Source organism: Mirounga leonina, unplaced genomic scaffold, assembly GCF_011800145.1.
Source record: "Mirounga leonina isolate KUSES-001 unplaced genomic scaffold, KU_Mleo_1.0 Mir_169, whole genome shotgun sequence".
Lineage (NCBI taxonomy): Eukaryota > Metazoa > Chordata > Mammalia > Carnivora > Phocidae > Mirounga > Mirounga leonina.
Genome location: NW_023270431.1, coordinates 22,678,243 through 22,742,783, shown reverse-complemented (window position 1 = coordinate 22,742,783; position 64,541 = coordinate 22,678,243). Strand labels below are relative to the sequence as shown.

General features: G+C 36.1%; 1 protein-coding gene across 1 annotated transcript; it reads right to left on the bottom strand.

Moving 5' to 3' along the window:
* Nucleotides 1-6,811: 6,811 nt before the first annotated feature.
* On the bottom strand, nt 6,812-50,993 carry ZPLD1 (zona pellucida like domain containing 1). The gene is made up of 10 exons (XM_035015307.1): nt 50,885-50,993; nt 36,347-36,567; nt 32,947-33,128; nt 31,424-31,496; nt 26,919-27,016; nt 25,299-25,379; nt 14,911-15,082; nt 13,561-13,669; nt 7,667-7,696; nt 6,812-7,238 (listed from the first exon to the last, which is right to left on the bottom strand). Exons 1-10 carry the CDS (start codon nt 50,988-50,990, stop codon nt 7,063-7,065), a joined length of 1,248 nt encoding a protein of 415 aa, XP_034871198.1. The 5' UTR covers nt 50,991-50,993; the 3' UTR covers nt 6,812-7,062.
* Nucleotides 50,994-64,541: the final 13,548 nt, after the last annotated feature.

Genomic DNA, 64,541 nt, shown 5'->3' with positions numbered 1-64,541 from the left:
GGGAGAAGATATTTGCAAATGACACTACAGATAAAGGGCTGGTATCCAAGATCTATAAAGAACTTCTCAAACTCAACACCCAAAAAACAAATAATCAAGTCAAAAAGTGGGCAGAAGATATGAAAAGACACTTCTCTGAAGAAGACATACAAATGGCTAACAGACACATGAAAAAGTGTTCATCATCATTAGCCATCAGGGAAATCCAAATCAAAACCACACTGAGATACCACCTTACGCCAGTTAGAATGGCAAAAACGGACAGGGAAAGAAACAACAAATGTTGGAGAGGTTGTGGAGAAAGGAGAACCCTCTTACACTGTTGGTGGGAATGCAAGTTGGTACAGCCACTTTGGAAAACAGTGTGGAGGTTCCTCAAAAATTTAAAAATAGAACTACCCTATGACCCAGCAATTGCACTACTGGGTATTTACCCCAAAGACAGAGAAATAGTGAAAAGAAGGGCCATATGCACCCCAATGTTCATAGCAGCAATGTCCGCAATAGCCAAACTTTGGAAAGAGCCGAGATGCCCTTCAACAGATGAATGGATAAAGAAAATGTGATCCATATATACAATGGAATATTACTCAGCCATCAGAAAGAATGAATACCCAATTTCTACATCAACATGGATGGGACTGGCAGAGATTATGCTAAGTGAAATAAGTCAAGCAGAGAAAGTCAATTATCATATGGTTTCACTTATTTGTGGAACATAAGGAATAGCATGGAGGACATTAGGAGAAGGAAGGGAAATACGGGGGGAGGAATTGGAGGGAGAGATGAACCATGAGAGACTATGGACTCTGAGAAACAAACAGCGTTTTAGAGGGGAGAGGGGAGGGGGGATTGGTTAGCCGTTGATGGGTATTAAGGAGGGCACGTACTGCATGGAGCACTGGGTGTTATACGAAAACAATGGATTGTGGATCACTACATCAAAAACTAATGATGTATTGTATGGTGACTAACATAATAAAATTTAAAAAATAAATAAAATAAATGAGTTGGATAGTTTCCCAAAAAAGTAACATGCTAGAGAGCCATACAAGAAGGTTAAAATTAAAACCAATTACTTTTCCTTACTGACCATAGTTAACATTTCTATCAATTTCCTTCCTGTCATTTTTCTGTGTGAGCTTATATTATGGATACGGTTCAGTGTTCTTTCATATTCCAGCATACTCTTATTTGGTAAAGGTTTTTTATAGCTGATTTTCAGGGTCTACATATTCTTATCTCCCAGAAAAGTACTACAGTACATCTAAGAATTCTCCATTTGGGAACATTCAAGTGGCATCTAATACTTTTTGATTAAAAATAATACAGTGATAAATAGCCTTGTACATAAATCAATATATCTACCATTCTAAGGCCATGAGTAAATGATGACATTATTTGAGTAATATAGGCTTAAGTCAGATCCTCTGATAACCCTGGGCACATGGACACGCACAGTATATTTCCCAGACACCCTTGCTGGTAGTGTGACTATGTGACTAAGTTCTGGCCAGTGGAATATGAAAGTATCCTGTGGCAGCTCCCAGGAAACTTCCTTACACTACTGATGCCCTTTGCCTCTGTTTTTGAACCTTTCTCTATTTGGGATCATGGGATAAAGGCTACAGATCAAGGACCGTGGAGTGTAAAATGAGAGAAATTTTCATTACACATCCAGTGACAAAGTGGAAAAAAAGCATTAAAGTTTTATTAAATCTCTTGATGAGAGATAGTGAATCACCTTTGTTCCAATTTGTATTTCAAGAGTGAGGGTGATGCCAAAAAAACGGTGATTTATCTCTGCAGGATTTAAGAGAGATTCCCGGGTCCCCTTTCTCTCCCCAGTGGGAACTGTGCATTATTCTCTGCTACCTTATTTTAGCAACATCAAAATATATGTTAGGAAAACAATACCTTTTAAAAAGCAAATCATTTCCAATTCCCAAGTGGTAAATACTTTCTAAAAAGTACTATATTTCTTCTTGATTAATTTTTCATTTTAGTCAGTTGTTCACCACTGGAAAAAAGAAAAAGTTCAAACTACATACAAGAGGAGAACTAGCTTAAGGACCTGTATAACTTTGAGGCAAAGTTGCATGAAATTGTCAAACCATAACTCTCCTAGGATCTTCCAGTGTTAGTTGATTAGCCAAACTAGCAGGACTATTCAGTAATGGATTCCTCTTTGGGCAATGCTAATAGAGCTCTACTCTTGATGAAAACTAACCTCAAAATTTGGGCCACATCGACTTGCACTAAACCTCCATATAATGATGGCACTTCACTTTTCAACATGGAAAATGAAAGGGAAAATTGAGGTAATTATTTCAGCAATTTAAGTAAAACAGAAAATATCCAGATACTTGAGGCAAAGGAAACTGGAGCTTTGAACTATGCAGAGATAACAATCTGAGCTCTCGATCTCACTTTTTCAATAATACGAAGCATTTTACAAATGAAGTTTACTGACCAGAGATTTCCAAATCTTATGTCTAGTACCTGTGAGCAGAAAGCCCCAAACTACTTGTCTTCCAGCTCTCTCAGCAATAAGTGGCATTAACCAAGGTTATTTTTCAGTTCTCCTGTGTTATTCAAATTTGTAGAGACTGATGCTGTTTACCAACAAACAATCAGGCAAGATATTCTCACAAACATGAAAAGGTGACATGTTTATCCAGTTTCCACTTCCTTTGAGCCTCTGAAGGAGATGGGCCACCATCACGAGAAATGAATAACAGCTATCAGAGATTCTCCCTTTGTCTCCCACTAGTGAACTCATTCCCACTAAGGAGGTGCCTCTCCTCCTAGCCTCCAGTACTTCCTTTGCCACATTTGCCCCCAATATCTGTGCTTTCCTGTTTTATGTTCTTTACTGCTCTGGCCTATTGTCACTGTTGATGTCATCACTCACTATGCTCCAGGGCCAGCCCTGAGGAATGTGGGCCCATCAGTACTTTGATGCCAAGCCTCCTTCTGCCTTGTTTCTCCTGATGCTATAGGATAATTTGGCATGACTTTGGAGCTCATCACTGTCCACCTACTCGTGGCCCTATCTTTTTTCTATTTGATCCATATTATTAGCTAACATAAAAGAGGACCCTCTGCTCATAAGTCCCTACCTTTAGACATTTAGTGTTTCAAAATCATTGCAATCACAGACTGCCAAATTTTGTAATATTTTTATTAATTCATTCTGTTACTGTTACTAGATTGATTAGGACTTTTGATTTTCAGAAGTGCCAGACATACGGATGGTGGGTTTTCAAGTTTACCAGCTGTGATGTTTATTTTGTATCAACTTGACTAGATCACAGGTCACCAGACATTTGGTCAAACATTATTCTGGGTGTGTCTGTGAGGTGTTTCTGGATGAAACTAACATTTGAATAAATGAGTAAAGCAGATTGCCCTCCCTGATGTGGGTGGCCTCATTTAGTCATTTGAAAGTCTGGATAGAAGAAAAAGGCTGAACGTCCTGTGACTAGGAGAGAATTGTTTCCACAGGACTGTTTTTCAAGCTGGGACACTGGTTTATTCCTGTCTTTGAAACTGAATGGAAATAATAGCTCTTTTTTGGTCTTAAGATGCTAACTTTCAGACTGGAAATACACCATCAGCTCTCCTGGTTCTCAGACCTTTGGATTCAGGCTAGAACTACACCACCAGCTCTCCTGGGCCTTGCTGACTGCAGATCTTGAGACTTGTCAGCCTCCATAATTATGTAAACTAATTCCCTAAAATAAATCTCTTTATATACAGTACATATATCCCATTAGTTCTTTTTTCCTGGAGAACCCTGACTAATACAACAGGTAGTCCCGGCATTTGTTTTATTTACTACCTACCTTTTTTTCTAAATTAAAAATTTGGATTGTTTTATATTAAATGTCTCCCCACTTGTAAATAATTGAGGAACCTCATTCTCAAAAGCAATTGATCTGTGATCGACTTGCTTTTTCCCTTATAAATATGGAATGAAAGCCAACGTGTACTAGCTTAATAGCCTCCAAAGTCATAATAGAAGTCTCTCCATCCTGTTATAATACTCTTCAAGTGTTCTGGAAATCCTTCAAATTATGCCTCATGTGTGTTCACAAACAAGTGTCTCCCATGGACTTCTTCTCCTGCTCTTTTCTCACTTCTAGAAGTTTACTACCTTACATTTTCCACAGCTGACAATGTCCCGTCCTGAACCATCATTTCTGTGATGCTCCCAAAGCTAAATGCCAGCACTTGAAGATCCAGACAGTATTCATTTCTGTAAGATTAGATTCTTCCTGAGTCAGGAAACGCTTTTTTCCTCAACTCTGTGTCACTTCCCAAAACAAGGGACGACAGCCGGACCCTGGGAACTGTCATGAGAGCCTGTGAAACTCTAGGCAGAGGCTGAGCTCCTTGTCTTTCCAGTTCTGACTTTCCCCTCAAAGTTTTAAAAATTATAGGCTCAGTGTTAGTCAGTGCTCAAACTCAAGGTAAAGTACACTTCTTTACCGTCAGCTGATCGGAATATGTCTCCTGACACAGAGCCGTAACCAGGAAGCTCAATATGGAGAGAACAAACTTCATCTAGCTTCAGGGATCACTGCCTTACCCTGTTGCATTAGGTAGCTTATTTTAAGTTCAATCTTTCTTAAAGTTTGTGAAAGTAGGAAGAGAATGTTAAGAGTAGGAAAGAGAAATCCCTTTTAAAAAACCAGGTGACTATTTTAAAGATATTCATTTGTAATTATTTTATTAAACAATCATCTTTTACATGTCATCAGACCTTACCCCTGAAGTACAAAAAAAAAAAAAAAAAAAACAGTTTGAGGTATTAAAACTGAAGGAACATTTGCACATATTTTGTAAGGCTTTTACACTATAGTAACCAAAATATTCAGTGCAACTAAATACTACATATAATTGCAGGTTGAGAAGAACAAAGCTATATAAAACAAAATGGGTTTGTCTCATTATAGCTCTGATCCTCCCATTTATGGTGACAGGGTGGCAAAAAAATAATGTGAGATGTAAGTTGCTTGCAAAATAATGTGTCCATTATTCAATTTTTAAAAAGTGGTATATAGAATGTAAAAGGTCAACACCTGAAACAGTTGCCATCCCCAAAGCACAAAATCAAACTGACCAACTGGTTTCAGTGATAAAGTCCTATTCACAGGACTTAATCCTCAGATTAATGTGAATTCACTTAAAGGATCTGAAATAGATTTACTAGACTATTTTAACACTATCCATGTACATATAAGGTCACATAAGTCGCATCCATGGTCCATACTTTTTTTTTTCTGTAAGATTTTTCCCTTTAAAGTATAAAATAAATTTTTAATACAGATAAAGTTCAGAATGGTCACTTCAAAGGGATTTTGAAGTAACACAGGAAAGAGGAGTTTGGCTTTTTAAGTGTTAGACTTTTTTAATATTGGATAAATTATCCAAAGACTTTCCAGATCCCATTTCACTTTGACTGTATCTAAACCTTGAAAGAGAAAGTTGAGGGAATCATATAACTAATGATTATAATATAAACACTTTCTTCTGATCTGTTCAGGCAAATTGGAGAAAAGGTGTTTTTTGATTTGATGATTGATTTAATTATTAATTTCAGAGCATAGCTACTTCATTTGAAACAAATTTAAAATTGCATAATGATTTGCATATAATATAGTAAATTAAGTTCTGAATAATGGGTCACAAATGTTGAATAGAAATTAGTCTCTACAGCAGTGGTTACAGGTAACATAGCACTTCAAGTAGCCACACATTCTAGGTTTTGATGTTTGTCTCTGAAATGTTCTATTCAGTTGTGTACATAGGCTGAAAAAAGGGAAGGTTGATTTTTTTTTTTTGTAAGAACATAGGTTGCTTAAAACTTGGCTTTTAAAAAATTTTTGCAAAACTGATAAAGGACCACAGTTTACTACATAGGAAAATACTGTTTATTCCATGGCAATCATGATACTTTCAAGAAGACACCTGAACGAGTAGGGGTCCTCCAGATTCTTTGTTTAGTCAGCATCAGAAATTTGTGGGAAAAGGACATTTTTTTCATAGAGACTACAACAATGTTCTTCAAAACACACTTACCCTGCTTCCTCTTTGTCATAGGGGGGAAAAAGGGAAGCTAGGTTGTTAAAAACCCCCATGGGAACCCTACGTGTATGTGTGGGGACACTGTCCTCTCCCACAGCGATGGTTTGTTTTCCCATGTAATGGCTCTTGAATGAAGAATAATGATCTTTACAGTTGCCTCCCTGCTGGAAGCACAGCTGCAAAAGCAGCTGAGCTGTTTACCTGGGAGGAGAGTCAACATGTGCTGATGTTCTCCCTTGAACCAGGAGAAAACTGATCACAGCCATTTCTATCCAAATGAATAATGATCTACGGTCACCTAGTATCCGTTAGAGGTTAATGACTATTTTTACTGTTTGCTACACAAGTAGATGCTCCAGGTTAAGATACATTTCCCAAGAGTTTGTTGTTTTGTTTTGTTTTTTTAATGAATGTCATCAGACATGGAAATCAGCCAAAAACACAGATCATAGAATAAGTAATTAAATCTCAGGTGTCCAAATTGGCCAGTCCAATTAAAACATATCCCCAAGCTGGAATTATCTGGAATAAAACAAAAAAGTAACTTTCATTTTAGGACCACATATACAAATCTAAATGCCATCACACTGGGTTTTAACGTTTAGGGGGAAAAATGTAACAAATGTATTTTTTCTATGCCCATCTTTTATCTCTATAACAACCAATAATCAAAAGAAAATTGAAATAAAATGAAATATGACTGATCCTGTAAGATCTAAGTCCTGAATATTGTTTGCTTATTGTCATTATACCCATTGGTGCCATATAAATCGGGCTGACCACATACATAAGTGACAAGAACAGTATCATCAAAATTCTTTCACTATCATCATGCTAATGAGCTACACTGAAATCTATCAAGCCTACAAATATCAAATGCTGGCTGGCATTCAGTTTGGATGAAACACTGACCAGTCACCCATGGTATGGTCAGTGAATCCTTCTCCCAAGAGGAGGGACCTGTTACAGTCAGTCAAAGACTGGGTTTCTTATGCCATTCAACACCAAACTGGTGGGTGCCTTCCTATGTAGAAGGGCCAGTGAGCACAGGAGAAGGGAAAAGCTCATGACTCCCAGAATGACCATTCCTGATATCAGTGCACTGGTGACGGCATTCAGTTGGAAAGGAGGTTCACTTGGAGAACCTGCAAGCAATAAAATACACACAGTGGAAAGATCCAATATCAGACTCATCTCACCTTATCCCAATTTATACCTGCAAAACATCTGTCTTTAGTATCTTGTAAAGTAACAGCATGACATTGATTCATGCTATAATCTATTTGACTATAATTCAATCCAATAACCAAAGGATCATGTAGTTTAGAGGTCTGGTATCCCCTGGGCTGCCAAAAAAAAAAAAAAAATTCTTCTATAAAATGCAATAAAAATTGACCAACAGGTCACATATGAGTTCAGAAGTCCTCAGTGAACTGTTATGTAAAATATAACAAACTTGTAAAATCAGAACTCATCATACTTAGTTGTTTAGAGTTTTGCAACTAATCATCAAAAAATACTTAAAATTTTTAAAAATCATACTTTTATTTTCAGTATATGTTCATTATCTTACCAAGCTGTGAATTGTTGGTTGGAGTCTCATCTGGGAGAGAAAAGAAAAAGAAAAGTGATATTGTAAATCTAAACATTTACTTATGTTTATTATAATTCTGTGATTACTTTTTACCTACATGTGGCCTCACCTTCACCCACAAGATCCATGGGTAAAGGAATCATGAAAATCTTCCTAACCCATTATCCTTTCCCATTTTCTGTTCCACATGTCTGAGATTTTATTATCTATCCATTCCACAAGCCCACACCCTGCCAGTGCCCTGGGCATACAAATGTAATCGCAAAATATACTATACGATATTCTTTCCTGCTAACCTTGCTTTGTCATTATCTCTTTAGTCAGGTTAGTGGGAGCAGTAATTGTTAACAGCTATTACATTTTTTATAGGCCTATAACCTGCCATTTGTTATTTTGTTTTAGAGAAGTATTCATTATTTAGTGCCGCTCTATTTTAAGTGTTGCCAATTTGCCCATCATAATCTGCAAAAACATCATTTTAACTTCCAAAAAGATAAATTCACACTTAGTAACTAAACGAAAGGAAAACATGATTCCTAATCTTGAGTTGTAGGGGTTTTTGCATCTGTTAAGTAAAAGATGAAAGCTGTTGATTTTTTACTTATCCCTGGCAAACATAATAATGGATGCAATGAATGCACTCACCTGGTTTCCCAACTTGTGTTAAATGCATTTGGTAATCGTATAGCCATTAACCCCTTCTTCTACAATTAGTGGATTTCATTTTTGTTCTTAAATATGTAGGTGTGTATGTGTCTTTGAGTGTCCGTTATCCGAACTATAAAACGTGTGCAGTTGACTGATTTGGGAGTATAAATATTATTACAATTAACATGTGTGTAATGCCATACAGTTTACAAAGTGCTGCTTCATGTCATTACATTTTGTCCTCGTAACAGCCATATGGTTTCGCCATTATTGCTACCCCCATTTTACAGATGAAGAAATTTCCATCTGTCCCAGGCTCCATGATGAAGTAAACATATGTTTAAATAAAAGTTCAGTTTCAGACTCCTTTTTCTAAAATAATATAAACTAGTCAAGTATGGAAAATATTTTTAAAGATGAATATATCAAGCTATGAAACCCCAGGATTAGTATTTGAAACAACTGATTGGGAGAATCTGGTGTGATATTTATAAGCCATCTGATGCCATTTCTTTTAAGACATTTGAGTCTCAGCAGAAATGATGATTCTGCTGTTTGAGCCTGAAGTACAATGCTCCAAATTAATAGAGTGCTTATTTATAGTATTCTTTAGAATGGTGTAGTGCATCACTATAGAACAAAAAGAAAAAAAAAAGCACAAATTTTCATTATAGGACACCCTTAGGAAAACCCTAACGTCCAACCAACACTATTTTATAAAGACACTTGTTTCTCATAGAAATGGATGGAATGAATGAACTGTGATCAATTCTTCCAAAGGATTCCCAAGATAAGCTGCCTCACTGGAACATGGAGGAGAATATATAATGCTCTAAAATTCCTTTTTCAAAGTTATTCTTTGTTTACAAATCACACTTATTTGCTTTTATTTACTTATTTATTTGTTTATTTGTTTATTTATTTTTAAGGCTAGAAAGCTCCTTCCTCCTACATGTCCCAAATTAGGTGAAAATGCTAGGACTGGCTGCCCGCACTATTTTCTGCATCCTGAAGTTAATTAAAGAAGTCAGAATATTCCCTCCTCTCCCACATTACCACCAACACTCGTGTAAGAACCCTGCTCCAGGTGTCACTCACGATGACGGGGCTATGGACAAAATTTTCACATGAGAAAAACTGTCAAATGAGCCATACCAGCCACAGGTTCTAGGACTCTGAAAAACTGCAAGCGTCCTACTTCTGGCAGGGGGCTAAAATCAAAGCATGTACTATTTGAATAGTATTTGGAATTGCATTTGATAGTGGATAAAGGTAGAGAGAATCACTTTATCTAGTTGCTATTTCCGGTTTCCTTCAATTTCCAGTATCCTGCAATTTGGTCTAGACCGAACGGGGAGGTAGACATTTTCTAGGAGACTTTTTTCACCACACACTCTGTTTTTTTTTTCTCTTACACGCACTTGGTCTTACCATGTAGATATATGCTAAAAGAAACCTTCTGGAATTAGAACAGGTTGGAATACTAAACTTGGTGGGCTCTTCAAAAAGCATGCAGCTAGCTGAGAACCCATAGGAGGAAAGTGATAGGAGCAACACCATGGCTGTTGGAAAGCCAGAAGGAGCAGATAAATTCTTTTTCTCTGCTTTTCTCTCATATAAGTAGTAGAAATGGAAAAAGTAAACATTAGTGCAAAGATATGTACAGAATAAATATTTTTCCTTTCTTAGCACCAGCGAACTATTTTTTAATCTTCAATTACCTACCTATATAGTAAAATGAACCACATGTTTCAAATTCAGAACTTCCAATTTTTTTTGTTTGTTTGTTTGTTTGTTTAGAGAGAGGAAGGGAGAAGGGGCTGAGGGGCAGGGAGAGAGAGAATTTTTTTTAAAGATTTATTTGTTTTATTTGAGAGAGAAAGAGAGCAGGGGATGGGGCAGAGGGCGAGAGAGATGATCATCAAGCAGACTCTCCACTGACTGCAGAGTCTGATTCAGGGCTTGATCCCAGGACCGTAAGATCGTGACCTGAGCCAAAATCAAGTGTTGGAAGCTCAACCAACTGAGCCACCTTACCGCCCAAGAGAAAGAGTATCTTAAGCAGACTCCACACCCAGCACAGAGCTGACCCAGGGCTCGATCTCACAACCCTGAGATCATAACCAGAGAAATCCATTCAAGACAAGTCCAACTGACTGAGCCCACTCAGGCACCCTGAGAATTTCCAAACTTTTTACCCTCCATTGTGTTATGTTTGTTAATAATCCAGGTCTACTTTTGAACACTAAGATTCCTGAGAGCAAAGACTATGGCCTGTTCTCTAGTGTATTCCCAGTTCCTAGCAGAGTGCCTGTCTCATGTGGAGGTTTGAATGAATTATTAACTCCTCATAAAACTCAATGACATGAGTTGAATATCTTGGCTTGGACTTCTCCATTGGAATTTATGTAATAAAACAATTAGGTACTATTGCTTTCCAGTACTTGCAATTGTGAATTTCCAGAATTGTACCCCATGATAAGCATTTCCCTACTGAATAGTTTTACCATGTGGGGGGTGTAAAATAAGAACACTTCAGGAGTTTTGAGGATTTGAAACTTTGAAGATGTGAATATTTTCCTAAATCAACCAACAAAAGGATTTACAATGTTGGGTAAAATAACCAGAATGTGTTTGATTTCATTAAAACAAAATAAAAGTACTGATCTTAAAACTTATTAAACTTGACCTAAGTTGGATGTCTAAGGGGAAAGGAGCGGTTCAATGAGTAAACAGAGCAAAAATTCCAAGTACCAGAGAGCTTTGAAGAGAGCAAATCAAGCCTGAAATTGGACTTGTCTATATAAAATCGGCCACAGGACCTGGAGAGATAAATTCTAGCTGACCTAAGGTAAAAATAAAGTGAAACTGAGGGAAAAAAAGTAGCCCTGGTCATTAAGCTATGTTTACATAGGATTTTCCTGTGGCTGGATATGGCTTGATTTCTGAGTTCTGTATTTATATAGAATTTAAAATAATAATTTTTAAATTATGATACTATAGTATCATAATGTAAACATTATTATATGTGGTCCTCTACACAGTGAGGTCACCATGATTGCCCAGAAATGAGCACCATCATATGGCTATTTATCGAAATTATAAAAAATAAATCCACAGAGAGTAAGAGAGGAATGAAGGGCATCTGGAAGGTTTGAACATGATTCTTTGGGGGCTTTGCCGGTGAGGAGACTGAGTTCACTAAGACAACACTACTGTGTTAGAAAATGAATGTTGGGCGCCTGGGTGGCTCAGTCGTTGGGCATCTGCCTTCGGCTCAGGTCATGATCCCGGAGTCCTGGGATCGAGCCCCGCATCGGACTCCCTGCTCCACGGGAAGCCTGCTTCTCCCTCCCCCACTCCCTCTGCTTGTGTTCCCTCTGTCGCTGTGTCTCTCTCTGTCAAATAAATAAATAAAATCTTTAAAAAAAAAAAAGAAAATGGATGTTATCCTTGAGGTAAAAATGGATTGAAATTGGAAAGGAAGAAATTCAGGCATCACATCAGAGGCATTGTGCTCAAGGCATTAGCTGTTTGAGGTTTGAGCACAGATATCTGGGGCGAGTGAATATGGTGTAGGTGAAACCTACAAACCTGCACAGCTGGTTGGCTATGGTAGAATTAGAAACTTCTATTTGGTTAATCTTTACTGGGATTTGGTGATCTTAAAAATGTTGGTCTTTGTAAAAACTTATCTTACACTAACAAATTAATTAAAATGTGTAATATCTAAATATGATTTGGCCCAGGTAAGAAGGAAGCAAGGAGGTTAATAAGGAGGAAAAGCCACCTACTCAACATGGGCAGAGATGCCACTTTCAAGGGTTTTTTTTCTCTTATATAAAACTGACTCTAGATATGCTCTATAGAAATAAAAATATTTTTTATTGTGCCTATCCAAAAGCATTCCTAATTATTGGCAACCAGAGTTGAGTTTCCATGCAGTGTAATTCTATGAGCTATTTCTGACAGCCAGACAGAGATAAGAATTGGGCCTTTCACAAACCACAAATCGGTCATTTTCAAACCATTCAAAACACATACCAAACCTCAGGGAGTGCAGACGAAGTTGGAAACTTCATATTTAATAAATTTCTGCATTATTTTTAAAAACACTTTAGCTTGTTTTTAAATAATGCTATGTCTACACAAACACCAAGGAGTGAATAATTCAAGCATTTGTCTGAACTTTTTAGGCCAAAACCATTCTTTGCTTCATTACCTATTTCAGGCAAAACTTTAACAGGACGCATGGGAGAAAAAGTAAGGATAATCTATTCTGCTTTTTTTAAGACAAATTTAGAGCTATAGAGTAAGAATCTAAAAGGCAACTTCTTCAAACCCCTCGTTTTAAAAATGAAGAACTATTTGCCCAGAGAGGTAACATAAAACCCCATGTCATGTAGCTTGTTTAGACAAAAGCTGGAGCTAGAACCAGTTTTTCTGACTTAACTTTGTGTTGTTTACCCTGCCTGTCTGTTGTACCCAGTTGATTCTGAATGTCTCCGGGTTCACACTGATATAAAGCAATAGCCCTTTGGAGAGTGTGTGCACATGTACATGCATGCACAAATATTTGTATATACGAGAATATATGTGTATAAGCAGTCGTGTCTACTATATCCATGACCATGACTGGAAGGGGTATGTAATATCCAGGATCCTGAGAAGAAACAAATGGTACTCAAACTGGGCATTTTAAGAAAAGTTTAATAGGACTATTTATAAAGATATAGGGAATTCACAGAGAAAGTCAAGTTCCCTGGGCTACAGGAAGGTTTCTGGCTCTGTGGGAAAAGTTGTCTGGGAGGAACCCTGTGAACTTCACTTTCCATCCTCTGATAGCACCACCTACTGGCCAAACCCAACCAAACGCTGGATGGCAAAGCAGTGGACGGGGGCAGTTCACACAGGCCAGTCTTCAGGGGCAGAGAGCAGGGCAGGGAAAACGGAGAGTGAAACATGTCCAGCACGGTATATTTGTATACTTGTGTGTGTGTGTGTGCGCATGTGCAAAAAGGGAACTACTGTAAAGACAACATTGCCCTTTGTGTGAAAGTTGAGTAAACAGGAAACTACTGTGAAATTAAAGTTGCTTAGCAGTTTATCTTGTTTCACAGTTAATTAGTGCTGTTTAGAACCCACTTTGAGTTCTCCTTAGAAGCCAAGTAATAAGCCATTTTGGAACAATCTATTACTACACACAAAAGGAGGAATGTTCCTACCACTCCGAGTAATGATGGGACCAGCAGAGAGGATGGCGTTTCCGGACGTGCTCCGGGGACTCCAAGTGGTCCTCCTCCCCGCATCTCTCCTTTCTCTGTGGCTGCAAACCTGAGGTGTTAATGAAAACAAATGAAATTCCACACCGGCACAAAATTGGTTCTTTATGGCCATTTGGAAAGCAGATTCTTTTGGAAGAGATACCACATGTTTAATTTTATTCATTTACTTCTGTGCATTTATTTAATTACTCTGCATATAACTGCTACAGTGTTTCTTATTCTGGCTTGGGTCACATTTCTTATTTCCTCCCGTTATAATTGTGCTTTGCCTCATTAATTTACATAGCTCAATGGTTCTCCTGAAAAAGAGCTGTGTTTATCAAACTTTTCTACTTTTATTTCTCTCAAGACTTTAATAAATCTTTTCCTGAAATTTTGGTCAGCGCAGAGTCAAGGTAATGTGGACTCGCCATTTAACCCCATCTGATATAGCTAGTTAGGACTAAAGTAATCAATTGTTGTGAAGAAATGCATGAATTTGAGCATAAATAAAAACGTATGAAAGCTATTTCAAATTTTAAAATGTGCCTTCATTTTTCTCAGGATAATATTGATATGACCTTAGGGAGACTGTCAGAAATAGATATCTTTTTTTATTCACTAGGAAATTGATTAATATGATGGCTGTATGCAATTCAGATCCACACCTATTTTATAACTTCTAACTTGTAATCCAAGGGATTCCTGGGCTATCAGTCCCAAATCTACCTTTCTAGAGCTGGCCCTACCCCCTCCCTAGGTTTTCCAATCATCCTCTACTCTGTCCCATAACCTTACTGAAGGTCTGGTAGTTCCCTGGTTACTCTGTCTTATGTGTCTGTGAATTTGGTCAGCCTTTGGAATGGGGTTTCTCTCACACTCTTGATTTTGTCCCCTTGGGGTTCATCCATCTTCAAAGTCACACCCCGGGTTTCATGTCTTCCATCAAACTCCCAATCTCCCCTGTTCTTGCTCTCTCACAATGGTGAATACTGCCTCTTACAACAACCCATGCATGTGTCTGTACCATAACATTTTTGTCTTATTTTCTTCCATGACTGTCTCATGGTCCTCAAAGATCAGCTAAATGAGTTCAGAATTTATGCACACATGTCTGTTTTCCCAATATTATGCTTGGCACAAAGTAGGCATTCAACAGATCTCTACTGCATGAATAAATAAATAAACCCTACCTCAAACTGCTTGGCCTGATGCATATTCACTTTCTATACAGAAATTAGTCCCTAACACTGGATAACCTTTCAGCTTAGATCAATTTGACAATTTAGAATAAAGTTGCTAAAAACATACAGGCATAAGGAAGGGGCAGTCATCAGCTCTGCAGAGCTTGGTAACACAGTGCAGGAAGACGGTGGACATTTTCTGATTCTTGTGTTTCACAAATCGGAACACTTCAAAGGAAAACCGGCCCTGCTGGCTTCTGCCATTTTCAATGATGGTGGTCTGAGGATCTTTGTCACAGCTACATTTTAGGGAATGTGAAAACAGGATGTTACTGGAGATTACCAGCCCACTGGAAATTGTAAACTAATTTCTGCAGTATTAAGACCTAACAAAATCATGCCATGTTACAGACATTTAATAAGAGCATAAGCTAACTCAACAAATACGACAAAAGTGACCTAGATAGTAAAGTTTAAACAGATCAATTTCTGATTATAATAGTACCATCAAATTTTAGAGGGATTATGCTTTCATAAGGTTCAAAAATCCAAACAGTATGAAATATATGTAGTGCAAAGTCTCCCTCCCATCATTGCCCTTGTCTGCACCATTCCACCTCCACATTCAGATCTGCCAGAGGTGACCTCACTTGCTACTGCATCCTGCCAGGGTATATACATAGAGAAGCTGAAGCAATGAATTCTTATTGTTTCCTCCTTAAAAAAAAACAATAGCACACTATCTACATTGTTTTGTCCCTTGCCTTTTAAAAAATTTAGCAAGGTATTTTAGGGATCTTTCCATATGAGTATTTAGCAAGCCACCTCATTCTTTTTGCATACTATGCAGTATTCCATCACACACATACACCAGTGTTTACTTAATCAGGTCCCTACTTACGTACCTTTGCATTGTTTTAAATCTGCTTTTTACAAAGTAATATGAATAGCCTTATAATACATTATTTTGAACATATGCAGTTATCTGTACAATATCATTTAATAGATTTTGCCACATTGCCCTCTATAAATATTGTTGCATTTTGTACTCCCCCAGTAATGTTTGAAAAAAATCCTTATTTATCCCAGAGCTACATCAACGAAGTGTATGGAAAAAAAAAATGGATTGTTCACTATTGGGTAGGAAAAATAAACTGTCACCATATAATTTTAATTTGCATTTTTGTCAGTGGAAATGACTATGTGCGTCTTTTCATATACATTAGAGCCATCTGTATCTCTTTATCTGAAAATTGTTTATGTCCTTTGCCTAAATTTCTATTTTGTTGTTGGCTTTTTCCTTCTGATTCCTACAGGTTCTTTATGTGCTAGGAATACTAGTCCTAGTCCCTTGTTTGTTATATAAGTTGCAAATTATTTTACTTTGTTGCTTAGCTTTGGACATTTCTTGAGTGTGCTTGTGTGTGTGTTCATACATACACAGGAGCTTTATTTTTATGTTAAATTTTCAATATTTCATCATATGGCTTTTAGTAAGTCATATCTTGTTTCATTGTGCTTTACTTTATTGTGCTTGCAGAGATTGTGATTTTTACAAATTGAAGGTTGGTGGCAACCCTGCCTCGAGCAAGTCTAGTGGCACCATTTTTGCAACAGCATTTGCTTACTTCCTGTCTCTGTGTCACATTTTGGTAATTCTCACAATATTTTAAACTTTTTCATTATTATTATATTTGTTATGGTGATCTGTGATCAGTGATGTTTAATGTTGCTATTGTAATTTGCATCCCCCCAAACTATGCCCCTGTAAGACAGTGAAGTTAACTGATAAATGTGTGTTCTGACTGTTCCACCAACCAGATGTTCCCCCATGTCTTTTTCTCTCCTCAGGCCTTCCTATTCTCTGAGATGCAATAATTTTGAAATTAGGCCATTTAATAGCCCTACAATGGCCTCTAATTGTTCAAGTGAAAAGAAGAGTCACACATCTCTCATTTTAAATCAAAGCTAGAAACAATTAAGCTTAGTGAGGAAGGCATGTTGAAAGCTGAGACAGGCTGAAAACTAGGCCTCCTGCACCAGTTAGCCAAGTTGTGAAAGCAAAGGAAAAGTTCTTGAAGGAAATTAAAAGGGCTATTCCAGTGAAGACACGAATGATAAGTGAAACAGCCTTATAACTGATATGAAAAAAGTCTTAGCAGTCTGGAGAGCAGATCAAACTAGCCAAAACATTCCCTTAAACCAAAAGCTAATCCAGAACAAAGCCCTAAATCTCTTCAGTTCTAGGAAAGCTGAGGGAGATGAGGAAGCTACAGAAGAAAAGTTTGAAACTCGCAGAGGTTGGTTCATGAGGTTTAAAGAAAGAAGCCGTCTCCATAACATCAAAGTAGAAGGTGAAGCAGCAAGTGCTGATGTAGAAGCTGCAGCAGGTTACCCAGCAAGTTCACACGATGTCCATTCTGCAACCCAAGGATCAAGGAATAATTTTGACTTCAAGTCTTATTATTTAAGAAATACATTTTGTAAGGCTATAGGTGCCATTGATAGTGATTCCTTTGATGGATCTGGGCAAAGTTAATTGAAAACCTGGAAAGGATTCACCATTCTAGATGCCATGAAGAAGGTCAAATTATCAAATGACTGGACTTTGGAAGAAGTTGACCCCAAGCTTCATGGATGACTTGGAGGGGTTCAAGACTTCTATGGAGAAAGTAATTGCAGATGTGGGGAAAATAGCAAGAGAACTAGCAATTAGAAGTGAAGTGTGAAAATGTGACTGAATTACTGCAATCCCATGATAAAACTTTAACAAATGAGATATTTCTTATGGATGGGCAAAGAGCGTGGTTTCTTAATATGGAATCTACTCCCGGTGAAGATGCTGTGAAGATTATTGAAATGACAACAAAGGATTTCATATAAAAACAGTTGTTAAAACAGCAGGGTTTGAGATGATTGACTCCAGTTTTCAAAGAAGTTCTACTGTGGGTAAAATGTGGATAAAATCAAACAGCACTGCATACTACAGAGAAATCGTTAGTGAAAGGAACAGTCAACCAATGTGGCAAACTTCATTGTTGTCTTATTTTAAGAAATTGCCACAGTAATCCCAGCCTTCAGAAACCATCCTGGTCAGTCAGCAGCCATCAACATTGAGGCAAGACTTTCCACCAGCAAAAATATTATAACTCGCTGAAAGCTCAGATGATGGTTAGCCTTTTTTAGCAATAAAGTGTATTTTAATGAAGGTATGTACATTGTTTTTTAGGCACAATGCTATTGCACACTTAATAGACTACAGTATAATTTAAACATAACTTTATATCCCCTGCAAAATCAAAAAATTCAATTGACTCATTGTATTGAAATGTGCTTTACCGGAGTGGTCTGGAACCAAACCCACAATATCTCCAAGGTCTGTCTGTATTTGGACCAAAGATGGATCATTCTTACTCCAAAGTTTTAAAAATATTTCTTATGTTAATATGGTTTCTTCTGCCACTTTTAAAGCTGTAGTTTTTGCATTTAAATTAATAATCTATTTAAAGTTTATTATGGTATATTAAATGAACTATAGATCCAGGACAATATTTTCCTCATGGTTATGCACTGTCCAACACTATTTTTAAAATCTCTGTTTATTCTACTGATTCATGATAGCACAGTCTATCATATCGTAAATTCCCATATGTTTTGGATCTATTTCTCAACTCACTATTCTAATCTTTGTCTATGTGGCTAATCTTGCATAATCACATTCCTTTAATAATTTTAGAACGAAGTATAATATCTGGTAGGGCCATTTCCATGTTTTGGGGTATTTTGTGGATTTGTTCTTCCCTTTTCTTGATTAGGTTAACCTGTGATTCTCTATTTGTTTTTTCAAAGAACTTTATTTATTGCAAAATTTTGGTTCATATTTCCAATTCTGATCCAAGTGTTATTTAAGTGTTTTAAACTTCTACATAGTGGTGACTTTCTGTTTTCATATTGTTAAGCATTGTCAGCTATTAATATATAGCTCACTGACTATATCATTCAGATCTTCTATACCCTTACCTAATTGTTGGCTACCAGATCTGAGTTTCCTGAGAGAGGGGAATTAAAGTCTCCCATTTTTATTATATTTCTGACTATGTCTTTTTATAGTTCCCCTTGTTTTCACTTGATGAAACCTTTGCTTTCATCCAGGGCATCCTTTCTTTATGTTGATGTAAGTCTTCCTTCAATTTAGGGAAGTATTCCTGGAATATATTTTTAATTGCTTGTTCTATTATTTTGGATTCTTTGTAGGGAAGGGGGAATTCCAATTATGTATATTAGACATGTATTGGATTCCCTTGGCCTACATTTTATTTCTATCCTTTCTACTCTAATCCTTTTTATCTTTTCCTTTATATTTGTTTCTTTTTATTTGCATCTTCCAAGTTTTATTTTCTCTGTCCCATACTGTGCTTTCTGCTGTGTCTATTTTCCGTAGAACACCTAACTGTGTCTTCCTCCTGTTTTACAGAAATGTTTCTGTAACACATTTTTTTCCTATTCCATCTTAAATTCTTCCAGTTCCCCTTTCTCATTCTTTTTTTAAAATTATATTTAATTTTAAATTCCATTTAACATACAGTGTTAGATTAGTTTCAGGTGTACAATATAGTGATTTAACAATTCCATACATCACCTGGTGCTCATCACAAGAAATACACTCCTTAATCCCCATAGACTTACGTTTTTATCATAGTATCATATGTATGTGTATATTAAATATAACATGCTTTACTTTCAACAATATGCATTTATACTCAAAATTTTCATATTCAATTTTAGTAAAAATATCTATCAGCACAATCTCAGTTTAGTAATTAATAAGTATTTTTTATTATGTTATGTTAATCACCATACATTACATTCATTAGTTTTTGATGTAGTGTTCCATGATTCATTGTTTGCATATAACATCCAGTGCTCCATGCAGTACGTGCCCTCTTTAATACCCATCACCAGGCTAACCCCTCCCCTCACCCCCCTCCCCTCTAGAACCCTCAGTTTGTTTCTCAGAGTCCATAGTCTCTCATGGTTCATCTCCCCCCTCCGATTTCCCCCCCTTCATTTCCCCTTTCTCATTCTTGTAGCCTTCCCTTTTACTGTCCTATCCTTTCCTACCTGAGTTCTTATAATTCTATCACTATGACTACAATTTTTTTTAAAGATTTATTTATTTATTTGACAGAGAGAGAGAGTGCACACAAGTGGGGGAAGGGACAGAGGGAGAGGGAGAGAGAGAATCTCAAGCAGACTCCCTGCTGAGTGTGGAGACCAAAGCAGGGCTTGATCCCATGACCCTGAGATCATGACCTGAGCCGAAATCAAGAGGTGGATGCTTAACCAGTCAACTGAGCCACCCAGGGACCATGCCATCACTATGATTTTTCTTTTAAGAGAACTTCATTTAGACATTAGAATAACCTTCCTAATAAAATTTCATCTTTTCAAAGTGCTATATAAATGGAATCATGCAATATGTAACCTTTCTGGGATCTGATTTTTTTACTCTGTAATTATCTAGAGATACATCTATGTTATGTGTATCATAATCCATTCTTTTTTATTTAGGAGTAGTATTTCATGCCATGGATATACCACAGTTAAATTATTTACCTATTGAAGAATATCCATTTTTTTCCAGTTTTTGGCTATTGCAAATAAAGTTATCATTAATATTTGTGTACACATTTTTTTGTGTGAGTCTCTTACATAAACCTCATAATCACTGAGAAAAATGTCCAGGAATGCAATTGCTAGATTGTAGGGTAGTTACATATTTCATTTTCCTGTTTATTATTGTATTTTTAAGTACTAAATTTTCCATTTGTTTCTTCTTTATGTCTTCCATTTCTGTTCAGAGACTTCCCATTTCATTGTTAAGGCTTTCTATTTTTTCATTTGTTATAAGGATGTTTTCTATTGCCTGTTAAAACTTTTTATGATGACTGCTTTAAAATCTTTTTTTAGATAATTCTAAACTCCCTGTCACATTTATTTTTGTCCTTTTTCCATTCATTTTGAGATCTTCCTGATTGTTGTTGTGACAAGTGATTTTTACTGAACCTAGGACATTTGGACCACTATTTTATGAGACTCAGGATCTTATATAAACCTTGTATTTTAGCTGGCTTCCTTTGCCAACACTTCATCAGGGAAGGAGGGATGCTGTCATTATTGCCAAATAGGAGTAGAAACCCAGACTCCTTGGACTTTCTTGACCCCCAACGAGTGGGGATCTTGTTAATGCTGGGTAGGGTGGGAGTTTCTACTCCCCATTAGGCACCCACTAATATCTCCTTGACTAGCTGGGGTAGGAGTGGCCTTCCACCAACACCCCAAGGACTATGGTCTTGTATGTAATAGTAAATGCCTGACTCTCCACTGGGACTCCTTTGACATCAACCCAATGGGGCATATAAGGGTATTTCACTATTGCCAGGTGAGAGTAGAAGTACAGAATCCCCACTCGCCTTCTCTGAAATCATCCCATAGGGGAGATTGGGATACCTTGTTATAGCCAGACAAGGATGGAAATTTGGCTGTCCACTCAGTCTTTGTTGGCCTGGGTGGGAATGAAGCCACAGTTTATTTTGTGGTTTTATTTTGTGGTATTAAACCAGAGTAGCACAATTATTGTGTAAGTTTTCTGTTTTACTTTGGCTTGAGAGGACAGGCTTTATCATCATTCATTCATTCATTTGGACAGGCTTATCACCCATTCATTTATTTATATATATCTGTGCCCCCTAGTATTTTGAGTTACTAACTTCTTCAGCTCTAAGTCTGGAATATATGAGACTAAAAGAAAACCCAGGGAACTCACCACAATATCATTCATCAGATCTCAAAGTACCTAGCTGGTTGAACCTGATCTCCATCTTTTTATCTTTTTATATTTATTTTGTATATAATATTAAGGGATTTTTTTGTACTTAGCAGGAGGAATAGGCAAAACTCTATCTACTCAATCTTCCCAGGAATGTTTTCAGGTCATTTATTTTTACTACAAAGAAGGATACCAATTTTTCTTTTTTCTTGTTTATTTACCTTCTCTTTCCTTCCCTTTCCTTCCATTACTTTCCTTGCCCTTGTCTCCTCTCTTCACCCTTGACAATTTTTGCCTTGCCTCCTTATTCTTTCTTTCCTTCCCCTATTGTCCTTCTCTTCTCTGTTGTTTCAATTCCTTTTCTTTTCTTTTTTTTAACCTTTGACTTCCTTCATCCATCTCTCTCACCCCCAAGTCTCTGTGTCTGGCAACCACTAATCTGTTCTCTGTATCTATGATAACTATGAGAGGTTTTTTTTTTTTTTTTTCCCATGATATCCATTCACAATTTCTTTATCCAGTTATCAATCAATGGACACTTAAGTTGTTTCCATGTTTTGGCTATTTTAAATAATGCTGCAATGAGCATGGAGGTGCATATATCTTTTTGAGTTAGTGTTTTCATTTTCTTGCATAAGTACACAAGAGTGGAATTGCTGGATCAAATAGTGATTCTATTTTTAATTTTTTGAGGAACCTCCATAGTGTTTTCCATAGTGGCTGTACCAATTTACATTCCCACCAACAGTGCACAAGGGTTCCCTTTGCTCCACATCCTCACCAACACTTGTGATTTCTTATCTTTTTGATGTAGCCATTCTAACAGGTGTGAGGTGATATCTCTATTTAGTATTTGTTTGCATTTCTTTGATGATTGATGGTGTTGAACAGCTTTCAGGTACCAGTTGGCCATCTCTATGTCTTCTTTAGAAAATATCTATTCATATCTTCTGCCCATTTTTTGATGAGATTGTTTTTTTACTGTTGAGTTATAGGAGTGCTTTATATATTTTATTTTTTTAAGATTTATTTATTTACTTGAAGGGGGGCAGAGGGAGACAAAGAGAGAGAATCTCAAGCAGACTCCCTACTGAGCACAGAGCCCGACTCCAGTTTCAATCTCACAACCCTGAGATCATGACCTGAACTGGTATTGAGAATTGGACACTTAACCAACTGAGTCACCCAGGTGTTCCTTTATATATTTTAGATATTAGCCTCTCATCAGATATATGTTTTGTAAGTATTTTCTATTTAGTAGATTGCCTTTTCATTTTGTTGATGATTTCCTTTGCTGTGCAGAAGATTTTAGCTTGATATAATCCCATTTGTTTAATTTTGCTTTTGTTGCTTTATGGTTACTTTTCAGTAAAAAAATTAATGTTGCAATGTTTAATTGCAAATCTTATCTGTTTCATAGCAACCTTTTCCAGTGAGTTTAATTTATCTTTAAATTTTTTTTTCTCAGCTATTTTTTACATTTCTTGTGTAGTACACTGGAACACTGTAAGCAGTATCTTCATTGCTTAACATTCACATTTGAAAGAGTTGGATTTCCCTAGACTTGTCCTTTTCTGAGGACTCTTTGGGCAATGTGGAACAGTAATGACCTTCCTCAAGGATTTCCTCAACTCAAGGTTACCTTGCCTTTGTTTTAGAGGGACAGACAAGTTTCCATTTAATGTGCACTAATTGTATAGTTGAGTTTTCCTTGCCTCTCTGAACCTAAAGATGTTCAAAAGTTCTACTATCAGCTCCATGTTCCTCAGCTTCACTTACAAGCCTTTTCCACCAAGGCCCTTGTCTTCCCAGGTGAATCCTTCACTTTTTAGAAGGTATACTTTTCCTGGCACTTTCTGAGTTCTGCCACTTCTGAGGCTCTGGTCATTCTCTATCCCTTCATTCTCCACATTCTCCAGGGCTGTTGGCTTGTTGGTTTTCGGCCCTGTTCCTGGCAACTCCCACTCAGAGTGGTACCCTCTCCTTCTGGGTGTGCATCTCTCCTGGCTGTTTCTGAAATCTGCTACCACCGGGACGCCTCAACATTGACTTTTCTTCCCTGCTTCTCCTGCCACCTCTCCCCACACTGCTTCCTGCAGGCCTCCCTCTGCACCATTTGCTCTTGATCTTAATTATTTTTATCAACACAAACACATATTTGGGGATTTCTCAGTTTTCTTTTTCACCTACTTTCACTAACACTGACATTTGAGAAACTGATTTAGTTACTCATTTCACTCTCTGTAGTTCTAATAAGAACACCAAAGAGATTCAGCCCTAAACCATAGTCATACTAGAAGTCTGATGATCATATTCCAGATTATCAGCATGTGATCATTATAGAAATTTTGGAAAATAAGAAAAACATCAAAACAAAATGGTCCACAATCTTACCATGCATAAATAACCACTGTCAGCCTGTTGATGTATTTCCTTACAGTCTATCATATATTATACAAATGAGGTTCATTGTGCATACAATTATATATGCTGATTCTTTCACTTCATATTTCAAATCACTTAAATTTTAAGGAATCACATATTTCCAAGGATAAAAATACCAAGAAGACAGAAAGGTAGAAGATAAAATAGAACCAATCTTTTTTTTCTGTTTTATAAATAGCTTTATATAATTTAGTGCCTGTATGAGCTCCCAAATCACTAGTTCTCCATAATTCACCTAGCCATTTCCTCACTGCTGAACATCCAGTTTGTTCCCAAGTTTTAGTATTTTAAATATCAATGATAGATCAGAAATCATAAATATTTTAGAATATTCTTCCAAATTTGTGGGTGTAGCATCAAAGAATATGGAATTTTTTAAGGCTTTTGATACATATTAACATTTTTTTCCCAAAAATGTTGCCCAAATTAACACTTACAGCAATAGGATATAAGAATATCAGTTTGACCTTGCCTCTGACCATCATCTTAACCTTGATTAGCCAATAAAACATATTCTTTTGGTTTCCCATCATATTGCTCCCATCGTGTGTCAATAAGCAGCAGTGATCTGAGCCAGCTGCATTTTATAAGCATGAGTAGAAGCCATTGCTTGAATCTCAAGTCTTCTCTGCTGTCAGATAAAAATGCTGAAAGGAAACTGGGATGATTGAATGTTTTTATGATCAATGTCCCCTTTCCCTAAATGTAGATTACATTCACTCTATCATTGTCTATTGGAGAATGAAGTTGAAGTTATTGGCTCTGATAAAAAAGGAGTAGTAGGCTATATCATACTTTCATATTAAATACTGATAAATGAAGAAAAGCATTTGGGGGTCTAAATTATCCAGACCATTACTTTAATTTTACTCTCCCTGACATACAATGAGAATCTAGCTGCGAATAAATAGTACCTCCCACTGCCTTTCTCTGACTGCCAATAATATCCTAACCATGCTTTTTCTAAGACAGTGAAATATTCCCATATGTCCCAAACATGAATAAAACATCTTTGATGCACCTAACTTACTTGCAATTCTCATTCAACAATAGCTTTATCAGCATTTTGTGTTGAAAACTCTTCTCAACTGTTTTACTTCCAGCTTTGTAAGGACTAAAAGCTCACAATGTAAAACTTTAAAGTTAAAGGCTACAGAAGTGTCCTACAATTTGTTTATGTAACTTGGAGTTTTAATTTCAATTATCTACAATTGGGTCTTTGCTATCAATACAAGACTTACCTAAGGAAGAGATCATATCGAATATCATCATTTGGGTTCCCTGATGGGGTTGTGTAGCAATAATCCATTAAGACATTCCATCTGCAGAAAGAGGTAAGCATAATCCAGAGTCAGAATTTCCTTTTGAGTATTAGTTACTAATCCAAGGGAAGTAAATATTGACAAACATCTTACCCCCACAGGATAGGACTATATTTTTGTTGGTTATTTCAGAGGCTTCTTGTTTTAAAATGTTCTCCTAAGCTCAAGGTGTTTAAAAATCTGCAGCAAATTGCGATCTGACATCAAGTGGGGTTAAGGCTAATATCACATACACAAAAAAATTGTGTACATGATAGCTGTTCAAAGTCTGAAGAAACAAAAGCCGGAAGTGAGCTACAGAGATGCTTCTATATTCACTATGAACAACAGCCTTTTGTTTCCAGAAGTTACTATCTCTAAAAATGACAGAAGATAGGGCGCCTGGGTGGCTCAGTTGGTTAAGCGACTGCCTTCGGCTCAGGTCATGATCCTGGAGTCCCGGGATTGAGTCCCGCATCGGGCTCCCTGCCCGGCGGGGAGTCTGCTTCTCCCTCTGACCCTCCCCCCTCTCATGAGCTCTCTGTCTCTCAAATAAATAAATAAAATCTTTAAAAAAAAAAAATGACAGAAGATATTACAATGCCACATACAGCAAGAAGTTTGGTGCATAAATTATACACTGAAAATTATGCCAGAATCAGTGGTGGTGAGAGTGGGAGTCCATGATAGACGCTGTTTTAGGTAAAAGAAAACCATGAGGCAAATACACAGCCTTCCTCCACAAGGCCATACTGTGCCTACATTATTTCATTCTAACCCCGGTGTTATAAAAATGACTAGTCTATAGGAAGTAAATGACAATAATTTTTTTAAATCCTGCATTTGATAAGATAATTTTAAAGAATCATATATATCCAAGAATAGCAATACTAAGAAAGAAAGGGAGAAGGTAAAGAACTAAATTTCCAGAGTATACTGGAGAATACTCTTCAGGATGCAAAGTTTATGTAATAATATGTGATTGGATCTTTATAATAATATTGGATTGGATCTTCAGCTTGTGAATTCCCTTTCAATTTTGATCATTCTGGATTATCTAAAACGTGATCATATGAAACTTGATTATATGAAACTTGATCAGTTTGGGGTTTCTTACGGAGATGTTTCTGAAGTTCATTTTATATAATTTTGGCCCAGATCACTATGAGGAGAGTCCTCTTGTTTTTTTAATAAATTTGCATTGAATAATAACATACACATAAAAAAGTGCACAAATCATCAATGTTCACAAAATGACTACATCTGATTCATCATCTTTCAGATGAAAGACGAAAACATTGTGGTATCCCAGAAGATCTGCCACTTCCAGTAATTCTCCCTCCCTCTTTATGGGAAGACTTGTTATTTTCCAATTAATGACACAAAGTGTCACTCCCTAATCTTTGTAATTTGTTATTTCTACTTATTAGCATTCCTAAATGGTGTGACAATGACAGTATTTTTTAAATTAAAAATGAATGTACTATTTTTATGATTCATGAGGCTTTCCGTAGTCAAAATGTTTTAACCAACAGAAAAAAAAAAAGAGTTTGAAAATACCTGCCATCCAGATTAGTGGCTTGTACAGCTGCAAATACTTTGGTTTTCAAAGGTAATCCGATACTTGGGATAATTAACTGCTGACTGTAGGTTGAATCCTAATGATGAAAAAAATGAGCAATTAATCTGTCATTGTCCCACTTAAAACAATAACGTCATATAAAAAAGGGAGCAAATCAACATAAATATACAGAATCAACCCCAAAGAGGATCTAGTTAATCCTTTAGTTTCTCAGCAGAACTGTTCTTAAACTATATCCAGTAACAAATTCATTTCCATGCATAAATCTTTTTGTTTCCATGGCTTATCATATATTATTGTTAATGTTCTGTATATTTAAATTGCATTCAATGGTTAATAGTCAGTAGTTAATACTTAACTTGTTTAATAATCAATTGTCAATAGAGTTTATTTAAATTAATACTTCATTTACTTAAATTACTTAGTGGCTAATACTCAGTTTCTTTAAGTTACATCTACTTCAGTTTAAGCCCTTTGCCATTGGAGTTATAGGTCTTTATGCTCTTGATAATCTCTCATTTGCCCAAAATCACTTATCTGGCAATTTGAAAGTACCAAAATGTATTTGAAAACCAAAAAAGAGACCAACATGTCCTCTAAGTTGCCAAAATGCATGCCATGGAGTTCCTTCACCGAATTCCTTGGCAGTTACTTATAGAAGGGTGTCTCAGGGCTTCACTTCCACCTTTTTACCCTTATTTTACAACAATTCTCAAGAGCTTATTTGTATCACTGCCCAACTTACAATATTAAATCAATATGTTAGAAATTGAGAGCTGAAAGCTTTAATTTGATAATGAAGAAAAAACAGAAAAAAATTGTAGGGAAAAAAAAAGAAGAAAAGAAAAGAACTTCTAAAAATGTAAGCTGTCAAATCATTTAGCATGCAAGCAAACTGTTTCCCCCAAATTTAGTAACCCTGAAGACAGTGCTATTTTGCAGCAAAGGAAAAATATTAATGTTCATTATGAAATTTCAAAGACATCAAGCAAAGGCAAAATACACAGCATATTCTGTTTAAGAAGGCCGGAAAGAAAGCAACAGATTTTGAATTTTTGAAATTATAAATTTTTAAAATTATGGTTTGGACACTTTACTTTTGAAACAGTTGCACTTGTATGGAACATTTCATTCCCAAATAAAGTCAGATAAATGAGGGATTATATGCTGTACTTATTTTCTCTATTTCTGTGATATATGATAATAGCTCCTTCAACATTTCTAATAGGTAGTATTTTTATTTATCTTTCTGGCTCCCTTTGCAAACTTCTCCAAGTATTCCACTTCATTAAATATACAGATCTTATACTTGCATCAGCAGGGTCCAGAAGAATGTTTACTTTTTTACAAGTATCATACTGCTAAGTCATTTGCAAATGATGTGACTCAGCTGTGGTTTAATCATGAATTATCACATTTTTCCTCCTAAAATTGCTTCTAAAGGTTTTTTTTTTTACTTTGTTTTGTATATTTGCTTTTTTATTCTTGTTAGGACAATATTGTCTGTAAAGTCAATTATATTTATTTTAGATTTTTTTCTTCAACTTTTAAAAAATGTTCATAATTACTGTAGTACTATCTCAGATTTACTCTTTCTGTATTTCCTCAGAAGAGACTAGTATTTAGGTACAATTCAAATTCACAAAGTCATCTTCATTTCCATTTCCACAGAGGAGAACACCAATACATTTATATTACATAAAAATAAGGCCACAGTCCAACTTAAAATAATCCACATTTGGAAATCTCATAGTCAATAAAAGTCATCCTTTTTTATAAATATAATTTTCCTAAGTATACTTACTGCACTTCCAGAATACATAAATATAAACAATTGCATGAATGCAAACTAGGTACAACTTTTCCTTTCCAAAGAATGAGAGTTGTAGGTATATAACTTTTCATCATTCCTATGGGCTAAAAGTCAAAAACTCTGCATGTGAAATAGGAAGATACAGCCAGTGATGGTTATAAAATAATACTCATTTTGAAATGTTGCAATGAAATTACATATGGACAACTAAATGTTAGTGTTCCAAACAAATAATAAGTATGATTTTGGATCAGTTAGTGAAAGGAAACCAATTTTTTTTTCTAGTCTAAATTACTAGTTTTTTTTCCTTGTTATTACAATACAATTGACTGTATTCCCTAGGCTATACTTTCCACCTTTGTGACTTATTTACTTTAAAACTGGAAGCTTGCATAAACTACTAGTTTGGTAATATCCTGTATCATGGCAAAATATTACATCCATGCCATGTTAAAAAAGTAGTTGGGGGCAGTGAGGCTCTTCTATATGATACAGTAATGATGGATCCAAGTTATCAACATTCATCAAAATCCACAAAATATACATGAAGAGTGAAACCAAATATAAACTATGGACTTCAGTTAATATATATATGGGTTCATCAACTGTAACAAATATACCCCAAAATTCAAGGTGTAAGTAATAGAGGAAATTGTGTACAGGCACAGGAGTTCTGTGGGAATCTCTGTATTTTCAGATCAGTTTCTCTGTAAACCTAAAACTGCTCTAAAAGTTTGTCTATTAATTAAAAAAACATTTTGTGGAGAAATGGTTAAATTTCATTAAATAATTGTTTAGTAAATAACTTCTAAAATTCAATTTAGTTTTTTAATTCAACCATTAATGACACCTTTATTGCAAACTGGTTAAAAATGAGATGTGTTTATTCTATTTTCTGAATTATATTTTTTAAAATATTTTATTTATTTGAGAGAGAGAGATAGCAAGAGAGAGCACGAGTAGGGGGGGGAAGGAGGGATGGGGAGAGGGAGAAGCAGACTCCCCTGCTGAGCAGGGAGCCCAATGCTGGGCTGGATCCCAGGACCGCAGGATCATGACCTGAGCCGAAGGCAGATGCTTAAACAACTGAGCCACTCAGGCATCCCCTGAATTATATTTTTAGAACCTGTTCCCATCAGAGCTCTCAGGATGTTGAGTCTTATCAAATAAAAAGCATGACACATCAAAAAAAAATGAGAAGTGTTTTGACATTACCTATTTTATTTATAGTCTGATATCAAACAATTGGTTAACCTTTTTACCACAGAATTAAAATCTTAAGGTTATCACCAAATTACAGGCTTTTATTTAGCATTAAGATTCTAGCAAGTTTTGAGGGATTATGTCTAGTTAGCAACAGGAGAATACTATTTCTAATGATAAAGGAAAGACCCTCATAGCAAAGCTCTCCCCAAATCCACACATCTAAATTTCTATTTTCTGCTTTTCCAGTAAGAGAATAGTTTTATTTCACAAAAAATAATGGTGTCATTAAATGCCATGTGGGTATATTTTTTTACTTTTTTAGGATCAGGAAGTTTCATCTTTGTTTCATTCAAATATAACAAATAATACTGAATCCAAACCAGTCACCTCAATTCTACCCCAGGGAGCTTACACATATAAATCAACAGATAGGAATTTTCCAATGTAAAAATATTGCTCAAAACAATAATAAATATCTGGCCATATTGGGAATGAATATTGGCACATATTTGCCGAGCATTGTGGAATCGAGTAACTTGGCAGTTTCTTCTTGCAGAGGAAAGTCTGGAAATCACAGAAAGGCAATCTTCATTCCAACAGATTTTAATTTGTTATTTAAAACTCAGTGGTGTCAGACTACAAACTTATAAACATGATTTTTTTAAATGCCTTTGGAAAATGTCCTACTACAATATTTATAGCTCATTATATTCAAAGTATAAAGCACTGACTTTTAAATCAGTTGCATGAATTATAACTCAGTGCCATGATGACATGAATAATAATGTAAAAATCAGATTCATAATTTACAAAAATGTTGGTTGATAGATTGAAAAATTGATATTTAAATCAGGCATTTAAAATGTATGAATAAAAACTTTTAATCAACATGAAAATATCATTTGGGGGATTAATGTTAGAGTTATAAATAGAAATCCATGTATTTTTCACGTCTTGCTGCCACTGTCGATATTTACATGACAAGAGTTTAGACAATACTATGTAGTCAACCCAAATTATTTCAAATGTGACATAATTGTCATCAGCCAAAACCCATATTGAAAATATTAACACATTCATCACCAAGAAAAGTATCATTTGGACTTTTCCTATCTTTTTATCACAAAAATATTACTTCCAAAATCTTGACCCTGACTATGGCTACACGCACATGCACACAAATAAATATATACATATAAATGTAGATAGACACTTGGAGTAACTATGTAGAATCACATTTACAAAATAAAATCGAAGTCATTTATCAACTTTTAGGAAGTAACGGAGTTTTTAGTATACCTTTATCACTAAGATGTATAAAAATGCTGGTAAAGATGGATAAATGTTACCAAAGTATAACAGGGTTAATGTGGCTTTTGGTGGATTTTGATATAAAATCCATCCGCATAAATGGCTCCTCAGAACAGTGAGAGGGAACATAACATCCTTCACCCATCAACTTACATTATAAAGGAGCAGGTTCAAAGTGCTGACAAATGTACCATTGTTCTCTCTCACAGAAATAGCAGCTGAGGACCTAAAATAGATTTAGAGAAAGGAAAGCATTGATGAGATTTTAAATTAAAAGTTTCAGTTATACATTAATGTTGGATTTAAGGCACTAAAACTCTTGAGTAAGCTTGATATACTTTTAACTAGGCCTGGAGTAGGCACACTCTTTAAATCACTGAACAGATAAATAATCAAAAAGCAAGAGAGACCAAATAAAGACAGACTGTTCTTTATGATCTTTTTATTTACAAAGGCATCTTTGCATTTTGCACTGCATATATGGGACTGTTTAAAGAAAAATGTCATTCCAGTATAATTTGAATCTGATATAAGTACATTTTCATCAATCCCATGAGAAGTTTCATGAGATCAGGGATTTTGTTCTACTTTGTTCACTGCTAGAACATTGCATGGCACATGGTAGAAGTATAATAAGTATCTGTTGAATAAATGAATGACTTTCCATGTACACTGCAGCCTAGGAATGTGTTTACTGGGGGAGAGAGGGGCAGCAGAGTAAGTCTGTGACACCCTAATGACTCACTTCCCTCTAGCCCTGGATCGTTTTGACTCAAAACTTTTCTTTTCTTGTCTTCCAAGTCTTGCTTTTTACCAAGGTATTTATCATCACTGTGCCATTAAAATCAGCTGTAATCATTTTTTTTAACTGAAACAGAATGTGGCCTCCACGTTCCCTCATGACTGAGATTAAACAATCACTATACCTTTGCGATAGCAAACCCTAGATCTGAGGAGAGAAAGTTTTCACTCAATTATCCATTTTGTCAAAACTATTTGACAAATCCAGAAGACTATGTTATAAGGTGAACATAACCCTGTCTTGGAGTATGTGCTTTAGGAAAAATGAATGAATGCATGACTATAAGCAAAAGGCTATGACCTCAGTCCATATCTGAAGCTCTTTGGCTCTGAGTGATGTCACCTCTCTTTGGGAACCATCGGCACTTGTGCAGTTGACACCCCAGAAGAGGCATGTGGTCCCCAGGTTCTGAGGCAGTAGAGTCCAAGAGTGAGAGCTTATGGCAGAGACTGAAGCCAAGCAAGACTCGACATGCAGTAACTAGTCTATGTACTGGAAACAGGACACTCCTGGACCACATCAGCACCCAGAATTCTTAGCTTCTTGGGCAATTCTAAAGGGCATGAGGAGAACCCCTAGCTAGACATCTGACCAGTTTGAGCCAGTTTTAATTTGGGGGGAAATACATATGTGTGTGTGTATATATATATATATATATACACCATATATATATATCTGATCTGTTGATATGGGTCATAACAATGTCAGATCGATCGATCGCTCGATCGATAAAGACAAGACTTAATATGGTTCCCATTACTTTGAGTTTGGCTATTCTCAACAAATCCTGCTATTTTCATAAGTCCCTTGAGGATAAAAAAATGACTCAAACATGAAGACAGAATGTGAAAGCAAGGATAGAATGTGAACTTACGAGGCAAGCTGAGTATTATTAACCAGGTATTCCAGTGGGTAACTACAACTAAATTTGTAAAGAAGCCCAGGTAGATAGCTGATGATTGTTGGTGGGTCTGGAGTATCAATGTATCCTGAAATATTTCCTATTTGTACTGAAGTTGCATTTCCATAAGCACTGACTCCAGAAATTGTGGATACCTATTAAAACAGTAGATCAAGTTCAATGATTAAATAGATATATGTAAATCTAGGCATTTCATATGCAAAATAAAACATTAGACCAGATCATTCCTAGGGTCTGTTTCAACTACAACATGCCATGGTTTTGAGATTATATACACATACTGCTATTTATAAGTGATTACATATGTCTTTTAACTAAAGGAAACTTCATATTCACCAAAGACACTTTATTCATAATTCATAAATAAGAAAGGAGAGGGATTACATGTTCAGAGGGCTACAAAAAGTAATTCAAAAATATTCACGAGTAAGGTCCAAATTCTGTGGCCTGGCTTAAAAGATCCCTGTTAAACTGATCTTGTTTTCCACTTTGGCTTGGTATCTCCAGACTCATACTCTTGCCTAATAATACCCCAACCATTGGGACACCTGGGCGGCTCAGTAGGTTAAGTGTCGGTCTGCCTTTGGCTCAGGTCATGATCCCAGGGTCCTGGGATCGAGTGCCCCATCAGGCTCCTTGCTCAGCAGGGAGCTTGCTTCTCCCTCTGCCTGCCATTCCTTCTGCTTGTGCGCTCCCTGTCTCTCTATCTCTGACAAATAAATAAATAAAATCCTTAAAAAATAAGAAGAAGAAATGATGCCCCAGCCATAAGGCCCTTGTGGCTTCGCACATGCTCCCTCTGCCTCCTTCCTCCCCCACTTCACCATGACATATCCTGCTTCTCCCCTGGATCTCCTGTTCCCCAGGAAAGCTCCTGACTGCCCTATAGGCAGTGCTCATCTCCATCACAGGCGGAGGAACGGTGCATGAGCAGTCTCCTGAACTGTCAGTCCCCTTCACCGTAATCAGAGCCTCTTGTGGGTAGGGAGTCCTCTTAGTCTTATTTGCCTTTGCATGGTCTGCATCACACAGTGACACCAGCATCTTGGGACCCCTGAGATAAATTCTGAACAAATGAATTAAGGTCACAAATTTTCTGAGGGTCAATCTGAGGGCTTTCCTCTGTGATACTTACATGGAGACCCTCATCTCTTTCCAGGGCAATAGTTCAGAGAGCAATAGTTCATAGATGGGCTTCAGGGGGATCATGAACTCCCAGAAGTTATATTAAAATATTGTCCATATGTGTATTTTCATGGGACTGATTAGCTTTCATTGGATTCTTCAATCCCACTAAAATTTAAGAACCACCATTTTAGGAATAATCAATAATGTTCTTGACTTTCATAACACCATAGAGGAATACAGCTTCGTCCATTATGTCAAAGACAGTATAACACTCAATAAATACTTTCAGCAGGTATTATGGAAATCTGTAATACTTACTTTTCAACAATAGAATAAACTTTATGCGTGAACCTAGAAGTACATGGGCAAAGCTGAGGCAATTATCAAGCTAATTCATGAACAGAGCCAGAATCATTACAAATGAAAACATTTTTTTTATTCTAATCCAGTGATGTCACAGTCTACTTAATTTTTCCTATGTAAGATTATCCTTGGAGAAGACTCCAAAGTTGGTGACATCTATGGCAAAAATGAAAAAATAAGCAAATCCCCTCCTCTCACACTTCCCTGACTGGCTAACTAAACATACCAACTCTGTGAAAACAAAACAAACACAACACACAGGTATATAGCAATTTTTATGCCCAAGTTATTCGGCTTTAAAAAAAGTAAATAGCACATGCGCGTGCGAACATGCACACACACACACACACAGATGCTTTGCCTGGCATTTCTCCTGAACTATTTTCTTGGCAGCAGGGCAAGACTTAAATCCAGAGAAGAAAGCACCCTGAAGGAGAGACCCCAGGGTAAGGTGGGAGGAGGGAAACCTTGGCTCTCCATATGGGCTCCTCCCTCCACAAGGAAACACAGACATGTAATAATCAGCCTGCATCACTCTCCCTCAGGCCCACCTCATAACCTCTCTGTGCACAACTCAGAGAGATGAATAAATGTTTTTAATAAAAAGAGTCAACAATACTCACACTGCAGGCTTGGAAACGGTCATGGGCACAATATTCTAACTGCCCTCCGGGGAAAAGATAAAGAAGGAGATCAAAGAAATCTCTCTTTCCTGTCTCCCATCTCCCATCAAGTCTTAGAAACCCTGCCCTTAGAGAAATTAAGCCTTCCCCTTTAATCCCAAACAATAATTTATGAAGAGAAAAAGCCAGTTTCTCCTCATCCACTGGGCTAAGTGGTCATGTTCACTGTATCTCCTTTTTGTCTGTGCTAGGATTTACCAATAAGATTATATTTAAACAAGCAAAATGAAAAAAACAGTACTCAATGAATTTCAGTGTAACACCCCACAAATCATAATATTTATACTTCAATTAATTTTAATTCCTGGGAGAATCAATTCCTTATTCAGTTTCTTCTCTTTTTCTTTCTTTCTTTTTCTTTCTTTCTTTCTTCTTTCTTTCTTTCTCTTTCTTTCTTTCTTTCTTTCTTTCTTCTTTCTTTCTTTCTTTCTTTCTTTCTTTCTTCTTTCTTTCTTCTTATTTTTTTGGTGTTCAATGCAAGTATAAATAAATGAATAGCATAGACTAGTTGTTCTCATTCAGGGTGGAAATATTTGAAGCAGTATTTTGATTTTCACAATGACTAGAGAGATTTCCTTCTTTGAACAATATACTGGGATTTCATGAATAAGATTGGATATGAAAAACATTTGGAAATTCAAAAGACAGTCCCACACAGTGAAGAATATCACACTGAAAATGCTGACAGCTCTCTCCCACAAAACACTGCTGTGGGTCATTCCATGGTAAACATGGACCTAGAAGATGCTGAGTTTCCCAGTCTATATTTCATCTTTCTTTCTGAATGAGGTCACTAAGAAGCAAGGGGCCAAGGGATTCATTGCCAAACTCACCAGAACAAACAATTTTTGTATGATAAGATAGTTCCATAAAAAGCATGAGAAGCATAGCTAATGATAAACTGTAGGGAAATGTTCATCAATGTCACTCCCACAAATAATGTTGTTTAGAATAGCACAGCTGATATCACTCAGTCCCCTCAACTTTCAGCTACAATAAGCAGAACCATTACTGGGAAATAAAATCGTATGTCTGAAGCCTCAAACAGGCAAAGAAAATGATTTGCTCGGTTTTATTGGAATTTTTTCTTGAAAGATTGGGCTTCTGATTATTTCATGAAATGGGGAGACTTTTTGTCGTGACCCCAAACCTAGCACACAATTTCACACTTATCTTACCACTAAGTTGTTTCCACAGCCCTCCAAGGTGCTGAGATTGATGATGAAAATGACCACTGCGGGAAAGGTGTTGTTATTGATGAACCCCCTGCAGTGGGAGTCCCCATGCCTTCCATTCAGCGCCAGATCAGTTTCAGAATAACCGGAAAAAAGTACGGTGCAAAAATTAATCTTCATTGTAATGGTCTGCACCCCACAGTAGACATTGATGTCTCTTTCAGCTGAAATTAAAAAAAAAAAAAAATATATATATATATAAACATTAGTCACAAAAGCACAATACAGGGTACAAGAATAACTCTAACATCCCCTATGATATTTACTCAACCCTTCAGTCTGTTTAACTGATACCTATAGTTGAATATATCATAATTCAATGTGAAAGTTGTTAAGAAAAGTAGCCAGGAAAAATAGTCTTAGATTTAGTTACTTAGGAGTTAGAAAATATCTGTTTCTTTGTGTCTGGTATACAGAGGATGTGCATTAAATATCAGTTGAGTATTACCGAATGATTAGAGAATCAAGTGGAAAAAATCAGGTTACAGAGAAAATTCAGAGCTGGAGTAACTGAATTATTCAGATAGCCTGTCCAGAGTAGTGACACTCACTACAAATGATGCATCTTCCCAAGTATAAGAAACAGTTAAAATCCATTGTAAGCCATACTAGCTGAGCATTTTGGTGTTTTGTAACACATCTTATCTAGGATGGAGGAACAAAAGCTGTCCGTCAGAATTCCATTTTATTTTGCTTATATTAAATTACTTTAGAGAAAGGAATGAAAACAAATGTGTTGATACTACAAAAAAAAGTGCATAGCCTGCTCTAAGAAAATTATGCCAATGTCTATGCCAAAATAAAGGAATGAACTAGACATGGAAATTTAAAACACAATTTTCACAACTTCCATATCTATTCCATGAGTTATCATTCTAGGTCTATAGAGGTGAGAGCATGCACACACACAAGCTTTTCATATCTCTATTTAGTTATTTTTCTACATATAATGAAGAAAATATATGTAGCAAATGGAGAGGTTGATCAGGAGGCAATTTCCCAGTAGCAGCAGCTTTCACTTTTATTGTTTTTGGTAACTGTTATAAGTTGAGTCATGTCCTTCCTCATCATAAAAAAGATACACTGAAGTCCTAACCCCCAGTCTGTCAGAACATGACCTTATTTGGAAATAGGGTCACTGTAGATGTAATTAGTTTAGATGAGGTCACACTGGAATAGGGTGGACCTCTAATCCAAAATGACTTGTGTCCTTATAAAAGGAATGCCATATGAAGAGACAGACACAGGGAGGATGCCATGTGAAGACACAGAATTGGAGCAATGCATCTATAAGCCAAAGAATGCCAAAGATTGCTGGCAAACCACCAGAAGCTAGGAAGAGCCAAGGAAGGACAGAGGGAACATGGATTTGCTGAAAGCTGGATTTTCAACTTCTAGCCTCTAGAACTCTGAGACAATAAATTTCTGTTGTTTTAAATACCCTTTTTGTGGCATTTTGTTACGGCAGCCTTACGAAATAATACAGTAACCTTACCACTTTCTAACATTCCATTTTACCACTTAAAGAATCAAAAACAAGCATCAGGTTTTCAAAATGTGGACACAAAACAAAAACTGACTAAGCTATTTAGAGAAATACCACTTGTTCAAAAAAAGGAAAAAGAAGCAAACTAAAAGATATTTTTAGTAAATGAGATGATGTTCACCTAATACATAAATGTCATTCAAGATTTGTTGGCATAGTATTATTGACTTAAATACCTCAAATCTAATCTAAGGGTAAAAGTGTTCAACAGCATTTTGTTTTGAAGTATTCATTCTCCGTACTAGTTTTTGCTGGCAAAGTGAGTCATATTTTGAGAATGTGAATAGGTAAAAATGAAAATTTCTGTTTGGTTATGATTTTAAACTCATTACAGAAAGAAAGAAAATCTTTGGAAAATCTTTTTCATGGTCAAAAGGCAAATATTAGGCTAGTTATTATAGAAAACTCCAAGCAACATTCCCTTTATAGGTAAAATTCATTATGAAGCACACAGGAAATAATAAATACTACTTAAAATTGGGAGAATATCTTTATTAACTTTCAGAAACATTAGCTGTTTAAATGCAACCATAACTTTTAATGATGCTCTTTACTAAAATACTAGAGTTCATTTTAATAAATGTTTGAGTCTCTACAAACTCCAAATGAGATCTTGTATCTATCGATTGTTCTCCATCCACATGCTATTCCTTGGCTAATGCCACCATTATCTCTTACCCTAGAATATTATGTTAGCTTCCTAACTGATTCCTTTATTTCCACTCTTAACCCTCTCTAGTTAGTATAGCTATTAATACATGAATCCAATCATGTCACCTCTGCTCAGGTCTTCAACAGCTATTCATTTCACTCGTGCCAAAATTCCAAATCTTGAGCCAGGTCCTCAAGACTCTCCATGATCTGCCATCTTCTTACCTCTGCACTCACATCTCTCTACCATACCCCTTGTTCCCTCCCTTTGTTTCACTGAACTTTCTTCAGTTCTTTGAAAGCATCACACTGAGTGATAAAAACCTGAATAGTTGTTACCTCCAGGGGTGGAATCGTGTGGAATTGTCTGAAATGGGGGAAACAAGGAAAATTTGTGGGGCGATAAAAATGTTCTTTATCTTGATCTGAGTTACTACTGAGTTACACGACTGCATACACATGTCAAAATTGCAAGCTGCACCCTTAAAATTGTACAAATATATAAAATTATTTTATATAAATTATTCCTCAACAAAATGCTGTGAGCATTTTAAAAAGCCTAATACAGATTTGGTACAAGGCCTTTAATCAGTGCTCTTTTCTCTGTTTAGGATGCTCTTCCCACCCCCAGTCTTTGTCTGGATAACTCCTATTCATTCTTCAGGTCTCAAATTTCTTGTCCTTTCCTCAAAGACTTTCCTGATCTCAAATCTAAATTATGCCACTCCATTTGCTGTCATATTGCCTTAGGATCATATATGTATTTGTCTATTTGTCTTCTCTATAAACTGAAAGTCCCAGAAAGCAGGAAGCTATAATAGTCATTGATGTGAATATTTAATTCATTAATTAATTGCATGAAGTATTGGAACAATAGACTGTACTGAGGATTTACAAAGTAGTGATACTTGTTCTCAAGTATATCACTTAGTCTATAAGAGGAGATAGATGTGGCCCAATTTGACAGAATTATTGGGCAGAGAGCTATGGGGTGGTACAGAAAATGAACCTTACCCAGACCAGCTGGTTAGGAACAGTCTCCTAGAGAAGATGCCCCTGACCTGAGTTTTGAAGCATCAGTAGAGTTAGCGATTTAAAGGAGTGGAAATTTTATAACACAAAGGGGAGCGTGAATAACGACACGAGTGTGAAATATGATCAGGCTTGGTTGAGAGCTGGACAGTTCTGTTTTCATTAGAATTTAAAATACAGGGACACCTGGGTGGCTCAGTCGTTAAGCGTCTGCCTTCAGCTCATGTCATGGTCCTGGGTCCTGGGATCGAGCCCCGCATCGGGCTCCCTGCTCAGCGGGAAGCCTGCTTCTCCCTCTCCCGCTCCCCCTGCTTGTGTTCCCTCTCTCGCTGTGTCTCTCTCTCTCAAATAAATGAATAAAATCTTTAAAAAAAAGAATTTAAAATACACAGAAGGAAATGGCAGACAAGGAGGCCAAGCGGCAAACACACTGGCAAAATCACAGGAAACTTTTTCATGCAAAATGGTCTCTGTACCTCAATGTCAGTTCAAATTCTTAGCTACCAGTGACTTTACTAAGAACTCTCATTCTGTCCACTGGAATAGAGAATTAGTATCACTGCATTACTTGGAATATCACAAATGTATTGAAGTGAATACATATCATTAAATATGTTATAAAGGAGAAATATCATTCCCCTTAATTTAAACCAACTAAAGACTTCAGCTTATTCACCTTTGTTTGAGAGGAATTAGTGGATACTTAAAATAGCTTAATAAATGGCAAAGATTACTTTGTCCAGATGTAGAGTTCTCTTCAGTTTTCTACGTTTAACTGAAGACTTGTAACTCCTGAAATGGAACTGAATTTGCTACAAGCTGATCCCACTAGGAGATATGATAACAAGCTAAAGGCTTTTTGCAGTGGAAGAAAAGAGATCTGTTCAAATCCATCCTAACCCAGTTTTCTAAAGACTTTTCACCATCTCTTCTGAGAAACACATTTTTTCCTGGTTGTAGATACTAAAGACATCCATCCAGCACAACTTTTCCATTTGTGAGGATTTGAGGTGGGAGAAAAGATACTTTAAGTTTCCAAAGGACAATTTCTGCCAAAAGAGGAGAAATTTTTTTTTTCTGAATTAGTGAATAACAGCTGCTCTCAACAACTAAATTTGTTCAGCCTTTTTATTGTCCAATCTCTGGCCTGAATTGTTATATGCTTTTGAACAACACTTGAGTATTAAACAACTCAATGAGTACAAGATAAAAACAAGATCAAGGAATAAATACCTTTAGATTTTTGACTTCTAGTGTTTTGTGTTTAAAGATAGTAAGCATGTTTATAATGACAGGCCAGCTTACAGAGTTTATGTGAAATTATACTGCCAAATAGCTATTTTGCCCCTGATATTTTAAAGATTTATTTATTTATTTGAGAGAGAGAGAGGTGGGGAGGGGCCCAGAGAGAGGGGGAGAGAGTCCCAAGCAGACTCCACTCTGGGGACAGAGTCCAACTCAGGGCTCAATCCCACGACCCCAAGATCACAACTGCAAACAAAACAATGAGTTGGACACCCAACCAACTTCACCACCGAGGTGCCCCCCCCCCGATATTTTAACCAAGCTAAGCTTGGTTGAAGTTAAGCTTCTTTAGTTTTACCTGAATTTGATTTATAGCATTAAATCAAATTCAGGTAAAAATAAAGAAATGCTCTGCACTTCTCTCTCCTATCAATTAGGCCATGAATTTGTCTCACCTTTTCTTAAATTATGCAAATTTTAAATATCCTGTCACACTATCAACCATCTATCTCACCACATAGAAAAAAAAAAGTGTCCAGATTTGGAGTTCATAGAGTATTGTTACCATATAAATGGGAATAAAGAAGGGATGAATCCAATTCTATATATATGAATAAAAGTCTCATTCTACTTCTTCATTCCCAATAAAGTTCCTTCCTAGAACACCTAACTACACTTTTCCCTTTAGACACAATTACTGACAAAATATTTGCAGCCTATCATTCATATATCTAACAAGCATATCTTTGTCCTTTTTCTCAACAATTGCACACTCAACTAGCTTAAATCCAATGGCATCCAGATAAGACTAAAGATCCCCAGCTTTTGAAAGACTGAATGATCTTCATCTCATCTCAATACTGTTAAGTTTGAGATCCCATTTACTTTCACTAACATCAGAATATTTATTTTAACATTCTCTAATTATTACCTGGAATAATAAGAACACAGAGCAATACATTATTCAAATAATTTGCATACACATATTCTGTGGTAGAAACGTGGCAACACCTCTAAAAATATTGGCCTGTAGGCTGATACTCAGCCCCGAAGAGCAGGGACTCAAAATATTCTTTCACTACTGATCTGAAAATGTAAAAACCTCCACATGTAAATCGGCAACTCTGGGGTCAGTGCATTTTAAAAAAATAAATAAATAATAAAAATTAAAAAAGGCAAGGTGCACAGGGTTTAAAACAAAATCAGTGGGGTGCCTGGGTGGCTCAGTCGGTTAAGCATTTTCCTCCGGCTCGGGTCATGATCCCAGGGTCCTGGGATCAAGCCCCATGTCAGACCCCCTGCTCGGTGAGGAGTCTGTTTCTCCCTCTTCTCCTCCCCCTTGCTCTCTCTCTCTCTCTCTCTCTGTCTGAAATAAATAAATAAAAGTCTTTAAAACAAAATCAGTGCCATCAGTTTTATACAAGCTAGAGGCTATTGTTCCTATTTATTTTCAAGATCTAAACTATATGCTACTTCATGTCAACAAAGTATTTTTTAAAACTACTTATTGTATCCATATTAAGTGTCAGTCTCTTTGCTATACTCTGAAGATAAAGGCATTAGTAACACTCCTTTACTTCAAGATGTTCATGTTTGATTAGAGGAGATGGAAAAATTAGACAATTATAAAGCAGCCTGATAAAGACATGATAGAGGCTTATATACATGTTGTATACAATCATGCCTCTGTAAAGGAGAGGTGTTTGGAAGGGATTGTTGAGAAGAAATGAAATCGTTCCAGGACACCTGGCTGCTCAGTCAGAGGAGTGTGCGACTCTTGATCTTGGGGTCATGAGTTTGAGCGCCATGTTGGGTGTGGAGATTACATCCATCCATACACACATAGAAATGAAACCATTCTAATGGGTTAAACTTATAAGAAATTGATTAGATGATGGCATGAAGAGAGAGAGATGTCAAACTGATAGATTTCTAGCTTTAGTGGGTGACTAGGTCATTCCCTGAGATAAGGAACATAGGAAAGAAAAAGAGGAGAAATGTACAACAGGTGGTCAGAAATAGAGTACAGAAAAGAGAAAAAAATATAAATTTGAGAATCACCAAACATTCAATGTATCACTAATAAACAATTATAATAGATGAAATTTTACCTATGATAGCATTTAGGTAAGAAGAGAAATGAACTGAGAACAGAAAAATAATATCTAAGTTGTCCATTAATGAGGCTTTCCCTCATTTCCCAGTGGAAGGTAATCATTCTCTTGTGCTCTATCTTGCATCCCTTTAATTGTGAGGCTACTGAACTGCTTACATTATATCTGGGAGTAGATATTTGCTTTCAGAGTAGATTATGATCCCACTGAAAGCTCTGGATTTCACTAGGTACCTAACAAATATGCAGCAAATGTCTATTAAAACATGCTTAATTCAATTCCTTCACAAATAGCATACATGGTTTCTAACATTTAATAATAAATTCTAAGATTCACAAGGAAAATATGTGTGTAATTAATAGAGTGTCATCTTGACTGTTCATCCAGAACTCCTATTTCCTATCTGTACTCTGCCAAGTGTCTGAGATGATTCCTGCTTTTAGAGTTTTAGTCAGACATCAATATCTTTAATGTCACATATTTTCTGACTTCCAATTGAGAAAATTCAACCCATCAAATAATATGAAATTAATAGATTTTTTCTATTTTTGTTTAGGTTTTTAACCTTTTAAAATGCATTAGTCTTGGTAACTAATTATCTCGCCTCCTTGCTAATAATGATTTTTTTAAATTATTTTCCCTTATCAGTGATAGATTTGCTGATTCCTATTGTCATCAATAGTGAGCAAGTGCATGACAGCCACCTGGGGCTGACATAAACAGTGTAGTTATGTAACAACACAAAGTTAGCAAGACATCATGAGTACCATGCTCAAACCAGCACTTCTTTTGCTTTACTGTGCATATGTATTACCAGAGAATCTTATTAAAATGCAGATTCTGATTCAGGAGATCTTGGTGGGGGGTGGGCTGATTTGTGTGTTTCTCACAAGCCCCCAGGTGATGCCAATGTTGCAAGTTTCTTAGTCAGTTGAACTGCTTAGTCACACCTATATACTTGGGACAGAATCTAAACCTTAGGGTGGATTCTATCTATAGGATTAAGCACTCCCACCAAATGCCTATTTGTATGATGTACATGCTGACAAGAAGAAGTTTGGATGAAAAAGGATGAGAGAAAAAGGAGAGGGGGGGGGGGGAGGGGGAGAGAGGAGGAGGAATCATGAAGGAGATGAATCCTGACTCCTTTCCTTGTCTGAGGAACTAACTGGTTTTGAATCTTAGTGAAAGAGGGCTCATAAAAAGCTTTGTGAACCTGAGTCCAAAAAAAATCTATCTTGGTGCTCAGGTGGCCGTATATGAAACAAAGCTGGGAATAGGATCAGTCTTTTCCTTCCCCCACCTCTCCCCAGTGCATAAACCATGTCAGTTTAATAAATGGAGGAGCACTTCAAATGACAAGTATTCTCTGGGCACTATCCCCAAACCAAAGGAGACATGGGGTGGGGGTAGGTATCTGTTGTGAGCAGATGGAGGCTCTGTGCGGGTCGGTTGCTGGGGCAGGTAATCCTGTGAATATGACTCCACCTCTATTCATGGGCTGGATTATATACCCTTCAAAGTAGCATTGAGTTGAAACTGATAGTGTGAACCAAAACTTATTAAATATAATAGGAGGAGCCTTTACTATGCTGAAGAGTCTGCTTTGTAGTGCCATAGAAATCTCACCTGGAAAGAATTTACCTCCTGAACTCCAGTAGACATTTCAAAACTAATTTATGCAATTTTAGCAGATTATGAGTAACTTGTATATCATTTCCATTTCTATCTCTGTAAAATGAGGGTAGAAATATTTGGCACTATATAAACTTAGAATTGCTTAGAGAACAGATGCTATGTTCATTGTTTCAATTCATTTTTTTAAGTTGATTTTCCTCTCAACAAGATTTTATACAATACTGAGATTTTGGTGCTAAATAAGCAAGAAGTCATTGATATTGGGTATCGATATTTCATCCACACAAAACACCAGCAGCTGATGGAGAATTTAAGGTGGATTAGGAATTCAAGTTTCCCTCCTACATCGAACAGGTTTCTAGCCACCTTGGTTTTTCACATCTGTTTCTCATTAGCAAATACAAGCTGTTGTTTCTAGTGCTGCAGGAAATTCATGTGCAGTCTGAGGCAAATTTTGCAGACTTACATTCACACTAGCTGCTCTACATTCCTTGGAACCAGAAGAGATTGGTCATCTCTTTCAGGCAGGAAAAAAGCATATGGATTTTACTTATACAAGCAAAGGAAGTGAAAAATTCATGCAATAAAGAACTTCTTTATTGAAATAAAGAAGGGTATGGACTCTGAATTATTAAGTCACTGAACCTGCTGACTAATTGCTCTTCCTGCCACTGCATTTTGTCACTTAGATTAATCAGGAAGCGATCACTACCTGGATGAGTTCTTCTGCTTCATCTGGTCTAGCAATGGTGGTCCAGGTGCAAAGCGGAAGGCAGGCATCCTCTGGACAACTTGGAGACCAAAACACTACTACTACATAGGCAGGCAGGAGAGTTGGCTTTTCTTATCACAGAAAGTCCAAAACATATTCCCCTGAATAATTATTCCATTATCCACTCTTACTTGGGGCACAGGATAATGCAAGGGTTAAGCAGAGCCTAAGACAAAATTAGAGAGTTCATTTTGCTTGACCCACCCATAAATTCAATTAAATTGGTGATTCTTAATTTTATTTCCTGTGGAACACTGATGTTTACTGAAATGCTAATAGCTATCACTGGGAAAAAAAGATTTCCTTAGTCAAGCAGGTACTTAAAAGGCTAAACAAGTTTTCCTACTATGTGATTTTTTCAGATTGTTTAATGTGGTAATTCCCATTTTTATTATTTTAAACTTAGTATTCAAAATTCATTTTAAGGCATCATGGTTTGATGGAAAGAGTCTTAGTTTTATATCTCTGTCAATTTCTAGCTTTGCAACATTAAACAGATGCTAATCCTCAATTTCCCCATTGTAAAATGATGTTAAAAGAGCTTATAGGTTTGTCATAAGGAATACAAGAAAGAATGAGTAATGTGCCTATCACTCAATACATGGAACCCATTGTTTTCTTCCTTATTTGTGTTATTTTAAATAGAATACAAAATGACAAGTTGTGTAGCACTGACTTATATTCAGTTTCCCACGAGTGGTTAGTTCATTATAAGACAGCGTCGAGCCACAGAGTTTCTGGTTCCATAAGCCTAATCTTTCCTTGATTGTGCCTTTATCATTAAAGACTTCTTAGAGGCTAACCCTTATATGCTACCATCTTCCCAAAAGGGGGGGGGGGTCGGTGGTTGTTTCAGAAAGGTATATGTCAGTCACAGGGCGCCTGGGTGGCTCAGTTGGTTAAGCGACTGCCTTCGGCTCAGGTCATGATCCTGGAGTCCCGGGATCGAGTCCTGCATCGGGCTCCCTGCTCGGCAGGGAGTCTGCTTCTCCCTCTGACCCTCCTCCCTCTCATGCTCTCTGTCTCTCATTCTCTCTCTCGCAAATAAATAAAATCTTAAAAAAAAAAAAGAAAGGTATATGTCAGTCACAGAGGCCAAATGCATTTATCCATATATTTAATTTAGGCCAAATAATTCTGTGGTACTCTAAGCCAACTGTGGTTTGAATTTTATTCTGGGAAGAGCACTACCATAATGTCAGTGGGTTATAAGTCTGTCCCCTGCTATCAGCTTGGATAGCCAAGAGTTAACTACCTTTAAAATTAAAGGGTGTCCCTTTAAATTTAAAATGAATTAAACCATGGCAGTTCCCTTGGCCCAAAGATAAATGCCATGGAAATTAAAGAAAATAGTTCTAATGTCACGAAACAGCAAAGGTCAGATAGGGTGAGATGATTACTTTCATCATTATTAACATTACTTTGCATTTAGATAGCCCCTCTCCTTTGCCAGACTCATTCTCATTCTATCCCATTGCTTAGTATCTGAGCAGCTTGTGGAGCTCCTGATGACATCAAGGGTGATCCTGATGTGGAAGAGAAGCCACAAGTCAAGAGGGAAGTGAGCAATTAACCTTTCATGCTTTATTTGCTCACTCTGGTCTTCTTCTGCAAACGACCTGCAAAAATGGGCTTACTTGAAAATAATACCCATATAAACTTAAAGCCTCTCCTGGGACTTCTGAGCTATCTGGATCTTAGATTTTTTTTTTTAATATAGATTTTCCATTGCAAAAATATGCGTGTGCATGCATACGTATGTGGGCGTGCACGTGCGTGTACATTTGGAAAGTCTGGATATTTGTTGTCTAAGCTTGACAATACTAAAAGTGTTAACATGTATAAGGACCAATACAAATTAAAATAAGATGTTTACTTCTCCCTGTTTAAAATAAAGGAAGAAACTTCTTCCTCCCTTTTCTTAAATAATTTACATCAGAAAACTTGTAATTCTAAGTACTTTCTCATCTCCTTGAAATGTATATAAATCCTCTGAAGACTAGATAAGTCTGCTGTCAGCTTTATGACCCAGGAATTTTTCTCAATGATCAGGGAACCATCTCTTGGAAATGTAAACATCAAGGAAAATAGCCCCCCTATGTCACAGTTTCTGTGGGAGGGTGGGAGCCTAACTTCGGAGGGAGCATATCTCCAGATTACAAAAGTACTTCCTTTTGTAAAGATGGGAGTTTATTTTTCCTCTAGATAAAGCCAATATGCTTACACAGATGGTCATCCCAATTACCAGGTATATTTAGAATGAACTCTATGTGACAAATGGTGCTGTCAAGTCCTCTTATTTGAGGACTAGTTATTGTTTATCTTGAAAACGTATGTAATGGGTTGCATCTGCTTGGCTATATAAAAGAGTAAGATTTCTTTCTGTCATTGCAATCTCTTGATGGATTGTTTATAATAAGCCTCACATTCTGGTTTAATGTTTACTCAGTGATAAATGTTTTCATCTCTACTATCCTCGTGGAGAGAATTTCTGGATTGCGAGAAGGTTTTGTTTTTAATTTTATTCCCCTAACACATGACTGTGCTTTTAATTGGAATAATGGACTAAAGAAAATAATAGTATACATTATGTCAGTTGCTCCTAACCATAAATGTGCATTAGACTCATCCGCAGGGTTTAAAATACAGATTCTCAGCACCACTATCAGAGATTTGGACACTACATATTTGGGGTAAAACAGTGGAGTAAACAGTTTTGGGGTAAATAACTTTTAACGACTCTCCCAGGTGATTTTGATGCAGGTGGTCAGCAGGCACCATTATAAATGAGTGTTTTAACATAATTTTTAAATTTCCCATATGAAAAATACTTCCCTACCTTGTCCTAGCCACTTCCTGGCTCATTCACATGTTTTATTTACCTTTACAAGTATAAGTACATCAGGTAGATCCTCTCTGCTGAGCCATCTTTTTACATTTTACTTTTCTGCACATAACAGGGGAAGGCTTGACTACCCTCCCTGGCCCCCGCCAGGCCTCTGGACCCTCACTCCCCTAAGGGCCTCTGCCTCTGCCTCCCATGTCACAATGAGCATCCCTCAACTTCTCTGCCCATGTCTTTTATTTCTCCTTCTCTCCTAAATCAGAGAAACAGCTACCAATCCTCCAAAGTTAACTCCTCCACCTGTACCTTTGCTTTCTTCCATATTTTCTTTCCTCATCACATCAATTATTTCTTTATTGCTATTCCCAATCTCTGAATACTTTCCCTTTACTCATGTATATAAATGGTCTCTAGTTCTCTAATCCCCAAATCCTCTCTTCTTATTTAAATTGTTGGCTCAGTTACTCCTCTTCCCATCACCACCTATGTTATCTAAAATAGTAGTCTATTTTCCTACCTTTTATTTTCCTGTCCCCCACTCATTACTTACTCACTGCACAGGGACTCAGCTCCTACACAGCTATCTGGTTTCAACCTCTCTCCTCAGACCCAGGTCCATTTTTTTCTACTACTGAATAGAGGCTGCCACTATAAATTCTAGAAGCTCCTCAAACTCACTATTTTCAAACCCAAACTTTCTTTCTAGAACATGCAAGTGCCCTATACTTTTGGTGTCAGTTGGCAATATCACCATCCAGTTATCCAAGTTCAAAACATCGTCTAAAACATGGTCATCATCCTCTCTTTCAGCTCTCCAGCTGAACCAGCTCTCAAGCTCTGTTGAGTTCACCACCAAAATATCTCTTAAGAGCTGTCTCCTTCTTCTGCTCCCACTGACACTGGCCTTCATGACATTTCTGTCTCTAGTTTCTTCTAACTTGTTCTTTCACTTTTCCCAATATTGGCTTTCTAAAACAAAATGTGACCAGGTCAGATCCTTAAAAGAATATGTTTAAAAGGACACAATGACTCTTCATTGCCTACAAAACAAAGACAAAATACTTCACACAAATAACCCACAAAGTCTTCTTGGCAAAATAACCGAACCTGAATTTACTCAAGCCTCTAGCTCTAATTAGTTTACAGGGTGTACGGGAAAAGAGGAACATGTTAAATGACACATCAGAGCTGCATCAACCAGACCCAAAGGCAGAATTCCACAAAACAAATGACCACATTACTGAACATTTTAGAAAAGCAAGGGACAGAAAACTGTTATAAATTAAAATAGACTGAAGACAGATGTCAACAAATGTACCATGTGGTTGTTTTAGAGGCAACTTAGCTGAGTATTAGATGATATATTAAGTAATTATTGTTAAATTTATTAGACATATACATGAAGTATAAAGATTTTAAGTTCTTTTCCATCAGATACACATTCTGAAGCATGAATAATAAATTTACTTTAAATTATTCCAGAGAGGGGGGGTGGTAAGAAGAGACAGATGAAGCAAAATTCATGTGTTGATAATTGATGAAGCTGCTTGATCACCCCAAATGCTTGTTTTAGTCATCTCTACTTTTGTATATATTTGAATTTTCCATAACAAAAAATATTTTTTAAAAGCCCTCCTTTGTGTTACTCAAAATCATTAACAACCCTGCCTTAGAACACCTTCCTAGACTTACCTTTAGACATTCCCATCCTGACCCCATGTCATACTTAACCTGTCAAGCACTTGTGTACCAGGTCTTAGCTCCTGAATGCATTCCTACACACTTGGATCTTTATTCTGGAGAAATCCAGATTACGTCTCTTCAGGTGAGTTAGAAATCCCACATCAACAACATAACTACCTAGTGATTACTCTATGCAAGTGTGTTGTCAATCTGGCATGCTCTGAACACAGGAGTACTGGCAGGTTTGAAAAATGTAAAACATGACAGAAAGTAATTCAATTTGCATGGCAAACTTGGAAAAGTGATTTCAGACTGTCTAATCTTTATTTTGTAAATGTTTAACTGTGATTCTATAACTTTAGCTGATATAAAATGATGAATACTTAAATTAATATTGAATTACTTCTCACTCAGTGCAGATTGTAGGAACCTATAGGACTTGTCCATCAATCTGGTCAAAATCTCCTATCAGTCACAACATTGATGGTTGCTGGGCCATGCACAGACAAGTTGGCCTGTGTACTTTGGTAATGACCAACATGCCATTGAAATAATATTTTTGAGTAATGTACAATATTTCATAATCATTAAATCTATTAGCATATAGGGGCAGTTTTGAAAGTCTGAATTAACTTATGAGGGAAAAAAAGGGCATCAATTAGGCAAATTTTGATGAAATTAGCCTCTCCCGATTCTTACCCAATAACCAATATTCTTCACATTTGTGAGCAGCCATTATAATAATATTAACTATGATGAACACTTTGTATGTTAATGTGGATATAAATTACAACTCCAGAAAAAATGTCTTTTGTCATTTGCCATTTGTTAATATCCACTTAATGTAGATGGATATCCCCTCCCTCCATTTTCCATATGTATTTAAGGGCCTTACTATTCAAACATAATCACTCTTTGCAGATACAATGAGAGAAAAGATTAGGTTCATACTTACCAGGAAATCTACTGTGGAGGTTGGCATCACAGTTGTAGCCATTAAACTGAGCAGACCCCAGAAGCACTCCAATTGTTAGAAGCAACAGCAACCATATTTGTTCCATTGCAAAACCTAGAAAAGAATTCTTATCATGTGTCCATCACCAGCCTTCACTCCTTCTTGCTGGAAAGACTGAGGCTGATCTGAACTCACTGTTGGATAAGCTGGCAGGCTGTATCCATGCAGGCAAAGCTCATTTAAAGTCTAAGGACTCTGAGAAATAATTATCAGCAATGAGGCAAAAATTTAGGTTACAATATTTGAAAATTACCCCCATGCTTTGGCATCTGTTTGCTAAGGGTGACAAATCCAGACTTTTGTAGTGGAAGAACTAAGATATAAGTCATAAAGTTTGCAAAAGAAAATGTATTATAAATAAGAAGAATTCAAACCAAATATTTAACAGATTAGAACAGCATAGCTAGACAAACTGACCAATGTAGAGACAACTTTACACTTTAAAATACCAATATAAGTAAATTAAGAGGGACTTAACATCTCGATACTTGATTCTCAAAGAATTCTCTATACTATTAATAATTAAATAATGTCAGGAAAATTTTCCCCTCAACAAAGGAATTCTAGACTATTGCTACTTCTCAAAATCAGTGGTTTGTGTATCATTTGTTTTTTTAGGAAACACAGATATAAAGCAAAAGGAAGAATAGAAAAATACTATGTGTGGACTGACATCATGATGCCACCAATGACTCTTCATTGGTGGGCAAATAGGACTAATGATACAGATAAATGAACACCTTGAATTCTTAGGACAAAGTAATGGAAAGTGATTTTTTTTAAATTGTCATTTTGTGTTGAACAAATAAATATAAACTGGCTTTGATAATTAAACACCAGTCAGTGTGGTGTTTAATATTTTTTCCCCTGGATGCCCTTTTTTGGCCAGATAAAGCTAAAACATCTTCCAAAAGCACCCAACTTATTCTCAGAGCAGTTTGTGCATTGAAAAAAAAAATCCTTTGGGTTGGTGGTTTTGGTCTGTGTGTAAAAAACAAAAATAAAATAAAATTATAAATGGTTTACTCAAATAATTTAGTGCATTTTAAAAGCTTGGGGTTTGGGGGGATGGTATATTAGCTGCCCTTAAAGACCTGCCCTTAGATGATTAATCAAGTCTTTAGCAAAAGGAAGGAAATACATCTTGCTTTTAAACTTCATTTTAGTATAACAAGTTTATGGTGAACAAAGTCACTTTCATAAGGATGTGGGAAAGGAAGGCATAAGTTTACTCTCAAAAATAGACTGAAAAATTTAATTAAACAGGAGCTTCCTTCCTTTAGCGTTATAACATGCTATTCAGGCACCAACCTCATGACTTTTGGAAGAACACCTACATGTTTCATTACTTCTGATTCCCTAGGACATTTGGTAAACTAAAAGTTCACACAAATGGCTGACCCAGACCCTGGGCTCTCTTGGCCATATTGCAGCATTATCCTCTAGCTCCTCAAGGCACTTCAAATAGACAAGAACCTTGCTCTATTGGAGTTTTTGGAATACTGGTAGGAAAGAGAGCAGCTTGTTTCGAGAAGTACATCACATCCCACACAAACTTAGTACACACCCTGCCATGCCTTTCTCATGATGGCTCCCACTGATTCCCACAAGGCATTGGAAACTCTAGACTCACACTGTTGTCTTCTAATCTAGAAATCTAGAAATGTTTTCCACTCCTTGGGATTCACAGAGTCAGGAATTTTCATTGATGAGTGATTTTTAGTCTGAAACATTTTCTAGCTTTTATATTCTTTCACAGGAGAAAAATAAACCCTTCATAAATATTTTTTGATGAAAAGAAGATAGAGGTAGAGGGAAGTTTGTTTCAACAGAATATACATTGATTTTTATATCACCAGATATGGATTCAACCCTCCCCCAGTCATTCTCTAGATTTGACATTTGAAAATCAGGATGATGATCACAAGACTAGAAACTATAAGTGCATAAAGAACATAGCACCCACACCCCAATGCTCATAACAGCAATCTCCACAGTAGCCAAACTGTGGAAGGAGCTGAGATGCCATTCAACAGATGAATGGATAAAGAAGATGCGGTTCATGTATACAATGGAATATTACTCAGCCATCAGAAAGGATGAATACCCAACTTTTACATCAACATGGATGGAATTGGAGGGGATTATGCTAAGTGAAATAAGTCAAGCAGAGAAAGACAATTATGATATGATTTCATGCATATGTGGAACATAAGGAATAGCATGGAGGACCACAGGGAAGGGAGGGAAAACTGAATGGGAAGAAATCGGAGAGGGAGAAAAACGATGAGAGACTCTGGACTCCAGGAACCAAACTGAGGGTTACAGAAGGAAGGGGTTGAGGGAATGGGGTAACCAGGTGATGGGTATTAAGGAGGACACGTGTGGTGATGAGCACTGGGTGTTATATGCAACCAATGAATCATTGAACATTACATCAAAAACTAATGATCTACTATATGCTGGCTAATTGAATATAATAAAAAAATTAAAATTAAAAAAAAAACAAGGGAAAAAAAGAACATAGCATAGTGTGGACATACAGAAGGCACTGAAATATCAGTTTCAGTGTCACCACATATTGATATGTAAGTGAAATTTTCACAAGTACCTCCAATAAAAAGGGATAGTGACGGCCTGTGTTTCTTTGGCGAAGCCACATGCTCTGGAGCTAGATTGCTTGACACAAAGGTGTCCCATGGGCTACTAATAGCTCTCAGCAGTTGGATGACATTATTATATTTATAATGGCATTTGTACTGATCTGTGTGTTAATATTAAGATACATTAAGCAGGAGATTTTCAAAGGACATCCACATCTCTTGTGTAGGTATCCACATTTTGATCCCTATGACATTTTTCAAGACTTTGGGAGGCTCTTTATAGTCCACCTGCAAGTTAAAACAAAATGATGAACTATTAACATGTAAACTTCCCACCCTCAATCCCATCTCATGATGTCCCCTGCACACAGAGACCCTGAACATCAATTCACAGAGGCAAGCTTAGAAATGCTATCTTGCCACAGCTCCTAAAGTTCTTTTCTGAAATGGGATTTCCTGGGATTTGGGACTATTTTGAGACTCTTTACATTCACTAATGTATAAAGTCCTGTTTGCTCAGGGTCCCTAGCTCCTAGGCAGCTATAATTCTAGACTCCAGTGTACTCCAGTCCTGGTCTGGCTAAAAAAGGCCTAGTTGAGCTTCACATCACAAAGTAGAACCTGATTTCCATCGTCCACTCTGGTGTGACATGTGGTGCTTGCTGTCCCATCGTGGCTCCAGCAAACTCTGCTTGAGCAAAGGCATTTCCCATCTTCTCTACCATAACTAAGTGCAGCAACCAATGCCCTGACTTTGGTGCTAACAGTGGTGTGCAGGACTGCCTAACACAGCCAATAATCCAAAACATTAATAACAAGTTCTTAGATAACAAAGATCTTGGAGATTAGTGTACACAAGGTTTTTGCATGTGTTTCTTAGCTTAGTATCTTCATAAATTTAAATTGATGGGGATAAAGGAGGGAGAGGAGACTTACATGTACAACACTGAATTTTAAGGAATTTAGAAGTGTTAATTTTCAAAAGAGACACTCACATTTCTTAAACTGGTACTAAAAGGCTCTGTATTTTATACGTGGCAATACAAAGGAAATCAAGGGCCAAATGATTTGCTGTCAAATATGTCCATGTTTCTCATGCTAAATTTTCTTTTTAAAATGATAACTTCTTCTAAAATATAAATTCTGATTTATTTGCTTAAGATTGAACATGAGTCAGAAAAATGTAATTTAATTTTCAATTCTCACTCAACTTTATGTAAATTGATATGGTTCTGTCATAAACACTGTTCTCTAATTTTGCATATTCAATGTCTTTTTTTGACCTCCCTCTTACTGAGATCTGCTCTGTGCCAAGCACTGTGCTGTATTTAATATTCAATTACTAACATAGATCTATTTTTCACTCATGTTACAGATGTGGAAACTGAAGCCTAAAGTTTTTCATTGACTTGCTCAGGGTCACAGATCTAGTAAATGACAGAGTAGAATTCAAAACCAAGCTTGACCTTTGGAATTATTACACTGCTCTATTTGACTTAACTGGAGTTTGTCAAATAAATAAAATTAATGTTCTGATAATTTTCAGAAAGTAAATTATAGTAATAATGTATGCTTAACATATGCCTTGAACTAAACAATTCTGATGATTAAGGTAAAATATTTTTAATATCTACATAATTGTCATGACTATTTCACTTAGGCAATGAGTGCCATAAAGGATATTATTCTTTTCACAGATTGGCTTAATGATAATACTAGTGAGTTTTGAGGACTGATTGTGTACCACAGTGTTTTTTTTAAGCACTTTATACAAGTTATCTAACCACGAGATAGGTAATTTATTTGTCTTATTCTGGGGACAGAAAACTAAGGCACAGAAATGTTAAGTAACTTGCCCAAGGTTAAACAGACAACCAGTATTAAAATCAAGATTTGATGCACAATGACTCCAGAAACCACCCTCAACTATCACATGGCATTTCCTTCTAGAAAACAATCCTACACTACTCAAAAGGAAAAATGGCAATCCCTTAGTAAATCTGATCAAGATAGATTTATTCCTGCATTCATTTATTAAATATTGTTGAATGTTTACATATGCCTGGTACTATCCAGGGAGGGGGTGCTGCTGAAAATTTTTTGTCTGCCTAGAGCTTACATTCTAGTAAGGGAAGTCGGAAGAAAACAAAATCTGTAAGTAAAATACAGAGTGTATTTGGATAAGCACTATGGAGAAAAATAGAGCAAAAAGAATGATAGCAAGTTCTGGGGTGGAGGGATGGGAGTATTAAAATTTTAAATGGGGTGCTCAGGGATATATAAATAATACATATAAATGAAAAAACTACTTTAGTTATGAACTGCCAGATCTACCTCTTTTTAATTTGTACTTCACTTTTTTTATTATTATTATGTAGGCATTTCTCAAATAAAACAGACCTTCAGTGCATAAATTATTCTCTGGGAAAAACTTGGACATTTTGAACAACTGCATTAACCTTTTCAAATGAATAAAGCTGGCCCTTCATGCCTGAGAAAAGTAATTTATTAAATAGCACCCCTGTGACCTCAGAAAAAGTGAACATGTTCAAAGTGCTTTCATCTACTCTCAAGAAGTAAGTTTTACAGAAACAAATGGGCTCAACAATTTTGTACTTCCTTAATTTTATTCCCTTCATATAGACCATCTATATGATACTGTTCTAGTTGGGAAGAAAAATGAGAAATTCAAACATCATCTTGTCATATGTTTAATCATCACGCTAAGATGCATTTTTTCACTAAACTAAAGCTGATCGTTTTATCATACAGATTTTAAAAATACGAAATGGGCCTTTGGCATCAGTGATTGCCCTAATTCTCTCATTATCAGCCCTCCTCCGAATTTATCAGCCACCTGCTCTGCACAGGCTTGTTGGCTTCAATAGGGGGTGTAACCTCATTCCTGGTGCTTCTGTATCACCCACCCAAGCCTGCCCCTCAGAAAAGATCAGAAACAGTTCATTATACTTTAAATGACTGGAAATAGTTTAAAGAGTTCCCAGGAAAGGGGAGGAGAAGAAACATGTGTATTTTAGCAGAGATCAAAGCTTAAGTTAAAGGAATAAAGCCCTTTGAAGCAACCAAGACCCAGGGAAGAGCTGGGGCAAAAAGGCACTGAATTTGTACAGGTAGGCAACTGTCCTGCTCAGTGAAGTCTCAAAGTGTTACACAGTCCTGCCTCTAGAAAAAGGAGTTTTAATTTTTTTTTTTTTAATTTTTTTTTTTTTAAAGGAGTTTTTAGTTCACCCTCCACAATCATCAGTTTTAAAGTGCTGGAAACCATGAGCGTTTAATGAAGAAACATATTTTCTGATGGGATGTCTACACTGAAACCCTGTACTCTTTATTTCCATGTTCTACTTGGACATGAAAGGCAACATATATATTAAAAGGAAAGTGAAAAAATAAAACTTCCATCAGAAATATCCATTATTACACACATTACATTCTTTAACATAGAGTGTCCTTTGTCTTGCTAAACAAAGAATAAAAGGTACTGTGTACTTGCAGAATAATGCCTCAAACAAAGAAGGAAATATGTTTAGCTATCAAGAAGATACTCAGAAATTTTATGATTAAAGATACCATGACAAAATATGAATGCTCAAGGCTGTTCCTAAGAGAAAAACCCACTCCAATTTTCTCTGACACAGAGTGTTCATTTATTTACCTTTGCCCACTTCTCTCATTTGTCTTTCTGTTGAGGGTTTTCTTGAGTAATCTATAGAATTTAAATGACATACAGTGTTTAGCTTAAACATTTATTCTAACATCTTAGTTTTGGGGGTCCTGACAGATTGAACTAGGTCACTATAAAAGCCTTTTTTAAATAATTCACCAGTTTCATTTTCAAGATATGTGTACATTTTATTCTACTGAAGCAGCTTTGAAGATATGTTAGTATATTAACTTCCTCTCACTTTTTATGAAGTACAATGATAACAAATTAATAATAAAATGATAATTTATCTATTTATTTTAAATACCCATTTCCCTGTAATTAACTAAACTGGCAATTAGTATTATTTCCAAATGAAAATATTTCTTTCTTAATAGAGATAATATACAAAATATATATGAAAAGGCAAAACACAAGAACCAGTCAATCAGAAGAGACACCATGCTGCTGACATATTCTGGCTGAATATCAACGTACTTCCAAAAAATCAAAAGTATTTGCATGGGTACCAATAATGATAATAGAAAGCTAACTTCCTACCCTGGTCAACTCTTGCCCAAGAAAGAGCACCTTTATTAGTGCCTCCACTATTTGAAATTCCTCTGTTAATTAATTCATTTATTTTATTTATTCATTCCACAAATTTTTATTGATCAATTTTTAAGTTTCAGACTCAGAGCACTGGGGATCCAGTGATGAGCAAAGCAAACATGGTCCTTACTCTGAGAGTTTATGGACTAGAAAGGGATATAGTCAGTATAAAATAATATCTATTACTTAATAGATATTATTTTTCTCGCATTTTTTATTTTCCTTATCAGTCCATCCATCTATTGTTGTGGTGATGGTGACTGTTGCATCATTTGGTATTAAGTTTTAGACAGTTTGGTTCTTAATATTTCACACATTTCTTGAGGGAAAAAAAAGGACCTTTTTCACATAACCACAATACCATTACTAAACTCAATAAAATTACAATTAATTCATAATAGCATCTAATATCAATTCCATATTCAGGTTTCCCCAATTCACTGAAAATATATTTTACAACTGTTCTTTCCCCAATCCAGGTTCCAAAAAAAGAGACCAAAGAGATAATATAACTAAATGCAAAGGTTTATGTATTATATTTGGGTTGTTATATTCCTTTAGACTCTTGGAATATAGAAACCCCACTGCTCTGATATCATTTTATATCCATAAGAATTCTGTTGTCCTACCAGACCAAAATAATGTGAGAAAATATAAAATTCTGTAAAAATCAGAAATATCTAAAGCTGGACAAATTCATTCAAATATCTTAAAGAGTCAATAAAGGCAAAATATAATCAAATATTAAAACTGTATCATTGGAGTTGCAGAGACAAAAATTGGGTAATGGGTAACATGAACCTAGAGAATGTTAGAAATGTGGGTTATATGGGCTAGATAAGTTATGTGGGCCATAACAACAATGAGACCAATCTCTTCTCTAATTTATCAAGTCCTTGTATAGAAAATAAATAAGGCTATATTACATGATGGTTACAAATAAGAATACATCCATCGTCCCAGTCAAAACCTCTGACTAATAAGCAATTGCTGTTAGCTTAGAAGATAATTGCTTTCTAAGTGGGTTAGTATCTCTTAAATCCAGGAATATGTAGGCATAGAAGTATTTAAGATAACAAAAAATTAGAGAATCATTTCTTTGTGTTAAAAGAACTGATCCATGCTGGTATTCTTCGTAATTAATGTGTGACCTATTTAAGTTTAGTTCTTTTATTCTGATTTAAGATGTGTAACTGAGTAAATAATTAAGACTTTTCCCACAGTTTGGCTATTGCAGACATTGCTGCTAAAAAAAAAAAAAGAAAAGAAAAAATAATTTAGACTTTTTATGTAAAAATGACATGCTTCCAAGATTATATATATATTGAGATATTTAAGAAAACATAAAATTGAACACATTTGAAAATCTATTTTTTATCTTTGAGCATTAATTGAATACTTAATATTTTTTTTTAAAGATTTTATTTATTTATTTGAGAGAGAGAGAATGAGAGAGAGCGAGTACATGAGAGGGGGGAGGGTCAGAGGGAGAAACAGACTCCCTGCCGAGCAGGGAGCCCGATGCGGGACTCGATCCTGGGACTCGATCCTGGGACTCCAGGATCATGACCTGAGCCAAAGGCAGTCGCTTAACCAACTGAGCCACCCAGGCGCCCCGAATACTTAAGATTTTTTATAGCAGATAATTTAACTCCTACAAATATCCTAGACGTCCTCTGATAAAAAATTAATATATCTTATTTCCTTTTCAGTATGTCAATTAACTGCTTTTGCATATAACATCAAATATTACTCAAAGGCTTGTTAAAAATGATAAAGTCTACTAGAACTTACAGGTAAAAAGCCATAATTTGAACTTAAAGTCTTTAGGAATAGGTAGGTTTGGTCATTTGTAACTCTAATTGAATGTTAATCTTTAAACACCTCAGAATATATTTTTCAATTATTCAATATAGAGCGCCAGAAAAAAAAAAAAAGCTCACACTAAATACAGAGTAAGTGGTTGTTTTGCTTCAGAAGCCATGTTAGACATAGAATTCAAATCTTGAAACACTAATTTCATATACCACATATTGAGATGCTCACAATCAGACAATTACAGGAGAACTAAGATCAACTGAAGAGTACCAGTTTGATGTAGTCTATCTCACATTTACACAGAGTCATAAATCAATTCATTAACTGGAATAATAGGAAGATTGAAAATACTATTTAAATTAATTGCATTTCTCTTTCTTTTCTTCCCCAAGATTATATAGTGGAATTTGTTGATGATAAATTCCAGTTTGATGTGACTTCACTAAGTGCAGAGAATACACACTTCTGAATATATGTTTCTGTCCTCAAAAAGTTTTTAATCAGAGGGGAAACACTTTAGCTTCAGAGTAATTACATCAACAAAGTTGAAACTTCTAGGAGTTAATTTACAAGAATATCCTTATGACCTTGGGATAATGAAAGATTTCTTAGGAAAAAATTGTTTTACCATCATAAATTATAGGCTGGGCCTACCCCCAACCTCCTACTAGAGATTCACTGAGATATTTTTGTTTCCACGTTGCTTATCAATTCATATAAGGCAACACTTACGTAGCATACACTAGCATACTTCTGATTAAATATAATAATGTCTCTAGTTCTCATTCCATCACTAATTGTCTGTGTGGGTGTTGGGGAAATTACCTCATGTGGGCAGTGAAGTGTTGGACTAGAAGATGACTAAGATGACTTCCAGCTATCAAGAGCCAATGAGGCCATGATATTTTAAGAACTGGAGGAGAAAATTGTAATAAATTCCTCACAGCCTTCTTTCTAAAATCACCTCCCTTATCAGAATTTAGGCTTACAATATCAGGAGGTGTTAGAGATCAGTTGCCTTCCTGCCCTCTCCACAACAACGGAGAAGGTGTCAAATGTTGCATCCAGAACACCCTCATGTCTATCTCTTGTCATTTTATAAGAAATAAAAATCAGCAGGGGCCTCACAGTTTAATTTTAATCGTATTAAGGGAAAGTATGAACCCTTACACTTTTAGACAGCTCTGTTCTTCTTCTGGTGAATTAAAATTATATTAAAAAATAAATAAGCTGCTATTGGTTTTATACTTTTATTTATTTCTCCTTGTATCTACATTTTTGTTTCTCAAAGGTCTCAAGGCTTTCAGGAAGCAATAATCACAAAATAAAATAGGCTGCTGGTAATTTATAATAGCACTTTGTTCTGCCTCAAATACATTTTTAGCCCTGTTCTCATTAATGTTCATATTTTTTTATTATTTGTTGAGCTGTTTGGGGGAATGTAATATTAACCTTCATGACATCACTCTGAGGAGTACATTGAAGCAACAGAACTGCCTTTGTTTTTTAGATGTGGGAATTGATGCCAAGTGGCTAAATGGTTTTCCCAGGTAATGCATGCTTCTTATAGATAATACAAAAGAATTTAACTAAAACCAGCTCCTGAAGTAATAATTTCTAATATCTCTAAGTTAGATGTTTGATAACAACAAAATTACGTACACAAAATACAGTACTTTTGGCCGTGATAAAGTCAGATCCACAAAAGTTTTAGACAATTAGATTAAGTAGTATGTATACACAAAAGCTTTAGTTAAGAATCAATGTTGAAATCAAGGAGAATCTAAAATTTAAATCCTCATATGTAAACATTTAAATCCTCATATGCCATATTAATTGCTTCTATTTTATGAATTAAAAAGACCAGAGATCACTGGAGGTGATCAGTTTATTAAATCCTTACTCTGAAAATCAGTTATTAAAAGGAAAGAATTAAGCATTAATCCTGATTTCCAAGTAGCAGCTGCATTTCTGTTTTAAAATGACTTATCAAAAAAAAGTGTGTGTGTGTGTGTATGTAAGAACTATGGCAAAACATTAAGTCTTACACTATTATTCTGATCTCTCGTATATTTTACATCTATTATAATAAAAACTCAAAATCAAGTGACCTACAGCTAACTTTTTCTAACTGTGGTAACTAAGTAACCCACTTTGCCTCTCTTGGACTCTCTTACTATCTATAAAATAAGGACCTGCATAATCTAAGTGACTAACTAATTATAAGTAGGTTAAAGAACATTTGAAAAATATTTCATCCTTTTTCTAGTAGCATTACAGGAAAGAAGCAGAAATAAGCCTAACTTACTTATAGAATCAAAGTCAATGATGTCAAGACATTGGATAATGAAGAATTTTGAAGGGGGGAATATTTATCACTTCTTAAGAAAAGAGATTATGAGCTTTTGTGTCTTCAATGAGATGAGCATAATTCTAACAAAATCATAGCCCTTTCAATAGCCAGTGCTAGGAATAAAAGATATAACTCTAGTTACAGCATTTCAGCTTCTGTCTCATAAACCAAAATGGTCTCTGGGATCTGAAGTACCAGGTGAGTTGTAGAGATGACTACAGGCCACAGTAGGTAAGGTCCTTACTGTGGATCTTAGTCAATAAGCAAGAGGGAAGCAGGTGAACAGAAAGAAGGAGGTAAGCAGAAGGACATATTATTGTGGATGAGATTACAGATAATGTTGTATCATAACTAGTAAATAGGGGCCTTTGGCAAAATTAAACATAAATCCTTACAACATGGAGATCCCACTTCTTCAGGAGAGTTTATTTCACACTATTGTGGTAAATATTCCATCAAGACCAGTTTGAAAACTGAGGGTCATCATGACAAAAATGTCTCTGACCCAAAGGGTGACACAAAAGATGTCACCCAGCAATACATAATTAATTGCCAAAGGAATTTCAATGAGTCTTTAGTTCAGTCCATTTATTGGATGACTTCAAAAAAAAAAAAAAGATAAAATATAAATGAGAAGAAGAATAGCAATTAAGTCTTTGAAACACGTAAAATAATCTTTTTGTGATATTTGAAAATCTAAATAAAATAATCCTCTTCACTAAACATAAATCTTCACTGAACAACAAAAAACAGCTATGCTTCCCAACTATCTGTACACTTCCTGATACTCTTAGGAGGATGCCACACCCCACAGACCCTGTTGAAAATCATGGGTTTAGATTAGAAGAATCTTTTAAAATAAATATTGTGCTAGGATGTTAGTTTAGTGGGTCAAGAATAGCATTTTTCATGAAATGGAATAGGATGGGATAGTATAGGATGGAATAGAGTAAAATGACATATTTTTGTAAAATGTATATGTATTATGTATTGTGTTTGGGTGAGTGTGTATTAGATTACAATGTAAAATATCTGATTATGAGTCATACTGGAAAGTTTGAAACCCACTGGTTTAGAACAAGGTAGCAATACGGTGCCCATTGGCTGAATGTCCCTACCCACAAACATGTTTTGACTGGCTTCACAGAAGAAGCAAACAGAAGAGAAATAACATTCCCAGGGTGAGCTACCCACAGAACAATGCTAAGAAAAACTGTATTCCCCATGCTGTAAGTAAGGAGTCAAAGGAGGGTTATAGATTGTGATCGATCATTTATTTGTTTATATCTTAGGAGAATGTTTGTTTTAAGTATATATTAAGGAAGTAGAGACAATCGATATTTAGTTAAGGAAGTTTGTGAATTGAAGGAGAAAATTAGGAAGGAAATTAAGAGAAAATTTTTCCACAAAGGGAATGCTTTAATGGCAGAGAAAAGAAATGCAAAAGAAAATATCCAAGAAGCTGGAGAGAAGACAATTTGTAATGATATTGTTTTCTCCTTTGCTCACTGGTGTGATGTTATAAATAATCCATAGGGAATGAAAACTGCACCTTCTTTTCCTCTATGTTTCCTGACAGATGGGGAAAAAAATGTCATCCTCTTGCACAGGTAATGAATAACTATTTTGTTGAGTTAACAAAGGATTAGGACTGGCATTTTAGTTACTTTTTGCAGAGATGAGGTCTCTCGGTACAATTACAGGAGCACAGTACAATCTCCTGTAGCACTTTAGCAAGAAAACCCACAATTTTAAGGCAGCTGTCTAGGATGAGGTATATGGTCTGTAGCTAAAGAACAGAGAATGGGTTATAGGAAGATCAAACTCCCAGCCTTGCTTTCACTGCACCATGCTTATTAGCCACATTAACCAACCAATCAGAGAGCTAGGCAGCATAAAATAAGACTGTTGGAAACTATAAATATCAGTGTTTGAAACTCCATGTTCAAATTTCTAGTTATCTCTAGATAGTGAGACTCATCCAACCTGTGAGTTTTATGTAAGAAATCATAAAATAGTTTCCCTTGCTCTGTAACATTGTCAGAAAGCCACCTTTTAAAAGCTGGTATATGCTCAAAAAATTAAAATTCATTTTAATCTTTAATAGAAATAAGAAGATACATTTACTGGAAAAAAAACTAAAAAGAAATCATCGAAAACCCAAATAAAAATGTGAGGTTAATATTTTGTATTCAAAGCAGAGTTCCCTGAGTTAACCTAAGGAGTTTTAAGAAATAGAGGGCGCCTGGGTGGCTCAGTTGGTTAAGCGACTGCCTTCGGCTCAGGTCATGATCCTGGAGTCCCGGGATCGAGTCCCACGTCGGGCTCCCTGCTCAGCAGGGAGTCTGCCTCTCTCTCTGACCCTCCCCCCTCTCATGCTCTCTATCTCATTCTCTCTCTCAAATAAATAAAATCTTTAAAAAAAAAAAGAAAGAAATAGAGATACCCAAATCTCTCCCCTCAGTGATTTTTTTTAAAAAAATATTTACTTACTAAGTCAAAAAGAGAAAGACATGTATCATATGATCTCACTGATATGAGGAATTCTTA

What these genes read in the sequence shown, in the direction of transcription:
- ZPLD1 (XM_035015307.1), bottom strand. Translation starts at nt 50,990, where the DNA reads ATGGAACAAATATGGTTGCTGTTGCTTCTAACAATTGGAGTGCTTCTG. An exon ending in GCTGTGGAAACAACTTAGTG is followed by an intron (nt 33,129 to 36,346) that starts GTAAGATAAGTG and finishes CTGTTTTAATAG; the next exon opens with GTATCCACAATTTCTGGAGT. An exon ending in CGATATGATCTCTTCCTTAG is followed by an intron (nt 15,083 to 25,298) that starts GTAAGTCTTGTA and finishes CCTAAAATGTAG; the next exon opens with CTGTGACAAAGATCCTCAGA.